The sequence below is a fragment of the Hypanus sabinus genome, chromosome X1, assembly GCF_030144855.1.
Source record: "Hypanus sabinus isolate sHypSab1 chromosome X1, sHypSab1.hap1, whole genome shotgun sequence".
NCBI classification, from domain to species: domain Eukaryota; kingdom Metazoa; phylum Chordata; class Chondrichthyes; order Myliobatiformes; family Dasyatidae; genus Hypanus; species Hypanus sabinus.
In genome coordinates, this window is record NC_082738.1 from 65549694 (window position 1) to 65621782 (window position 72089).

Here is a 72089-nt window from a genome sequence, read left to right on the forward strand (position 1 = left end):
GGTTGTGGAATCAGTTAAGTGTGGGGGTGAGTGAAGTTATCCACCGCGTTTCGGGAGCCCAATGGTTGAAGGGTACTTATCGTTCCTGAACCTTGTGGCGTGGGATCTCAGGTTTATGTACTTCATTCCCGATGGCAGCAGCGAGAAGGGAGCATGGCCTGGATAATGGGCGTCCTTTCTTCTGGCAGCGCTCCCTGTAGATGAGAACAACAGTGAGGAGGGCTATTCTTGTGGTGGGCTGGGCTGTATCCGTCACTTTTATAGGCTTTTTCGTTCTTGGGCATTGATGTTTTCATACCAGCTCGTGATGCAGCCAATCAGGATACTTTCCACTGTGCATCTATAAAAGTCTATCCAGGATTTGGATGACATGCAGAATCTTCGCAAATTTCCAAGAAAATTTCTTGTGTGAGATTCAACGTAACTGGACAACTCTGCTGCTGCATGTTAAGATGTGGAAACGCCTCATCTGATATCACTGTTAGCTATCTTAGACTTTGTGCTTTCTACAATTTGCAATCAGGAAGGGATGCTTTGATTGTTCAGTGCTTCAGAGAAAACGGTTGTCAAAAGATGCTCCAAAATCTAGGTAAGCTATTGAGAAGTTTTCTGAGTTTCTAATGCCGACTGTCCTTGCCCTCCACCTACCCCCGCACCCCACCGCCCACTTCTCCTATGCAAGAACTATCTACTCTCACGCCTCCTCATATCAATTTCACTGAGAAGTTTTATTTAAGTCATATGGTCCTTTTTTCCCCACAGTAGAGCCCCTCCCAAAAATAAACAGGGAAAATTGTAAAGCATGAAAAACTAAAGGTATCAAAACCGAAATGTCAGCATTTCAAAAGCATTTATCCTCGCTTTGCACAGAAATTAGTTGAGCCACCTTTGCTATTACAGCCAGCAGTCATTTAGGATAAGTATTAGATTTGTACAACGTGATGGAACAAAATTTGCCAATTCTTCTTTGCAAAATTGCTTAAGCTGTGCCAGGTTAGTTGGGGAGTGGCGGTGGACAGCAATCTAGAGGTCTTGCCAAAGATTGAGTTAAGGTCAGGGCTCTGACTGGTCCACTCAAGGATCTGTCTTCTTCATTTGAAGCCACTCCATGGTCGCTCTGGCTTGGTTGTCCATGCTGAGAGATGAACTTCCTCCCCAGTTTAAGATTTCTGGCAGAGGCTAGCAGGTCTTTATTCAGGATCTCTCTGTCTTTCCATCTTCCCATCAATCATGACCAGATTTCCAATCCCTACTGCTGGAAAGCTTCCCCATAGTATGATGCCACCTCCACTTTACAGTAGAGATGCAACCTGGCTGATGCACAGTTTTAGAATTATTCCACATTTAACACTTAGCATTGTGGCTAAAAATTCCACTTTAGTCTCATCCCATTACAAGACCTTCTTCCACATCTTTACAGTATCTTCAAAGTGACACTTTGCAAAATCTTTACGGGCAAGGATATGCTTTTATTTTAGCCAGGCCTTCTTCCTTGCCACTCTTCCATAAATACCCTTTTTGTGCAAGGCCTTAGAAATTATGGAGTGATGAACTTCATCTCCAGTTGCAGCCACTGACTTCTGCTGCTTACTCAGAGTGACTGTTGGTGTCACAGTAGCCTCTCTTACAAGTCGTATTTTTCTCCAGTGACTAGGTTTAGAGGGGCAATGTGGCTGTGTTTTATATGTTTTCCACATTTTCACAATGGATTGCACTGAGCTCCAGGGTATATTCAGTGCCTTTGTGATGGTCTTGGACCCTTCCCCAGATTTGTGCTTCTCTATTATCATTTCCCTGACTTGTCTTGAATGCTGTTTTGTCTTTAATTTGGTTTGTCTGTTGAAAATCTACCGTACTGTTGGACCTTACAGAGAAAGGGATACTTATTCTTATGAATTCATTGAAAACAGATGATTCTCTAATTTTCCACATCCAGAAATTGGATGAGTTGGTACGGTAATATGTACAGTGCAGTACACCTGAGGAAATTTAGCGTAGTAATTACAAAGGGGATGAATACTATTTTCAGCCTGAGAACATTGGTTTTTAATTTTTAGTCAATTGTTGCTAGATTTCGGAATTTTATTTTTGATTTGACAGAATCCACGATTTTTTTTAAGATTAACTCAAATAATACTTCAATATATAGCTTTTCAAAGCACTGTATATTTTGAATTTTTAATTGAACGGGGCGGCACTACAGAGTAACGGTTAGCATAACGCCCTCACGGCGCCAACGACCAGGGTTCAATTCCGTCCTCTGTCAGTAAGGAAATTGTACGTTCTCTCTGTGACCATGTGGGTTTCCTCCGGTTTCTTTCCACCCTCTAAAGACGTATGGGTTCGTAGATTAATTGGTCACTTTGTTGTATCTGGGCGGCATGGGATCTTTAGGTCGGAAAGGCCTCTTACCGTGCTGTATCTCGATATAAAATAAATAAAAGTTGTATTTAAAAATATTTTGACACCGTCCTATAGACTCCAAGCTACTTCTGTTCTATTAATAACACTTTCCGAGCTATCCCCCACATCCTTCCACGGAGACTAGTTGGGAGCATGTTAACTGAACATGGGAAGGCGTGCTTGGGAGAGTGGAGAGGCTGGTATGAAGTCACAATGTTCTTGCAATGCAGGTCTAATGGAATGGATATCATTTCCCAGCTCGCCAGTTTTGCATGTTGCTAACAACGCGCTAAAATGTTCAGTACCAGAATCAGGTTTACTATCACTGGCATATGCTGTTTTGTGCTCGCAGTACATTGTAATACAGAATAACGATAAATAACAATAATCATCATCATCATCATCATCCAGTTTTAGAGTCAGTATACCACAAATTATATTACGGCCGATTCGTTATTACAGATAGGACAATCCATAATAACTGTCCGGATATAATATTACAGGATAAACAAGCAAGAACAACTTACTTAACAGTCATAGCCATTCCAAGCACACATAACTTACAGAAATCAATAAGTGAAAATCACCAGAAGTATGCTGAATTAAAAGAGGAAGTTGAAAGATTATGGAACATGAACAGGGTATGCATTGTCCCAATAGTAAAATCTCAAACTGATATCATCCCGAAGTCACTACAGAATAGCATTAAACAATTGGGGCTACACAGTAATATCTATGTAATTCTTCAGAAAGCCACAATACTAAACACCACTAGAATAGTCAGAAAGTTCCTAACAATTGACAAATGTGCGCTCTTGGCTATGCCTGCACCTCAGGTTTTACTAGCTTGAGCTGTGAAAAATAAATGACAATGCAAATCTTCAAAAAGCCACAATAATAAACACACTAGAACAGTCTGCAAGTTCCTAGTAATTGATGAGCGTGTTTGGTTATGCCCGCACCTCAAGTTTTATTAGCTTGAGCTGAGAAAAAAATGTGCTTTCATAAATAATTAACTATAAATTACAATAAAAAGTATAAGTAATGCAAAAAGGGAGCAAAAATAACGAGGTAGTGTCACCGGGTTCATTGTCCATTCGGAAATCTAATGTCGGAGGGGAAGACAGCGTTCCTGAAACGTTCAGTGAATGTCTTAGGACTTAGGGCTTCTGTACCTCCTCCTTGATGAGAAGTGGGCATGATTTGGGTGATGTTGCAAATAATGAATAAAATATAAGCTAGAAATGCCTCAAATATTTAGATAGTATCTTCTGTATTAATAATAGGCATATTTTTTCTTTATTCGATTGTTGTAACACATTCTTTGTGTGTTACCTTCAGAAATACTTGTGAAGTGTCGAGTAAAAGGACATAACTTAGAGAGTCATTACCATGGATTCCCTCTGGTCATACCTAACCGTAACCACGGTCAAAGGGAGATGCCATGAATGACGTATTAAGCTGTTTTGGTACAGATATACGTGTTATAGAGAACAAGGCAATTCGAACTTCACAAAATGATTCTAAACAGGACAATTCCTGGAGAAGTAATTTGCTTTCTAAGATTCTAAAGCTGTCACGGTGTAAGTTTTTGCCTTTAGTATTGACCTAACCGGAGTCTTCAATACATTTATTTTAAAGGGAAGACGGTACCACGCGGACTTGCACGAAACAGATACACTGGCCGCTGGAAGCGGTTTAAGTTTTCGCCCGCAGACAGCCGAAGAACACACATTTGGCAAGTGTGTTGCACCGCATCAGGGAATAGCTTGAGAATACGTGAGAGAACGTTGGTCCAATGCACAATCTGCAGATACTTTGTGAAGTTACCCTTATGTTTTCGGAGTAGCACTTAGAAAGCAGCCCCACTGCCGAGGAAATGATTTTGTAACTATTCTAAAATAGGTCCAATTCCAGGCGGAATCTTAGTGGTAGTGTCCACTCGTTGTAATATCTGCTTGAACTTTGACGTGAACAGGAACTTTGAAAGCTTATAAAAATCTCTGTCCTTCTCTTCCTCTCCCTCTCTCTTTCTCTCTCTCTCACTCACTTTCACTCTCCCTAATCTCTATCTCCGTATTATGAATATTGTCGACGAGAAACATTTTTTCGAAACCAGGGCTGTCCCGAAGCATCCAATGCTACTGATTCACAGAAAATGTTGGAGGAACTCAGCAGGTCAGGTAGTATCTGTGGAGGAGAATAAACGGTCGACGTTTCGGACCGAGACCTTTCAACGGAACTTATTCCCCTCCATTGGATAATAAATCAATCTTATTCGTTTATTCCCCATTCATAGCTGTTGCCTGACCTACTGAGTTCCTCCAGTATTTTTTCTCTTGTGTGTTACTCTGGATTTTCAGCATCAGCGGAATTTCTTTTATCTACGGAGGAAAATGGACAGTCGACGTTTCGGGTTAAGATCCATCATCTGTAACGCTTTCAGGACAGTTCTTCAGGCAATAAAGGATTAGTTCGAAAGCTTAATGAAAACCAAGCCTTTCCTTTTACATCCTTTTACATTCTGTTACACTGATTCATACCTTCTGGAAACACTCGCCTTGTCTTCAGGATTTCCAGAATCTGTTGTGTTAATAACGCGGCTGATTCTGTCTATGTTATAGCGGTGACTCAGAAGTAACCTAGTTGGTGTATAATATCAAATACTTTGCGACGTTTGATTTTTATTTGGAAATCGAATCACCAGGTCCTAGACTACACGGGCAACCACGAAGCTTTTAATAGCCGTCGACGTCCCATAACACAAGGCTATTTTTCCAGTTTATAATCCCATTTCGTGATTGCAATAATAATTGGTTCATACAAAAAATAAAGGATTGTGATGTAGACCGGCTGCGACCCATAAACTGGCCCCGCGTTTCCGCAAATGAGGATGATGGCGTTACAGAGAGAGGGTCAAAAATACACGCAGCTAATGAAAAGTGATTAAAATTTCTATTTGGCGCAACGGCTGGACTAAGAAGCGGGTTCAAAAGGGGAGACGTCGACCAAGGAAGCAGGCAATGATGGAGGTGGTTTGTGGGAAGCAACGGGGTCCCTTGCCAGTAAACTGAGGTCAGGAGAGAGGTTAGGGGAAAACTGGAATGCCGACTGAGGTGAGAAACGGAAGATTTGGTGTTGGGTGAAGGGATAGACGTGCTGTAACCAACGTACCATGCACCAAAAGAGAAAAAAAAAACCGTAGGATTTACCCCCGCCAGATTGAAAGAGGGGCGGGCGCCCACCACATGGGCAACTGAGCATACCGACTGAACTCTGTGAAATCTGGGTTAAGATAGTGTTCTGTTTTCTTAGCAACACACACACACACACACACACACACACACACACACACACACACACACGCACGCACGCACGCACGCACACACACACACACACACACACACACACACACACACACACACACACACACACACACACACACACACACACACACACACACACACACACCTAATCCAATACGCGGTGTCAGAATCCAATAATTATATTCCGACGCCATTGTTCCTATATATTAGATTTAAGAGAGAAAATAACTCTTCGTGGGACTGGATCGAAGTTCTTGAAAATCGGGACAAAAAAAATCCCCACAAGAGATTCTGCAGATACTAGAAATCCAAAGCAACACACAACATGCTGGAGGAACTCAGTAGCATCTATGGAAAGGAATTATGGGCTCTTTATAGATCAGGGGTTCCCAACCTTTTTTATACCATTGACCCCTACCATTAACCGAGGGGTTCGTGGACCCAAGGTTGGGAACTCCTGTTACAGATGCAGGACAGAGAGGAAGAGAGAGAGACGAAGAGAGAATGAGGAAAAGAGAGAGAGAGAGAGGTGAGAGAGGAAGAGAGAGGGGGAGAGGGAGAGGGGGAGTGGTAGAGAGGGGGAGATGGGGAGACGGTAAGAGGGGGAGAGGGGAGGGGAAGAGGGGCAGGGGGGAGCAAGGAGAGAGGAGGAGGGAGAGAGAGGTGAGTGAGAGAGAGAGAGAGAGAGAGAGAGAGAGACAGAGAGAGAGAGAGAGAGAGAGAGACAGAGAGAGAGCAATTGAATAAAATCAGGCAGGGGGTTAGAAACAGTGACAGCTGGAAATAATGTGCGGGAAATGTAAATGCATTGGACGGGATGAAGAAACCCCGATAAACGAAGCTTTAAATACCGGCTGTCAACAATGGAGAAATTTGCCTGTTCGTGGGGCACTTAGGGTCACGGAAAACATCCCCCAGTGAGAGGCATGCGTCAGTAGTAAGTTCCCTTCCACAAAAAAGGAGACTTTGATTTTGTTTTAGTTCCTAAACTCCAGCCTATCCGAGCCTATTAAATAACTCTGGTTTCTTGCAGAGGAGAATGGCCATTTGCGGTGCCCTTTGTCGGCGCATAGCACATACAGTACAGATTATATTGGGAAATGAACGCATTACTGTGTGTGTGTGTGTGTGTGTGTGTGTGTGTGTGTGTGTGTGTGTGTGTGTGTGTGTGTGTGTGTGTGTGTGGTGTGTGTGTGTGTGTGTGTATGTGTGTGTGTGCGCGCGCGCGCGTGTATGTGTGCTTGTGGGCATGTGTATGTAGTGTACAGTATTTATGTGTGTGTGTGTGCGCGTGCGCTGAGGAAGAGGAAGATAATTTCTTCGAATCCATGTTTCAATTACGGAAGGTCCAACTAAAACCGTTTTGATCTGTGTAATGGGATGGGCACAGTAAAGTGGATATACTTGAGGGAATTTTCAAAACTTTAGAAAAAAAATTACCAAAAATGATTAAGAGAGCTGCTCAGAAAATTGGCTGGAACGTATGAACAACACACACAAAATGCTGGTGGAACACAGCAGGCCAGGCAGCATCTATAAGGAGAAGCGTTGTCGACCGTTTCTCCCTTTCGATGCTGCTTGACCTGCTGTGTTCTACCAGCATTTTGTGTGTGTTGTTGTTTGAATTTCCAGCATCTGCAGATTTCCTCGTGTTGGAACGTATAAAAAGGGTTTAATTTTAATTCTACTTCATGAACCTTTGTGGCGCCCGACCACCATCTCCCTCGAATCCAGTGCCCATGAAACATAAGAGTGTTATTTTGAATTCCTTGTTGGCATTCGGAGGAGAAGCCATCGGAATGTGGCATTCATGAAACCTTGCAATGTATTTGCTGGAAACTCCCATTGACTTCCAACTCCACAGGCAGAAACTCTATTAATTTCTTTGAGTTAGTTAAATGGATTTTAATGCATCTGTAATAAAAATGAAAGGAAATATTAATAAAAAATAATATATAAAGGTGCGATTGCTTTAAAAAGAAAAAAAACATGAATATTTATTCCCAAGCCACTCTCCAAGTAGCCATGATTGTAACGTAGTTGGTAGACTAAACCGATTTTTAAAAAAAATTGAAGACGCGCCCGCAATATGTTGGTGCGTTTTTCTTTCAGCCATATCATGACTTTGTCCGACACTGAATAGAAAATGGCGGAAGCGCTGTAAAAATTCACCTCGTCGACCCAACTGAAATAATCGTTTCCGCATTCAGTGGTGTAGCTCAGTACTACGGCAAGGTCAGGACGTTGCTACTAACATTTATTTTAAAACTCTGCCCTACCGGCTAGTTTCAAATACTTCAATGTCCGATAGAAAGAAATATGGTTTAATACCATGTTAAGTGATCTGAATATTCGGTGTTTCCCCCTTCTGATCTCGTCTGGAAAATCTCAGATACGGTTCTTGTGTTTAAGTAAATTCATCATCAAACATTCCCGACTAGACAATCAAAACACTGCTCCCCTCAGATACTGCTACATGCAAACTTTTTCCCCCAAAAATTTCGGTGCGGACAAGGTGACATTTACAGTCTATGGACCTTCCCAGCAAAAGAGATAGATCGCCCGTGTCAGGGTGAGTAGCATTCGCCCTCTGCGTGGACCTGAGATCTGGTTGCAAGATTCCATGCAACTGAGCAACACACACCACACGCTGGAGGAATACTTATTCCTCTCTGTAGATACTGCCTGATCTGCTGAATTCCTCCAGCAACTCGTGTGTGTTACTCAGGACTGTCAGCATCTGGCGAATCTCTTGTGTCCATGCAACTGAGCAGCTACGGTAAGACTGCAGCTTCGAAACACAATACACATCGGAGAAGAAGCGCACAAAGTTGGAAAAACAACATATTTATTCAGAAACAGAAAATGGCTCATTATCACTGACATACGTTGTGAAATCAAGGATATTTGTGAAATTGCATTGCAAACGTAAAGGTGAAACTTTTAATTTGCCGGCTTAATTTAATTGGCGCTATTCCATTCCTTTCCTATCTAATTAGTGTGTTACCGCTCCCTCATAAAGACCGAGCCGTGCTAATCTTCACAATTAACGGTCGATCCCTATATTTAGTAAATACATAATAGATGCAGTGAGCAAAAAGTTAACTTTTTCAAAGTTTTCAAATCTCACCCATATCATGGTGGTCAATAGATCATCACTAAACCCTTACACCATCTCTAAATCGGCTTACACCCACGCAAAAAAACACACTCACGCAGACATTACACACAATAGACACCACACACACACACTCACACACACACACAACAGACACCACACACAGACACACACACACGCATACACACACAAGATACCACACACACACACACACACACACACACACACACACACACACACACACACACACACGCGCACACACACAGACACACAGACACACACACACACACACACACAGGCGCGCACACGCGCACACACACAGACACACACACACACACAGACACACAGACACACACACACACACACACGCACACACACGCGCACACACACACACGCACACACACGCGCACACACACAGACACACAGACACACACACACACACACACACAAACAGACACACAGACACACACACAGACACACAGACACACACACACACACACACAAACAGACACACAGACACACACACACGCACACACACGCGCACACACACAGACACACACACAGACACACACACACACACACACACGCACACACACGCGCACACACACGCGCACACACACAGACACACACACAGACACACACACAGACACACACACACACACACACACGCACACACACGCGCACACACACGCGCACACACACAGACACACACACAGACACACACACACACACACACACACACACACACACACGAGCGCGCGCGCGGTATGTCCTGGAAGATGCAAGTAGGCATGGATGAAAGAAAGAATGAAGGAAAATGTTCTAAAATCGCAAGAAGATTTAGAGCCGGACAATAACGACGGAGGTGGAGCTGAAGGAGAGCTGGGTTATTGAAATGAATGTGTGGGAAGCAACACCGTGGTTTTTGATTCCAGCATCTGGAGGAGGTTGGATATCAACGAACACTAACTCAACCTAGTCATGAGAACCAGTTTCCAAATTGGTTAAAGTATCTCGGTTTAGAAGTATATTCCTCAAGCGAGTGATTCTTGTGAAGCTGTGGGCTTTTATTTTGTTCCATCTCGCACATATATATGGAAGCCAGCGGGAATCTCCACTTCTGCTGCGATGGCAAAACTATTCCGGGATGTATTATATCACCCTCCATGTCAGGAATTTTCTGAAACTACGTCATCCGCCGCCCGATATTTACAACTCGCGGAGCAGGCGCCTACTGTTGCTGTTAAGTGATCGCCGCATCGTTGCTTGCATACCGATAACATTAACGGCCTCCCTTTAAGAGTGGACTGCCTCGCAAGAAACAGCCTGCAGACGTACAGCGCTCTGTCCCACTCACGGACGAGTTGAGACGCCTTGCAGCCAATTCGAAGAGCCGCTACTTTTGTAATGTAGGAAACTTTCCACATCAAGAGGAGGCGTGTGTAGATAACCAGATGGTCCGTTTTCCAGTGAGTGGAGTTCCGGTGTTAACGTTGACATGAACTTACTTGGAGTTTAAAGTCCTTAGAGGCTGGTGGTCAAGGTTAGACAAGATTTACGGGCTTAACCCCAAATGCAGGACGTTTCCAGATCCTAACTTACCATCACATCATCAACTCTCCCTGCCAAAAAAACCACAGATTTCGGAAAACCCAAAAAGATAAACCTAAATATTTGGCGTGGGGTACGACGCAAGGAAGGATCCGTATCATTCCCATGTACTCCATGTGTACGGCGAATGGGCCATCCAGTTGTGGACTGGATGACCTCGGCATCTCCCCCGTAGGCTGTCAACATCACAACTTCCAAAACGATCGGGCAGATTTGGTCGATAGCCAATAATCCCGTGATCAAAACCAAAGAGAACCTTTCTATTGAAATGTCAAATCACATTTTAATTTCTTTATGGAGAACATTTGGAGTCTAATGTAATTCCAGTATTCTTAAATATTTGAAAACATATTAAAGACGCCGGTTATATCAAAGACGATTTTGAGAAAAACAATTTTACACTTCATTGCAACACACACAAAATGCCGGAGGAATTTGGTAGTCAGGCTGCACCTATGGAGATACTTACACTTTAGAAGCGCCTTCGTTTGGCCGTTATGTAGACGTAGGGAACTTCAGACTCAGACTGTGCACAAGACCCACGAAAAAAAGCTACGTGATCATCTATTTCTGTTTTAGTTTAGTTGGCCACTCCACGTAGGAGGATTTCTGATTCTTTCCTGAAAATGTGTCATGAAATCAGTTGGATCCATCTGAGAGATTTAGCATCTCGCTCAGAAGATGACAGTCTGGCGTGTGCTGATAAGAATCGGCTCAATTAGTGCTGGACGTGACAACACGCCGGTCAACAGCTAAAAACTAAAGATGGCGCGCGTTTCCGAGACGGCTAGGTGTGCAATCCTAATGCAGTGTCTCCGTAATGTGCAACCACCCAGGACTTTTGGCCTGGATCCCTATTTCAGAATTCTATTCACGTCTTTTATCAGCGTCCTTTCAAGGGCCAGATTTCTTAATGAAGTGGTGAAGAATTTAAGTATGAATAAATTTAAAATGACCAAAGAATAAAGAGCAAAATGAAACAATGTTCCCATAGAACGATAGCAACTGTAAACGGAAAAGGCGATAATCTATTTTTGCTCCCATCAACTCGGTTTAATCTGGCTCAGGAAAATGGGATTTGAATCTTTTTTTAAGAGTTGAGTGCCCCAGATTTAAAAGCTCGCATATGAAGAAAACGTGTTTCTCTCGTTGTTTTCGTCCTGTCCTTATGTTCTATAAAGTCTAAACTAACGCTAACCAAAAGAACTCCGGCGCAGAAACCACGGAATAAACATGTTCCTAGACCTAAAGGCTTTAAAACTGGATCGGTATTCGCTTGAATTGAGAACCATTCACTTAGTTTGAAGTTCCACATTTTTTACAGCATAGAAGATTTCACGGCCCATTTTGATAGAATTGTTAGGACACAAAAGCAACCATTCGGTCCATCAGTTCCACGCCAGCCCATCGTTGAGCAATCTATTCAGTCCCGTTTTCCGCTCCCCCACCCCTGTGCTCCTGCAGATTATTTCTCCACAGATGTCTAACCAAGCTGCCTTCCTGCCTGTCCGGGTTGGCTTTGTCTGTTAGTCCTACAGCTAACTCCACACAAGCTCTCTCTCTCCTGCCCTTGTCTCTTTCCTCCCATCGCTTTGTATCCGTGTGTCCGTCGCTTTCAATCGACCGTGTGTAATTACTTAGTTGAGGTGTTCTCCATCTCGTTCGATGTCTCATAACAGTTAACGGGCGCAGTGCATTTGCTTCAAGACTTCAGATGATGCTCACCCTTACCCGCACTATCGTCCCGCCCCTCTCCCCTGTCACCGCATTAAACCCGTATCGGTTATTGGTCCCAAGAGGAACGTACGGGTTCTGAATGTTACGGTAGCGCAGAAGATGGTACAGCTTCGAGGAAATCGATTGAGCATCTCCAGAGTGGGTCAAAGCGCCCTGGCTGACACGCACTTAAATTGCTCTTCAAACGTATTCTTCTTTCCCGTTTTATTCTTGTGTAAAATGTATCCGGCGCTCATTCGCTACGCACCATGTCATATATAAATATATTAATAGAAAAAAAACATATTATGACAACGAGAGAAGCGGAAGGTAACTGATGGCGCCCCGAAACTCAGAAGTACTACTTGGCAACATACTCGTTTTCTCTTGAATTAAACTGATAATTAAAAACAAATCCCATTGGAAATTGATCTTGATCTTGGGTCTGGCTCAAAGGCCAGATATTTGCAATCAGAAAATGGTGTATTAATCGACACTCTGTTAGGTTGGGCAACGATCGCTATTCCATTCTTATAAATGGATAGATAACTAAGACTCACTCCGCGTTGTAGGTTTTAAATGATTGCACGGAAGATAAATACATTCACAGAAAAGCCACCATGTGAAAGAGTGTGAATAGATCAAACAATCGGCGTGACGAACAATCAGAATTCAGGAGTGTAGAAAGATTATTAAACCCATGTGCTAGGTGTTGCCGTGTGTATTCAGAAAGTTAAACAAATGCTCAACTGTCGTTCGGGTTGTTCCTGTGCCCGGTGTTAGGAGCAGAGTTTATTTCACATGAATGGCCCAACAGGAAAACCGGTACTCCGTTCCCTCGTTTCAAATCCCTAACTATTGATCTATGCCTTCCCAAACCACTTGTAATCGTGGTTGCTACACGATAAAAAGGGGCGTTATGGTTCAGTTTTCCTCTTATTTTCCAAGTATGGTTCTGTACAATTTATAAAGGGGCTCCATTTTATAAAATAATACAAGTCAATATTTGTTCTTTTAACATGGTGCCAATTCCTCCCATCGCAATCTCCCTCCCCCCCGTTCACGTCTTTCTCTCTGAGCAAGCGGGCCTGCCGCTCGCTCTATGTCGCTGCCACTTTAGATCTCTCTGTCTCTCTTTATGTTTGTCGGTCTGCCTCGGGATTTTTGTTCTCAGTTACAGTTTCTGAGCCACTCCTCTCTCTTGCTGTGTGTGCGTGTATGTGTCTGTCTGTGTGCCTGTGTATGTGTACCCGCGCGCCTTTAGTTCCCTTCTCTGTCTATACTTGCGTCTCCCTCTCTCTCTCACACACACACACACCCTGTTATTTCTCGGTCACTGTATCTCTCTCTCTGTCTCTGCCCCCCCCCCCCCCTCTCTTTCTCTCTGTTCTCAGTCAGTATTTCTGCCTCTGGACACCCTGAAGGAATGAACCCACGTGACTAAACGGGGCGGTCGATCAGGAGCTGAAAAAAAAGCCATTTTGTTCGAGGAGCCTGTAGTAACAGCTTCAGCTAAACACTCTTTCTTCGCCCTGCTCCCGGCACCAGAGACGGCGGCCGCCCGATCAGCAGGTAGGGACCGCTTTAAAAAATATCCCACTTCCCCACCGGCCGGGGAGACTGAGCCTACCATCCGGCAGATGTCTTTACTCGAACGAAATTAGTGGTGCGGGATTGCTTGACATCGTATCGCTGTTTCCATTTCAAGATGGCCGCTTGCCTTGAATTCAATTCTACCGATCTGTTACTTTTCATTGTGTTTCTGCCGCTTGTCTCCGTTGTTTCGCTGCCTGTTTTTGCTGTGGTCGCTCGGTCTGACCCTAGACGTCCCCTTCGCCACCCAGTCCGTCCCATCAGTTGGCGGTCGGTGCTATTATTTGTTGGAAATTTGCCGTTGGGTGTCTGTGCCCAGCATAGGCTCCTAGCTGCTCGATCTGTCTCTCTCTCTCTCCCTCGCTCTCTCCCTCAATGCCCCCACTTCAACGTTGGTGAGTTTAGTGAGCCCGAGCCACTCTCTCACCGAACAGCAGTTCGAAATTGCTGTTTTTTCAAAGACAAGTAAAACTGGCCCGGCGCGGCCGCAAAGGTCACATACTTGGCTTCAGTTCACTCTTACTTTGAGCTCCGGTTTGCTTCACGGTCGCTCGGGAGAGCGTTGGGAAGCCCGATCGGCTCGGCTCGGCCAGCCTCGTGCGCAGAGAAAAATCCGACCGTCCTGAGATCGAGCACGGTTTAAAACTTCGTCCCAGGTTCCAGCGGCACAATTTTATAGAATCCAGTAGTACAGTGTGTAATGATTGTCACTGCCAGGGTCTAGTCGCAATCTCACTGACCCTGGCGTTTTTACGAACTTATTTCGCCCGAGCCCCTGTCTTGAAATACTTGGTAGCCTGTGTGGTTCGCCTCCCCCTTTCGAGACCCGGCTCGGTGAACTAAATCTCTACCCGGGTCAGGGGGAGTGAATACGGACGAGATGGTTGCATTTATTACTGTGTTTTTTAAATGTATGTGCGAACGGGTTGGCAAAACGTTTGCTGAGCACCAAATCCAGAAGTTTATGTCCGTGTCCGGACTTTAGTTCGGGCTGTAGTTCTGGTTAGTTATAACGAAACTATACTTAAACGCGTTAAACTTAGTGCACGTGCCGTGTGTTTTGAACTGGAGGTGGATATATTTATTCTCTTTGATGTTAGCAGTTTGGATAACTTTGCATTCCCGAGCGTGTTTTAAACTCACCGCGATCGTAGTAAAGGATTTCTCTGTGAAAATAGATACTTCAAATTGAGAATTTATTTTGTTCATGATCAGTAACATGAAAGTCAGCATGGAACTCGCGTTTATTTTAGTCCTAGTTTATATGGTGCGAAGTCGGTGCCTGTTTTAACCCAACTCATTGGATATAGAGACTAATACAATTTCGGCGTTTCTTGCATATACAGTATAACTTTAATCCATTTCCCTGATTTGGGTAGCGTCACTCGAGGTCGCAACAACAGTAGGTAATCAAAGTGCCATGCAAAGTCGTTACGGAAACTGTTCTATGGTTTAGGGACGGGGATATTTGTGCTTGCGGGAGACTGGGGCAGTGTGGATATCATATGAAGTCGCAATTCTTGAACAAGAGTAGATTTAAAAATTAAACCTGCAAGTGGATTTGTGTGAGGGAGAAAGAGAGAATCAGGGCGTTTCGGTTTGAAATGGAGGGTACAGAGGGGTGTGTTTGTGTCTCGATACTAGAAGCGTGTCGTGAATGTTCTCTGCAAATTACACATTGACCTCCTCGGCGCAACTAAATGGATCAGGTCAGAAATACAAGAATCGCTCTTTATCATTTAAATATATATGATTAGATTGAGAGGCGCGTCTCAGCCCCAATTTAGGAGTATTACATGCGAACGGGAAGTGGGGAGCGGCTGGGAGGAAAATTCCTGGGCACACGGCCAGTTTGTGGATTTCCTGACGGTGCTGTGTTGTCCACCGTAAAGCGAAAGTCTCTGCTGTTATTCTCACCCGCTCCCCCTCCCCTTTAATTCACCCCAGAACCCTTTCATCGCACGCCCCCCCAGTTGATCATGGTAACTGAGTTTATGTGTTGAGGAACGGGTTGGCGATTGGAAAGTGTTTGGGGGAAGTTAATAGTTTGCTCCGCGTGTTTAATATAGAGCGGCTCAGGACTCTGCTATAGCTCATTACTCAAAACCATGTGATACAACACTTTCTTAAAAAAACAGCAAACTTTTTGACACAGTCTTCTTTCCGAATAGCGTATCCGGCTCCCAGTCACTGCAATTTCCCTTGATATACCACCGTAACCAACCGATGTTTTCTGCGGGAGCCATTGAACGTCAATTCCACGGCCAACCCTCCTCGGCAGCCGCACTGAAAGGCCGAAGTAGCCCACGCAACGAATTCGGGAACAGCGCCGGCATTCATTGTCCTCCCTCCCATCGACAATTAAACGCAATAAGCGGAATACCAACACGAAAGCAGTTAGATGTCGAGTTGCACAACTTCCAGATGTTAAACGTGTCCACGACTATCTGCCCGTTAAATATACAACCCCAATATATATCATGTCTGTAACTAAAGTGTCCCCGACAATTAGAAATTCCCCTCCACTAGCCATGTCCGATTGAAGACGTCCGACGCACACATTGTCCTACACCTCTTAAGGTGGACGTCCAGGCTTCCGACAACACTCATTGTCGCTCATTTCTTAATGTGGTTCTGTGTCAACTCGGGTTACTCTGAAAGTTGACTAGCATTTTGCTTTTAATTCCACCTTTCATCCTTCCTACCATTAATTACCGCCTCAAGCAACGACAAGGTTGGTGTTCGCGAGGAAATGAGTTAGATTCGATTAGGTTTTTACTAATCGGAATGAAATCATACGTCTGCCTGTCAAAAGGAAACTAACTACATTCTGGCACATTCCGCAGTCCGTACAACAGAAATTTATTCTGTTGGTTAGTCATACCACATTAGCAGGCCTCTCACAACCAAGAAACATTTCATGTCTAAACATTCCTAGAATTATATCTCTTATTCATAAGGTACTTTAACCATAACGTACACATTAAAACCGCGATCTTTTCTGCATCTTTATGTAAAAATCTAGTCGTATATATATATCGACAATCAGTAGGCTCATCTCAGTGATAGGTTGGTAACAATTCGAATGATATTTGGAAAATTGTCCTGAAAGTCACAATGGCAAAGTACGTTTAATTGGCTGCGATTCCCCGTGTCCCGCCGGGCTGCTTAGTAATAAGAACACCATGCTTGAAAACTGGGTTGCCCTCGCAAGTTCACGGATCATAGGAATGGGACCAGGAAAGGGATGTACTGGCGTGGGGGGGGGGGGGGGATACCCGTATCTCCGCAGAAAATCCTTAGTCTAGATTTGAACTGCTGTGGGAACAATAAGTTGTCTTACAATGTAAAACCTCATGTCCTGTAGACATCTTAAAATTGACAAACACCGAGTTTCTTTACTACTATTTATTTCATAATTCCTTTTGTTACGAAGAGCTGTTTTATATCTCCAATGTCTGCACTGAATCCCGGGCTGGTATCATTTACGTCACAGGCCCGCATTGTTTACTTGGATGAACCGCAATACACAGATTTGAGTTCTGTTCCTCTACCCCTTATCGATACAATTGTTGGGCATTCGCGCTACAGTAATCAGCAGCATAGGTGACCTTTTAAAGCAAAACGGTTAGGCAATGAACTTGTCTAAAATTCATTGAACAATGCGTTTGTATCTATAATATGTGCGAACAGTGTTTAAGTTCCAGTTCTGCCCTGTAATATTATTGCTACATTCATGGATTTTAATCGTGTTATTGTGAAGTCCAAACACTTGGAGATAGACTTAAATTTTTACAACTCCGTAGACAATACATGTGATGGAGGGGTTCTGAAACATTGCGTGATTTTCCCTCCTCTCCTCGCTATTACTCAGGTAGATGGGGGAACTGTCGACCAATTTTACAGCGACGAGTTTTATTTCCCCCAGCTGGTGTTTGCGAGTAAAATCTTCCAGTGGCGCTTGGCATCTTTTTGTTAGACCAAACAATTCGCATTTACAGCCGATTCTTGGCGATGGTGGCGTTCTGCAGGCGGGAAATCTAATCCACCGCGAAAGCAGAGGAAGCGCTCTGGCCTGCATCATTGGTTCAAAATCAAATAGCCAATAATCACTGAGGGGAGGGCGCGAGGTGGTGTGTGGGGTGGTTTGAGAGGAAATAGTAGCAATGGTGGAATCTCGGAGGGTGGCAGGGGGTGGGGCTTTGGTGGGTGTCATATGACCTGTAATTTGTATCTGTCAAAGTTCTGTATCTATAATCCGGGGTTCTCCCATTAGATAACTTCATTATCACCGACTTTAAAGTAAACGAGCAACTTGAAAGATGTTAAACATAGATGACCGAAAAATGTTCTTTATAAAACTGCAAATGTTGACAGTTTTCCTAAAGCGTCACAGTCATGCCGATGACGTCTGTCGCAAATTCTGGAGTATGATTTAAGTCATAATAAAAAGTCATGATTTCCCGGGCGCTTTGTCCATTTCTGGATACAGCATTTGGATTTCAGAATCAGGTTTAATATCACTTACATATGTCGTGAAATTTATTGTTTAGCGGCAGAAGTACAGTGCAATAAGTAAAAGCTATAAATGACAGTAAGACATATCTATAATATATATGTAACTAAATTAAATAAGCAGTGTAAAAAGAGAGCAGAAATGGAGAGGCAGTGTTCATAAGTTGGTTCATTGTCCATTCAGAAATCTGATGGCGGAGGGGAAGAAGCTATTCCTGAATCGTTGAGTGTGTGCCTTCAGGCTCCTCTACCTACTCCCTGATGGTAGCAATGAGATGAGGGCACGTTCTGGGTGATGGGGGTCCTTAATGATGGATGCTGCCTTTTTGAAGCATCTTCTTATGAAGATGTCCTCGACGATGGGGAAGCTAGAGCCCACGATTTGACCGAATTTTCAACCCTCTGCAGCTTTTTTTTCCAGATTCAAAACCAGCTTTATCACTGAACTCTTCGTGGTGTCTGAATGCTAAGTATGAATTCATTCCTTAGCAGAGTGAAGCGTTCATATTTTTTAAATCATGTCTGCAATACAGAGAAGCAGCATCCACGTCAGGACCACCGGACTCAATAACAGTTACTTTCCCCAAGCAGTAAGGCTGATCAACGCCTCCACCCAGTAACCCACCCCTCCACACCCACATTTCCCGTTAGAGTCTCCTATTGTTACTTTATAGACATAGAAGCAATCGATGTATATAAGCTATCTTATGTGTTTATATTTATGGTTTTTATTGTTGTTCTTTAGTTGATTGTGTTTTTGTGCTGCAGTCGGATCCTGAGTAACAATTATCTCGTTCTCTTTTACACTTGTGTACTAGAAATGATATTAAACAATCTTGAACCTTGACGTGTCCCATCTCCAAACCCGCTACTGGTCAGTGTACCGGCGGAGTGAGACAGTTTTTCTCAGCTGCTCTGAAAGGTAAAGTCGGTCATGGGAAAGGGCCCATCTGCAGATCAAACAGACCCCAACCCTTGCAGTCTGAAACCTGCACGGATAAAGGTAAACACACATTCATAGACACATAAGTACTCAGTACAAATACACTTCACACACACATACCCATCACGTACAGTTATGCCCACTCAGAAAAGAATGGATTCCCGTTTATAGACACACAATTAGTAAATTGGTAACGTTGTTATTACTGTAAATAGGTAACATTATTATTTGCACATGTGCCAAGGTACAGTGAAAAACGTGTCCATGCTGATCAATTCATTACAACAGTGCATTCAGGTAAAACAATAACAGAATGCAGTGAGGTGAACTACAGACACAGTGCAGTGCAGGCAGACACAGGTGCACTGTGATAGACATGGATCCTGTGGTCAAGAGTCCATCTTATCGTTTCGGGTTCGTTCAATAGCCTTTTTATTCAATAGTCTCCAAGCATACATGTCCTCATACGCCAATCCATTGCACATTCATGACAACACACACACACAATCACTGCAAACTCTCCCATTAGCTCACGCTCTCACATGCACAAGTCTCACGCCCAAATACTTAATCACAACACAGGATCCCGATTTCAAAATACCTTACAAAGAAACATGTACTTAAGCACACGTAGACACGGAGGGTTCACAGTCAAACGCTGACAGTCTGGTTGCTGGTAATCCTTTAAACTAATTGATATCTTGGCTGAAACATACGCCAATATCTAAAATGGATTTCGCAGAGCTGGGTTTAATTTTCAGGTATGGCTGATGGGTTTCCACACTATCGCTTGTTAACTGTATGTACAGATTTTTTTCCGCGGGGAGAGCGTGGAGTGGGGAAATCTTCAGAAGTGTAACGACGGTCGCTATAGTAACCAGAAGTAGGCTCAGTAGCCGTTGTCCACGTCTCTACATGCACAGGGTTATACTGCTTTACAAAATATACGGGAAGGACTGCGCTCGGGCTAATTCAATGCAAAGACGTTATTATGTCGCGTGGTGAATATTTCACGCGCTGCCGCGACGCGAAGGAGTATTTTCAACATGTTATTAACATGTGTGACCCCCGCGTAATAGGTTGCATCATAAATTGAATGTTAAATGTTCATTGGATCATTTATCTCATTTTGTATGGATCTGTGTGTGTGTGTGTGTGTGTGTGTGTGTGTGTGTGTGTGTCTGTGTGTGTGTGTGTGTGTGTGTGTGAGAGAGAGAGTGTATGTGTGTGTGTGAAAGAGAGAGAATGTGCAAAGTGAACAAGAGATTGACTCGCTATTTGTAATTAATCTGCGTCAGCAGTCTGCTGGAAAGCTGTGAGCATGTGCTATACAGGAGGCACAGATCAGACGTGCGGCGGGATTAAGACAATTCCAATATTGCGGACACGAGTGTCGCATTCACAGTTTAACAGATGTTTACACTCGGTAGCTTGGAGGCCCAGCCTAGCGAGCTGGTGATTACCAAAACCCTGTACTAACCTGGGCAAAATTATGGCCGATCCTTCCTTTGCGTTCGAAATGTACAGTCATGCCATCGGGGTCACGATACCGACCTCAAAACCACCAAGGTGTCCTGCTGTCTATACAAGTAACCATCCATGTTATGTATGTCCCAGCACATGTATGACCCGCAGCTGACGTTAAAGGCCACGCAGTAATGTTCGTGGAGAAACTGACATTGTTGGATGGGAAACGCCGTACACAATAAGTTGGGGTAGGTATACCGATAAGAGTTTGGGTCTCCTGAGATTTTATGTGCATGCATGTTTTATTTCAAGATTCAAGATTGTTTAATAGCATTTTCAGTACACAAGAGTAAGAATAAAATAGTTTATACCCCTCATACGATGCAGCACAAAAAATAATAAGACAAAAAACACAATACTAATAACACAACAAATATGAATACATAAGATAGCTTATATACATAGATTGTATGTCCATAAAGTGACGCTGGGCACAGGAGTGTCTGTACATCAGGTGACTCTGACAGGAAATGATAAAGGTGGTGGTTGGGGGGCGGGGTTAGTGAGTGGAGGTGTTGATCAGATTTACTGCTTGGGGAAATTACCTGTTTCTGAGTCCGGTGGCCCTGTCATGGATGCGACATAGCCTCCTCCCTGATGGGAATGGGTCAAATAGTTCATCAGCAGAGTGGGTGGGATCCTTCATGATGTTACTGACCTTTTTCCGGCACCTTTCTGTATTTGTCCTTGATGATAGGGTGGCTGGTGCCAGTGATGCGTTCCGCAATATATCCGAGTCAAAATAATTTGCGAACCTGTTCCTCGTACTGGTCGAAGACAAAGATCTTTTATTTCATAAAGAGCTGGTAGACTATTTCGTATGGCCCCAGAAGCTATAACTACCAGCGCCCTCCTTTGCCTGCCAATGCAGTTTCATACTCACGGTGTGTGTGTGTGTGTGTGTGTGTGTGTGTGTGTGTGTGTGTGTGAGAGAGAGAGAGAGAGAGAGAGCGAGCTGTATGACCAACGCTCATTCTCAACTACGTACTCGACTGCTGAATATTTATAACTCGTTTTGCCTCACCAATATTTTGCCACAATCCTTTACCTCCTGTCCCGAAATTGATCGATTAATATGGAATTGACATGGTAATCGAGTAAAAACAAGGGCATTTTAAAATTATAACATGGCCTTAATAAGGGACCATTGTCTCCTCTTACCCGCTGTCTGTAATACAGTGGCGATTCCATGTAAACATGCCAGGCTGCAGTGGAGCAGTCTATAATAACGGCGCCTCTCCGGTGAACTTATATTAGTCGTTGAGTAGAAGGGAAGTGGCAGGGTTCCCATTTATAAACAGTTTGCCTGCAGGAACCATTAGCAACTTTCGATTTAGACTTAAGAAAACGGAAGGCTGGAAGGGGGGGGGGGGTAGGTGGGAGTTCTTATTTGTCATTTTGCTAACGGAGACCGCGTTATTCTCTGTATCACTCGGTACATCCTCTGCTAAAAGATCCACCCGAAGCTGAAGTGCTCGCGAATGAATAAGGACAAGCCATGGCTATGCAATAATTTCTGAACGAATAATAATCCACGTACTAAATATTAGAGTAACGACTTCTGTACTTCTCAGCTTTACGTCTATGGTTAGAAATTAATTGTGGTCACGTGTTGAAGTTAGACTGCACTCGAGAGTCACGCAGTAATTTCCCTTCTAAGAGTTGATTAGAAGACCAACCCGCACGAGTAGATTGAACAGCAAGTAATGGAGTCCGAGTTTTGTAGGAGGCGTAAGTGGCTAATCCCTGACTTTCTGCAATGAAGTATTTGAGAAATATGCTTACGTACAGGAGTGGATAACACACACACACAGAGCTATTTATACCCTGTTGCTTGGTAACCGCGTCTATATCTGAAGCTACATTTGAGGTAAAGCTGGTATATATAGTGGATGGGAAACACCAGACCAGAAGAAAGGTATCAGTGTTTGATCTAAGTCTGGCAATCCGTTTCCCTCCGTGGGATGATCTTTCACAAGTCTAATGTAAAAAAATACATAGAAATAAAGGAAATAAATAGCTTACTTTCCAAGTACAGGTCAAACAAGCCTCGTTATTCACTTTTTAATAAGTACCTTGTAATATTTTTTAAAAGAAGATACACGAAACTTTTCTTTCTATCACTCAGCAATTGGCGTTTTTGTAAGCTAGATCCATAGCACCAAAATATCTTGGCAATGGAAAACATGGTTCATTAGATTTCGGACAATGAAATTGGATGCGGTCATCAACCTACCAAATCAGAGGCACAAATTCACCAGCTGTAATATTTAAATGTTTTTCTATTGCAAAATGTAACGCAAATGATTCCCAAATTAACCCAAAAACCCTCCTAAAAATGATGATTGTGAGGTTTGAAGTTTTTGAAAGGGACCGTTCCTTTTTTTTTGCTGAACTCGAAGGCGAGCAGAAAAGCGCCTTTTGTATTAAACGTGGGCTTTCTGGCATTCTCACTTGCTCTTTGCGTTGTCTCAATGGACTGTAAACTGAGCTTTCAGCAGATTACACGCGTGACATGCTTCTGCTTGAGAAATTATCTCCGAAAACGTGGTGGAAATCACCTGAGACGTTAAGCAGATGCTACCTTTAACCGCCCAGTATTTCCAACATTTTTTGTTTTCATTTAAGGAGCATAATATTCGTTCACGAATACGAGGTTCACGAGAACGAGCCCGGGAATGAAAGGGTTAACGTATGAGATGCGTTCGGTGGCTCTGGACCTGTACTCGCTCGAGTTTAGAAGAATGAGGGGGAAGCTCATTGAAATCGATCGAATATTGAAAGCCCTATATAGAGTGGACGTGAAAAAGGTGTTTCCTATAATGGGGAAGTCTAGATCTAGAGAGCACGACCTCAGAACATAAGGATGTCCCTTTAGAACAGAATGAGAAAGAATTTATTTTGTCAGGCGTTGGTGAATCTACGGAATTCATTGGCGTAGACGGCTGCGGAGGCCAAGTCATTATGTATATTTAAGGCGGAGGTTGAAAGGTTCTTGATTAGTTAGGGCGTCAAAAGTTACGCGGATGAAGGCAGGAGAATGGGGTTGAGAGGGATAATAAATCAGCCTTGAGGGAATGGTGGAGCAGACTCAAGGAGCCGAATGGCCCAATTCTGCTCCTTTAGTTGCAGAGTCTTCATTGATGTTGTTGCCTTTTGCATCCTTATATTCAGCACGTTTCACGGAGTATTGGGGATTTGTTGTTGATTGAGAAGTTACACGTTTTAAGATGTTAATATTTCAGGTTCTCCTCCCCCCAATCTCGCTTTAGCGCAGGGCAACCGGCGACATCGCTTTCCTACACAGCGTAAGACTGTTTCGCTTTTAGGGAAGCAAAAAAAAAGTCCATTGTAATTAACTTCGTTCATCCTTTTGAGGGACCTCACAGCCAGGCTTTCTAAATCAATCCCCGTTCTCTATTCAACAAAGCTAGGAATTCAGAAATTTCTATTGTATCGAAATTATCAGTGAAGTCAATGTGAAGTTGACCCGGGAAGATTGTTGCCTTGATGAACCCTTTCAATACTGTTACCAGACTTGTACATGAACTGTATCAACCATAACTCAATGCGTCACTTAAGTTACTTTCTTATCTCTTTAGAGTCCACTGCATCTAAAATGCACCGAACTACTCGGATCAAAATTACAGAGCTGAATCCTCATCTGATGTGTGCCCTGTGCGGGGGATATTTTATAGACGCTACAACAATCATTGAATGTCTACACTCATGTGAGTTTTATTTTAACGTGCGCTTTTATGTAAACCTAAGTAACACCAATTTCTCCTCTAACAGTTGGCTTATCAGCTGTTAAAGCTTCACTTCATTCTTTAAAAAACTTTCTTAATCATACTTACAGCAGTTTAATTCTTTGTAAAGTTATGATTCATATTTTGTTTTGCAATCAGAGTGCATGCTATCTTAAGTAACGCTAATAAGATACTAGAGGAACTCAGGCGCTCAGGTCCTCAGACTCAACAGAGGCCAAAATGTGACTGTTTATTCCTATCTATAAATGCTGCTTGACTTGCTGAGTTGCTCTTCTTCTTAAGCCCATCACCTGTACTGGGGTATTGGCAGCGGCCAGCAACTCAGAGTCTGTGTCCTGGGCTGAAGGTCGATCATCCCTGTGGCTTTCGCTTTCACCATGTGACTTCATATGTCTTCTAGGTGAAGATCCTTCCTCTTCCAGGGATGAGGTCTTTGGAGCTTCTGTTCCTTTTTTAACGGGATGGGGTTGCTAGCCCCATGCCCAACCGCCTCCTTTCACAGCCATGGGACTGTCCATGGCAGAGTTCACTTGCTGAGTTCCTCCAGCCTTTTGTATGTACTACTCTGGATTTCCAACATCTGCAGAATCTCTTATGTTTATCACGCTGGCACATTTAGAATTATTATCTTCCACAGCTAATAGACTGAAATCAGCTGGCATATTAAAATAGCATGATTTTCACATTTTATTTAAAGAAGTTGCCCCGCGGCCCCCCCCATGGAGAGTGATAATTAACTGAGTGAGGCGTGGCTGTGAAAGTAAAATTACTAGATTTATTTATCTTGCACAGCTAATTGACAAAGCAGCTCACATATTAAGACGGAATGATTTCCACGTTGTTTAAAGAAATCTCCTTCACAGACAGTGATAATTAACTGAATGAAGAGCAGTTGGAAAAGTGTAGTATTACTAGATTTATTTATCTTACACAGCTAATGGACTCAAATCAGCTTGCATATTTTGATAAAGTTAGTAAGTACAAAATTACTGGCTTGCACTGGGAATTATGTTGCAATATACCACTTTTGTTTTGGTGGAGGTGCCTTGTCTTCCGAAACCCGCTTTCTTTAAAATCATTAGATGTCTTTGTTGTCACTACACATATATCAGTGGCCCGCGAATGTTGAAGCAGATGGGAGCTACAGAGTTTTGCACTCCCCCCCCCCCCCCACCCAGTCACCTTATCGGAGCGTAGGAGTGACCCTTGCACCCGTACTGAGAGTTTCAGAAGTGGGATCAGGTGTTTAACGTCGCCCAGTATACCCATAATATTCCTTTATCGTTGATCTTCGTCTGTCGCTCAAAATTTACCCCAGTGGCCACAAATGATGCAGATATCTAAGATGAACCTACAATGTCCACCTAGGTAGGAGAAGAGGATGTAACACAATCTGATGGTTCATGTGACGTGTCGGAACAGCTGGAGCTTTGTTTGGCTTATTGCTGAGGTCGTGGTAATCCTTTCATTATGCTAAATCCCTCGCAAACCTCCCCTTCTCCAACAAGGTAACAATGTTTGTGTGTTTCTATCCATCCAAAGTACAAATTACAGACAAAATGTAAAGCTGTTACTATAAAGTTGTTCCCATCACCAGTTAATCAAAAGACATTGTTAATTGCATGTATTCATTTGAACTATTAAATTTTTACAATATCAAAACTAGATGACATCACACTTGTGTATTTTAAATTTACGCTGCATTTGGGATTTTCCAGATTTCAAAATTTCTTGGTATGCACAAGTACAGGTGCAATGAAAAACTTGCATCCTGTATGTATGATTATGATAAACAGAAGAGATTCTGCAGATGCTGGAAATCCAGAGTAACACACCCAAAATGCTGAAGGAACTCGGCAGGTCAGGCAGCATCAATGGAAAGGAATAATTACTCAACATTTCTGGCTGAGGCCCTTCATTCAGCATCCATACTTTATTGCTTTCTATAAAAGCTGCCTGACCTGCTGAGTTCCAACAGCATTTTGCACGTGTTACTCATAATACTGACAGGAGTAATGCATGTTAAGTATGTGATGATCATGAAATTGTATTCTGAAAGTAGTATCATTTTGTTGCCGGGTCATTCCATTGCACTGTTCATTTGAACATTTATTTTGTTATACCTATGTTATTTAAAATATGCCTCTAATCACTTAAGATCATTTTGATTATTGGAAGCAAACTCCCAGTAATCAGTGGGAAACGATATATAGATACAATTAAAGTAACCATGCCACAAGACTACATCATACGTGGCAATGTGGATTCCAAAGAGTTTTATCACTGAATAAAGTAGTTCAAGAAGGAAGTTTGAGTAACAAAATTATCGCAGAAAGTTACAATATAAGAGAAAGAAATTAAATATTTGAGATGACCTTTGAAAATTATTCGGTCTATTTTGGGAAGTTAGTTGGGAGACTTTTCATTTGGTTATTATGTTAGATCCAGTTTGATAAATCAATTTCCATCATTTAATGACATGTGATTCAAAATCAATAACCTTATTTTTCCAATATATCTAAAGCATACTATTCTCCATTTAATTAAATTTCAATAGATTTGCTGTCGTGTGACAATATTCCAAATAATTAATATACAGTCAATTTCTCAACTGTGTTATGTGCTTGTGATCAATATCAAATGACTAGTATTTCCTACATGAAACAGCGGAACCAACACCTTTACTGAAATCAATGAATTTCACTTTACTCTCTGAACCTTAGAAGCTCGAAGCTTGAGTCAAGTATCTGACCGCATGTCTGTGCAAACAATTTCAATTGCAAATTAAAATTACAGGTTTGAAATAACTCACCAAAGCCAAGTTTTCTGCGTAAAAATAATGAAAAATGCTTAAATTACACCACTGCAAACACTTCTATCTGCTCCGTCCTCTAGATAAAGCAACCAGCTTTCAAATCAGATGAATCCCTCCTGACAATCTCTACAGACCGTACTATTTGCAAACAGGCCCACTTAATATTTCTTTATAATGCACATGCGACTTTCATTTTTCAAGTTGTTTACTTGCTACCAAACTCTGGAAAGTCATGAGGATTTAGTAAGTTTTTTCCCCACAGAGAGGTAGATCATTTTTCTTCCTGTAATCTCTCATTTTTTTCAATTCCCCTCCCCTTAATTTGTTTGCAGTCAACGATCAGTCAGAACCATTCAAATGAAATGATTCAGGGTTTTGAAAAGTGAATTATAACGCTCCTTTCACATTGTAAATATTGTATTTTGCCAGCAAAAATGTAAGATGCTCCTCGACTGAGCTATCTTGTGTGTCTGGATAAATTCTGTAAATTGGTAGTTTTTTGTTTAAGTTTAATGTTGGCATGAGAGAGCAATAATACTTTCCAAGTTTGGTTCTAATTCTATTAAGGGTTTATAATATCTTTCATGCACTTTATAAAGTCCATGCAAAACTACTTTACTCACCATACAAGATTTGTTTTAAGATCCATGGTTTCTTCCATATTCAGAGATTCTTCACCTTGCAATATTTGTAAATGTATTCTCTGTTCACTCCTGTTTAGATTCCAAATGATCTGCATTTCATGAAGTCTTGATTTAGTGTGTTGCGAAAGGATGACTTTGTTTTTGGAAGTCGAAGTGATGTTAATTATGTGACAGCAAAACCTAACTTGAAGGCTGGACTGGTTTTCTTTGTCTCTGCAGACACCAGAGTTTAGTGGTCTGCATGGGGTTGTCATGACGGCGTGTGATCATGTGACTTTCCACGATGTGTTACCGGATTGAGTTTACTGATGGCCGTGAAGGAGAATAGGCTGTTCACGTGTCATATTTCATAATGAATATCAATGGCAGACTGCACATTTATTGCCTGTCACAGCAATCGTACTTAGTATAGTTAGGAAAAAAGAGCTCACTTAGTGTACCCGAAACTTAAAGAACTAAAGACCTCTTGATTTAATAATTATCCCTCCATCGAAAACATTTAGTTTTATTAGTTGGAGGTTTTAAGAGTAGTAACTATTTGAAACACTAACTTCCATGAAGTAGCGAGCAAAAGTGGCCTTAAATAGAAAATTCCAAACCATGGAAGGTTGTGAGGCAAATTTAAGGTTTAAAGAGTTAAGGTGGTTTGATGGACTTAAGAAACTGACTAGTTTTGAGCATGGACAAGTGATGTGATAGGCTTCAAGTCCTGAATAACAAACTCTGCCCCCAAGCTCATTAAGAGTGAATGTTCTCTATATGAACTAAACACATCTTTAGCCGTTTCTGAACACTTCAAAACATCCAAAGTAGTGTTTCCTTTCAATCACATGGACATAGTTTTTTTTGTCAGAAACCCTTGGGCGAATGGCCATCTTAAATACAAGAATTCAAACCATTGCTCAAAAAGAGTTCAAAATTTGCCAACCAATTGCTCAATGAAACCATGGTTGTGAACTTGTTAGGAAGTTTTATTTGAAACCTGGCAAAAAAGTAAAATTATTATTAGCCAATTGAATAAAAATTAAAAATTATATTACAAAGAAGGCTTGATAGAGGCTATACTTCATTAGGAGTTTGAGGAGACTTGGTATGTCACCAAAGACTCCAGCAAATTTCTACAGATGTACCGTGGAGAGCACTCTGACTGGTTGCCTCACCATCTGGTATGGATCCCATCTGTATGGGATCAGATAAAGCTGCAGGAAGTTGCGTTCTCAGTGAGCTCCATCATCGGCACTAGCATCGAGGACATCTTCAAAAGGTGGCATCTATCATTAAGGACACTCATCACCTAGGACATACTCTCCTCTCATTGCTATCATCAAGGAGGAGGTCCAGGAGCCTGAAAACACACACTTAATGTTCACAGGAACAACTTCTTTCCCTTTATCAGCAGATTTCTGAATGGACAATGAGCCCATGTACACTACTTCACTATTTTTTTTGCTCTCTATTTGCACTAATTTAATTTAATATATACAGTACTGTGCAAATGGCTTGTGTACCCTATTGCTGGTTTCAGATATATGGCCCCCACAGAGCCGTGATCTCAACATCACCGAGGCTGCCTGGGATTACCCGGAGAGGCAGATGCAAACGAGATAGCCAAAGTCTGCAGAAGGATTGTGGCAAGTTCTCCAAAGTGCTTGGAACAACCTACCAGCTGATTTTCTTAGAAAGCTGCATGATGGTGTACCTAAGAGAATTTAGAAATTTTTCATTTCATTATTTTTGAAAGCATTTTTGCTTTACAGATTTTTTGATATGTGCCTAAGGCTTTTGTACAGTACAGTATGTATATTTTCATTGTAATTAATAGTTTTAGTTAGTATATATTGTACAGTCTTGCTGCCGCTAAACAACAGATTTCCTGGTTCTGATATATTTGCTATGGTACTGGTTATAAAGCTGCATATCTAAAACATAGCTTTAATTTTTTTTGTCTAAATCCTTGCAGTTTGTAAAACTTTGGTCATGTTTGTAAAGATGCATATCTAACATGTTTCTCTACTTTTTTGTCTAAACCATTGCAGTTTGTAAAACTTGTATTGTTCGCTACTTGGAGACCAACAAATATTGTCCTATCTGTGATGTGCAGGTGCACAAAACTAGACCCCTCCTTAGCATTCGGTGAGTTCTGGTGCCAGGTAATGTGTGGATGTAGGGAAGTGGGGTGGCCTCTTGTCAAATGTTTTTCTTATCAAAACGTTTCTAACATTGGTAACATTTTCAGGTCATTTTAATGGGTGCTCTGGTTTCCTTCCACAGTCCAAAGATGTACTGGTTAGTAGGTTAAATTGGTAATTGTAAATTGTCCTTTGATTAGGCTAGGGTTAAATCGATGGGTAGCTGGGTGGTGGTGCTCATTGGGCCAGAAGGGCTTATTTCACGCTATATCTCTAAATAAATAAATAAATTTTCTCTTCCACAACTCCTTTTAATAATTTAAAATCTTCAAATATGACTTAATTTCCTTCAGTTTCAAAACTGGATTAATAGGTTTGGCCTGACATTGTTTATCTTTACAGCCAAGTATTGATGTGCCTTGGAACTACTTTCTATGTCCTTAGAACAACTTGTTCCTTCTTTCTTCCCCCAGGGCTGACAAAACATTACAAGATATCGTCTATAAATTAGTTCCAGGACTTTTCAAAGGTAGGAGAAGTCTGGTCAGTAGTTGCCTTTTTTTATTAAACAGGCCATTAAAGACTTTTCAGACCTGAACCTTTTGCTTATTTTGCAGATGAGATGAAGAGGCGGAGGGACTTCTACGCAGCCCATCCCTCAGCAGATGGTAAATGTTTATATGGAAATAGAGGATTAATGGTTCCTGCAAACATGATAGTGTGTTGTTGTGGACAAACCTGTCTCTCCCTTTAGTCATCGGAATAAATCAAAAAAACATCGCCACTCATAAATGTTAACAGGATTTTCTGAATTTTGAATATAACATGAATGTGACAGCACCTGGTTTAATTCATGGGTTAATGCTTCACTCAAATTTTCTTTGTATTTCCTTTTCAAAGTTTCCAGGTACTTTTCTGTCTAATTAATGTGCCCATGGTTTGAAATATTTAATGTAAAATGAAACATAATTTGACTATGTGGCACAGTAGGATTGTGGTTAGCACAATGCTTTACAATACAGGCAAACCTGGGTTCAATTCCCTCTGCTGACTTTAAGGAGATAATACATTCTCCCCGTAACTTTGTGGGTGTGCCAGAGACGTATGGGTTGGTAGGTTAATTGGCCAATGTAAATTGTCTCTGATTATGCTAGGATTAAATCAGGGGAAATTGCTGGGTGGCATGGCTCAAAGGGCCTATTTTGTGCTGTATGTCAATTAATTAAATAAATAAATAGATAAAGTACTTATTCCAATGATTATCAGGGACTTAAATCATTAAACTACACTATATAAAAAAACTATTTCAGAAGAACACCATGTGTCAAGCAGTATCTATGGAGGCACAAGATGTAATTTGATGTTTCTAGTTGAGACTCTGCAGGAGACTAAACTAAAAATTGATAAATTGGTAAATTGGTTTCTTACTGTCACATGTACTGAGCTACAGTGAAAAACTTTGATTTGCGTGCCATTACTTCATCACATCAATACATTGAGGCAATACACCGAGAAACAATAACAGAATGGCATAACAATAGTGAAGCAGTTAGTATGACACTATTACAGCTAGGCATGTCAGAGTTCAAGTTCACTTCTGGCATCCTCTGTATGTTCTTTCTCTGTGCACGTGGGTTTCCTCCAACTGCTCTGGTTTCCTCCCACAGTCCAAAGAAATACACTGTCACCTCTGCCCCTTTGACCCTCAAAACAGGAACTCCTCAGGGCTGTGTCCTAAGCCCCCTCCTTTACTCTCTGTTATACCCATGACTGTGTCGCCACCCACAGCTCCAATCTGCTAATTAAATTTGCTGATGACACTACACTGATTGCCTAATCTCCTTTTCAATCTTTTTATTATTGTTATTAATATCAACAAAATACAATTGATATATAGGTAATGAGATTACAAACATACTCATTTCCATTGCACATGAAAGAATACATAAGCAATGATTACAGTATAAATGAGTATACCCAAATCATGAACGATACAGTATATAGATGAACAAGGTAAATCTGGGTATATCATAATATATAATAAAAAAAACAGAAAAAAGAAAAAAAATTATTATGCAAAAAAAACCTAATAATCTAATAACTAATAAAGAAAAAAAAAGCAAAAAAAGAAAAAGTGAAAAAGAAAAACTGGAAAAAGAAGAAAAAAGGGCTGTTTATAATATCTCACAAGAATACATAATCATCAGTGTCGTCAACTCCGATCCTTTCAACATATATAAAATTAAAACTGGAAAATCAAATAGGCTTGAAACAGGGTCATATTACATCGTATGAAAATATTGAATAAATGGTCTCCATATCTTTTAAAATTTAATAGGTATCAAATACACCTAATTTTTTCTAAATTTAAACATAACGTAGTTTGAGAAAACCAATGAAATACAGTGGGAGGATTAATTTCCTTCCAATTCAGCAAAATAGATCTTCTAGCCATTAGAGTAAGAAACACAATCATTCGACAGGTGGAAGAAGATAAATGAAGTGAGTCCATCATTGGTAAACCAAAAATTGTGGTAATAGGATGGGGTTGTAAATCAATGTTCAATACTGCAGAGATAATATCAAAAATATCTTTCCAATATTTTTTCAAAAGTGGACACGACCAGAACATATGAGTTAAAGACGCGATTTCAGATTGACATCTATCACAAATAGGATTTATATAAGAATAAAAATGAGCTAATTTATCCTTGGACATATGGGCCCTATGTACGACCTTAAACCTAATCTCAAATAATAATGAGGCAGCCTACAGAGAAGTCATCACCCTGACACAGTGGTGTCAAGAAAACAACCTCTCCCTCAACATCGCAAAAACAAAGGAGCTGGTTGTGGATTACAGGAGGAATGGAGACAGGCTAACCCCTATTGACATCAATGGATCTGGGGTTGAGAGGGTGAACAGCTTCAAGTTCCTCAGCATCCACATCACTGAGGATCTCACATGATCTGTACGTACTGGCTGTGTGGTGTAAAAGGCACAACAGCACTTCTTTCACCTCAGACAGTTGAAGAAATTTGGTATGGGCCCCTAAATCCTAAGAACTTTCTACAGGGGCACAATTGAGAGCGTCCTGACTGGCTGCATCACTGTCTGGTATGGGAACTGTACTTCCCAAAATCGCAGGACTCTGCAGAGAGTGGTGCAGACAGCCCAGCGCATCTGTAGATGTGAACATCTCACTATTCAGGACATTTACAAAGACAGGTGTGTAAAAAGGGCCTGAAGGATCACTGGAGACCTGAGCCACCACAACCACAAACTGTTCCAGCTACTACCATCCGGGAAGTGGTATCGCAGCATAAAAGCCAGGACCAACAGACTCCGGGACAGCTTCTTCCACCAGGCCTTCAGACTGATCAATTCATGCTGACACAACTGTATTTCTATGTTATATTGACTGTCCTGCTGTACATACTGTTTAGTATAAGTTACTATAAAATGCACATTGCACATTTAGATGGAGATGTAACATAAATATTTTTACTCCTCATGTATATGAATAAAGTCAATTCAATTCAATTTAGTATGGAAATTATCATTGTAAGTTGTCCTGTGATTCGGCTAGAGGTTAAATTGGTGGGCTGCTGGATGGCTTGATGGCCCGTAAGGACCTATTCCACAGTGTATCTCTAAAAAAATAAAATAAATATATAATGAAGAATTAAGTCTGTCAGTTGCAGAGAAAGTGCAATGCAGGCAAACAGTAAGGTGTAAGGCCTTAACAGGGAGATTGTGAGGTCACGAGTTCATTTTATTGTACTAGGAGACAGTTTAATCCTCTTATAGCAGTGGGATAGATTTTGTCCTTGGGGCCTGGTGGTTTTGTACCTTCTGTCCAAAGGGAGAAGGAAGAAAAGAGAATGTCTGAGTTGGGTGTGGTTTTTGATTATGTTGACTGCCTTGCAAACTGAAATCTAGAACAGAATTCTGTAAAGAAGAATTAGAGTATTGAATATTGTCTAGTTACTGGTAAATAAAATAAAAATGCTGGACAATTGAAATAACAGAAAGTGCTTGAAATGTTCATCAAGCATTGATGAAGGGTTGTTAACCTGAAACATTAAGACTATAAGAGAAAGAAGCAGAATTAGACCATTCAGCTCATTGAGTCTATTCTGCAATTTCATCATGACTGATCTATTTTCCCTTCGAACCACAGTCTCTTGCCTTCTCTCTGCAACCTTTCACGCCCTGAATAATCAAGAACCTATCAACCATCACCTTAAATGCACCCACCTGTGACAACGAATTCCACAGGTTCACCACCCTCTGGATAAAGAAATTCCTCCATTCTGAATGAACATTCCTCTATTCTGAGGCTGTGCCCTCTGGTCCTAGACTCTCCCTGCCCCCACCCCTCATAGGAAGCATTCTCCCCACATCTTCTCTAACTAGGCCTTTCAATAGGCTTCAATGAGAACTCCCCGCATTCTTTTAAGTTCCAGTGAATACAGACCCAGAGCCATCAAGACCCTTTCATTTCTGGAATCATCCTTGTGAATCTCCTCTGAGCCCTCTGCAATCCCAGCACATCCTGTCTTTGATAAGGGGCCCAAAACTGCTCACAATGCTCCAAGTGAGGCCTCACCAGTGCTTTATAAAGCCTCAACATTACATTCTTGCTTTTATATTCTAGTCCTCGTGAAATGAATACTCACATTGTATTTGCCTTCCTCACCAATGATTCAACTTGCAAGTTAACCTTAGGGAATCCTGCATGAGGACTCCCAAGTCCCTTTGCACCTCTTACTTTTGAATTTTTGGCCTGTTTAGAAAATACTCTATGCTTTTATTCTTTCTACCAGAGCATGACCATATACTTCCTGACACTGTGTTCCTTCTGCCACTTTTTTGCCCATTCTCCTAACCTGTCTCTTCTGCAGCCTCCCTGTTTCTTCAACACTACCTACCCCTCCACCTATCTTAGAATTATCCACAAAATTGGCCATAAAGCCATCAATTTCATCATCCAAATCATTGACATATAATGTAAAAGGAAGCAGGCCCAACAGACTGCCATGGAACACCACTAGTCACTGACAGCCAATCGAAAAAGGTTCCATTTATTCCCACTCTGCCTCTTGCCAAGGAGCCCATCATTTATCCATGCTAGAATGTTTCCTGTAATTCCATGGGCTCTTTTCTTGCTAAGCAGTATCATGTGCGGCACCTTGTCAAAGGCCTTCTGAAAATCCAAGTACCCAACATCCACTGATTCTGCTTTGTCTATCCTGCTTGATATTTCCTCAAAGAATTCCAACAGATTTGTTAGGAAAGATTTTCCCTTAGGGAAACCATGCTGACTTTGGCCTATTTTATCATGTACCTCCAAGTACCTTGAGACCTCATCCTTAACCATCGACTCCAACAACTCTTCCCAACCACTGAGGTCAGGCTAACTGGTCTATGATTTCCTTCTGCCTCCTTCCCTTCTTGAAAGCTAGAGTGACATTTGCAATTTTCTAGTTCTCCGGAACCTGCCAGAATCCATTGATTCTTGAAAGATTATTACTAAAGCCTTCACAATCTCTTCAGCTACCTCTTCCAGATCCCTGAGGTGTACTTCATCTGGTCCAGGTGACTTAATCTGCCTTCAGACAGTTCAGTTTCCCAAGCAATTTCTCCCTGAGAACTCTGTTTCTTTCTCCATAAGTGAACTTTTCCAGTGATTTCTGTTTTTATTACATTGAGTTCTTATTCAATTTCAAGAATCTTTGTCTCAAGCTTCAAGTTCTGAAAGTGAGGTCAACTGATGGAAATGTTGTGGGCACTTATGTTTTGCAAGCATTAATTCAAGGATGTAACTGAGTACAACAATTTTTTCTTCTTCCTAAACAGTCACAAATGGTTCAAATGAAGACCGTGGGGAAGTTACAGAAGAAGAGAAAAGAATTATCACAGATGACGAAATCATCAGTTTGTCCTTAGAATTTTATGAAGGCAACAAGTAAGTTTATTTGTGCTTTCTGACTAAACATTATTCCTATTAATTGGAATTTCCTTCTCTTTTTAATCTTTGGGAGTAACTATGAATTTAAAATTCAAAGTTCAAAGTGAATTTATATCAAAGTACACACACACACACACACACACACACACACACACACACACACACACACATATATATATATATATATATATGTGTGTGTGTGTACTATAGATATATGTATATGGTATATGTATATATATACCATATACAACCTTGAAATTCATGTTCTTGCAGGCATACTCAATAAATCCATAATAGAATAATAACCATAATAGAATCAATGAAAGGCTGCACCAACTTGGGAATTCAACCAGTCTGCAAAGGACAACAAACTGTGCAAATACAATAAGAAAGAAATAATAAATAAATAAGCCATAAATATTGAGAACATGAGATGAAGACTCACTGAAAGTGATTCCATAAGTTGTGGTATCATCTCAATGATGGGGCAAGTGAAGTTAAATGAAGTTATCCCTTTTGGTTGAGAGGTAATAATTATTCCTGAACCTGGTAGTGTGAGCCCTGAGGCTTCTGTACCTTTTCCTGATAGCAGCAGTGAGCAAGAGCATGGCCTGGATGGTGGGGATCTCTAATGACAGATGCTGCTTTGTATCACAGTTTACACTGACATAAACATATACACTACTTTTATTTCATGTAATAGGCGCATTATTCTGTAAAGTAATAGCAAGGTCCATAGAAATTTGGATATTATCACACATTCATATATGGTGGGTTAGAGTATGTAATAAAAAGACCACAAGGTATAGGGGCAGAATTAGTCCATTTGGCTCATCGAGTCTGCTCCGCCATTTCATCATGGCTGATCCAATTTTCCTCTCAGCTCCAGTCTCCTGCCTTCTCCTCTTATACCTTCATGCCCTGACCAATCAAGACAACTCTAACTAAAGACATTCCTCTTCATCTCTGTTCTAAAAGGACACCCCTTTATTCTGAGGCTCTGCCCTCTGGTCTTAGGCTCTCCCACCATAGGAAACAGCCTCTCCACATCTGCTCCATCAAGGTTCGATAGGTTTCAATGAGGTCACCCCTCATTCTTTTGAATTCTAGTGAATACAGGCCCAGAGCCATCAAACACTCTTCATGTAATAAGCTGTTCAAACCTGGAATCATTTTTGTGACCCTCCTTTGAACCCTCTCCAGTTTCAGCACATCCTTTCTAAGATAAAGGGCCCAAACCTGCTCACAATACTCCAAGTGAGGCCTCAACAGTGCTTTGTAAAGTCTCATCATTACATCTTGTTTTTATATTCTAGTCCTCTTGAAATGAATGCTAACATTACATTTGCCTTCCTCACCACTGACTCATCCTGCAAATTAATCTTTAGGGAATCTCTCCATTTAGAAAGTAGTCTACCCTTTTATTTTTTCTACTGAAGTGCATGACCATACACTTCCTGACACTGTTTTCCATCTGCCACTTCTTTGTAAATTCTCCTAATCTTTCAAAGTGGTCAAGTCAAGTGAAGTCTATTGTCACTTAACTAGATACATGTATATAATGTATATAGAAATGAGACGTCTCTTTGAACCAGGGTGTAAAGCGCATAACATGCGATAATAAGGATAAAACCTGTGGATGAATCACACATGAATCCATTAATATTAAATATTATAAGGTACAGAACAGATTAACCAGTGACACTTTGAATGTGATGTGGCTGGGAGTTCAGAAGCCTATTGGCCTGGGGGAAGAAACTGTTTCCCATCCTGACTGTTCTTGTCTTTATGCACTAGAGTGTCCAGCCTGATGGTAGAGATTCAAGGGGGATGCGGGATGGATGGGCGGGAGGGGTATCCTTATTAATACTAAGGGCCCTGTGTACGCAACAGTCCTGATAAGTGTCGCTGATGAATGGTAGGGAAACCCATATGATCCTCTCAGCTGTTCTCCCAGTCCTCTGTCGGGACTTTTGGTCCAATAGGAAGTGGAGGTGCTGCTGTGCCTTCTTGTTCAGGGAGATGATATTAAGGGACCAGGTGGGGTCATCCGTGACGTGAACTCCCAGGAACTTGGTGCACTTAATTTTCTCTAACTCCTTCTGTAGCCTCTCTACTTCCTCAAAACTACCCGCCTTTCTACATAGATTTGTATTGTTTTGCAAACTTAGCAACAAAGCCTTTGATTCCATCATCCAAATCATTAACACATAACTTAAAAAGAATCGATCCCAACACAGACCCCTGTGGAGCACCACTAGTCACTGGCAGCCAATGAGAAAAGGCTCCCTTTATTCTCACTCTTTGCTTCCTGCCAGTCAGCCAATGCTTTATTCATGCTAGAATCTTTGCTGTAATACCATGGGCTCGTAGCTTGTTAAGTAGCCTCATGTGTGGCATCTTGTCAAAGGCTTTCTGAAAATCCTATTCTCCTTTGTCTAGCCTGCTTGTTATTTCTTCAAAGCATTCCAGCAGATTGGTCAGGTAAGATTTTCCCTTGAAGACACCATGCAGACGACAGCCTTTTGTTTATCATGGGCATCCATGTACCCCAAAACCACTTCCTTAACAATCAACTCCAACATCTTCTCAACCACTGCAGTCAGACTAATTGGCCTATAATTTCATTTCTCTCCTTTCTTGATGAGTGAAGTGACGTTTGGAATTTTCCAGTCTTCTGGAACCATTTCAGAATATGGTGATTCTTGAAAGATCATTACTAATGCCTCCCCAGTCTCTTCAGCCACCTCTTTCAGAACACTGGGGTGTAGTCTATCTAATCCAGGAGACTTATCAACCTTCAGACCCTTCAGTTTTCCAAGAACCTTCTCCCTCATAATGGCAACTTCACACCTGACACCTGACACCTGGAACTTCACCATACTGCTACTGTCTTCCACAGTGAAGACTAATGCAAAATACATATTCAGTTCACCCACCATTTCCTCGTCGGCAGTTATTATTCCTTGAATATCATTTTCCAGCAGTCCGATATCCAGTGTCGCCTCTCTTTTACAATTCATGTATCAGAAAAAAGTTCAGGTTTATTGTCATTCATCTGTACACATGTAAACAGCTAAATGAAATATTACTCCTCTGGGCCAAGGTGCAAAACACTGTACATATAGTCCCCCTCAGTAGCTTAGTTATGATCCAGCACAGAGTCAGACATTAATAATAGTACACGTCCCTGAGTGACACAGCCTGAAGATTGACAGGGTGACATAAAGTGTGAGATGCATGTTGATATAAGACAGTATAATGTTACTGCCACTATCATAATAAAACAAGCAGTCGTATAAATATGTGAAACAGCAGTGATAAAAGATGAAAAGCTTTAGGGTGAGAGTGCGTCTGTGAGTTGCGGAGTAGGGGCAGGGGTTACAGCAGGGTGGCAGCAACAAAAAAAACCCAGCAAACTTATTCTGGGAGATACACGGTGGAAAATTCCTGCTGGTGCACTTCTTTCCTTTGTTGAAGCAATAGACTGTAATCCATTCGTACAAATAATTAGTCCGAGGTTTGTGGTTTTCCTTTTTGGTAGGAAGGACAGATAGCCCAAAGCCTTGCCTATTTACTCCTCTCCACAGTTGTTGCCTAACCTGGTGAGTTCCTCCAGCATTTTGTGTGTGTTAATCTGGATTTCCAGCACCTGCAGAGTCTCTTGAGTTAAGGACAAGTGGAGGTGGACAACTGTATGTTATTGTGTGACTCTGCTCTGAGAGGACAGATGTGAAATGGCATCAAAAGTATGAATGATGTGACAGTCAAAGCCATGCCTTCCTTTTAGATATGGTTCAAAGTAAATTTATTATCAAAGTACGTATGGGACACTGTATACTACCCTGAGAATCATTTTCTTGCAGGCATTTATAGGAACAATGAAATACAACTGAATCAATGAAAAACTACTGACAAACAAACAAAACTCAAAGTTCAAAGTAAGCTTATTCACAAAGTAAATATACGTCACCATATACCTCCGAGTTTCATTTTCTTGCGGGCACTTGTGGTTGCTACAAAGAAACACAATAGAATCAATGAAGAACTGTACACAACAAAGACAGACAAGCAACCGATGTGCAAAGGAAGACAATAGTAAGAAGAATATATAAGTAATAGTGAGAACACGAATTGTAGAGTACTTGAAAGTGAGTTCATATGTTGTGGAATCAGTCCATTGTTGAGTTGAGTGAAGTTTTCCTCTCTGATTCAAGACCCTGATGGTTGAATAACTATTCCTAAAACTTAGTGGTATGGGACCTAAGGCTTTGTATCTCCTTCCTGATGGCAGCAGTGAGAAGAGAGCATGGCTTGGATGATGGGGGTCCTTGATGATGGTTGTTACTTTCTTATGGCAGCTGTCCTTTTCGATGTGCTCAATGGTGGGGAGAGCTTTTCCTGTGACACTGTGGATTATACAGTATTTCCATTTTCCTTTTGTTCTTACATTAATGTACAACAATTCTTTTTGTACAGAATTCTTACAATTCTGTTTGTACTTATTTGCATTGGGTGTAATGTTTGTATAAGAGTGCCTTTCATCATAAGATATTAGAAAGCCAGAAGCTGCATCATTGTGGCATCTTTGTGACCTTGTGATATCCTTCTGCATTTCACCGCTCGTTTGAAGAGTATTAAGGATTGGGCAGCCTTGGAACTTGCAAGCAAAAAGATCTAATTGGCAGCAACACGATAAACTGTGTTTGAGCTCAAGGCCAAAGTATTATTACAGGACAAGAAAGAAGACAGATCTTCAGAATCAGTTTTATTATTAGTGACATACGTCATGAAATTTGTTGTTTTATGGCAGCAATAGATTGCAATACATTAAAATATAGGATAAATTACATTTTCATAAGAGTAGTACTGAGGGGATGGTGGTGTTGAACGCTGAGCTATAATCAGTCGAAAGAGCCCTTACCACCCAATTATGCCATGTGATCAATTAACCTACTAACCCGTATGTCTTTACACTGTGGAGGGAATCAGAATCGGGTTTAATATCGCTGACATGTGAAATTTGTTGTTTTGCACCAGCAGTAACAGTTTAATACATAAAAAAGCTACTATAAGTTACAATAAGAAATTCTGAAAAATAAATAAGTAGTGCAAAAAGAGAGCAAAATAGTGAGGTAGTGTTCATGGGTTCATGGATCATTCAGAAATCTGACAGCAGATGGGAAGAGAGTATCCTAAAAATTTGAGTATGTGTCTTCAGTACGTCCTCCTTGATGGTCTTCCCAGCTCCTCCACACGGATGTTAGCATTTATAGCTTCAGTGACCTGCACTTGATTGGCATCTGTAGTTTAGCATGTTCTTCCCTTATGACCCACGGTCGACAAGTGCTTCAGTTTGCTCCCAGATTCCAAAGTGTGCAAATTAGCCATTTTATATTGTGGGGCATATAAGGAGTAGGTTGCAAGCAAATAAATGAGAGAATGGCATTGCTCTAAGACCCAGTGGATTAGATTAGATGACCTATTTGTCATATGTACATTGAAATATGTCAATGACCAATACAGACAGGATGCGCTGGGGGCAGCTCGCAAGTGTTGCCATGCTTCTGGTGCCAACATAGCATTCTCACAGCTTACTAACCCTAACCCATATGTCTTTGGAATGTGGGAAAAAACCAGAGCACTTGGAGGAAACCCACATGGTCATGAGGAGATCAGACAGTAGTGGGAATTGACCTCCCCGTCTTAAAGCTAGTTCTATAAAGCATGAAACTAACTACTAAACTACCCAGATTCCCTAGCCAGATTCAAATGGAAATATGAAATTATGTAAATTGGGAGATGCTACCCACTCTGCTGTGTATATTCATTAGTTTCTTTTCTATTTTTAAACAATTTCTAAAAGACACTAATGTTTCCATGTAACCAATTAACCTACTAACCCATACACCTTTGGGATGTGGGAGGAAACCCATTCATTCATGGGGAGAAAGTATTACTCCGGGAATTGAACCCAGGTCACTGGCTCTGTAATGGCGTTATGCTACTGTGCTATCCCAAAAGTTATTGAATTTCAAGAAAGTCAATGATTATATCAGTTGAACAGCACATCTGTTTCTCTTCCAAAGTTAATAGCATTTTCCATTTATCTGCAAATTATATTTGATGAAAAGCCAAAACTGAATTTGATGAAAATCATATTTGATGAAAAGCCAGACCTTCTGTTAATGTTGTTAAAGCTACAAAAAAATCACAGTTACTGCTTTGCTGAGAGATGTAAATGGATGGAGTCTACTGTAATTCCCAAAACTATGGCAAGGTATTGAAGCTACTTGTTCTGTTGCGAATAATACATCCGGGCACTATGTTAGCGTAGTAGTTAGCACAACACTATTACAGGCCATTTGGAGTTTGGAGTTCAGTTCTGGTGCATCTCTAAAGGGTTTGTACATTTTTCCTGTGAATGTGTGGGTTTCCTTCAGGTGTTCATGTTTCCTCTTACAGTGCAAAGATGTGCCCGTTAGTAGGGTAATTGGCCAATGTAAATTGTCCTGTGGTTAGGATAGTGTTAAATGGGTGGGTTGCTGTGTGGTGCAGCTTGTTAGGCTGGAAAGGCCTATTCCACGCTTTATCACTAAGTAAATAATCTCAGTGGCAGTTAGGCACTAGATGGTGAAAGAATTAATTAATATTGCAGTTGTCTTTTGCACATTTGTTGTTAGTCCTGACGAAGGGTCTTGGCTCGAAACGTTGACTGTACTTCTCCCTATAGATGCTGCCTGGCCTGCTGCGTTCCACCAGCATTTTGTGTGTGTTGCTTGAATTTCCAGCGTCTGCAGATTTCCTCATGTTTGTTGTTTGTATAGTTTTTTTTCATTCATTCTGTTGTATTTCTTTGTTCTACTGTGAATGCCTGTAAGAAAATTAATCTCAAGGAAGTATATGGTGATATATATGTACTTTGATAATAAATTTACTTTGAACTTTGAACCTTTCATGATCCAAAGCAGTGTTTTTGAAGTCTCGCTGAAAAACATTTTGATTGAAAAAGTTCCAAATTGTTTTGTTCTAGATCAGAAAAGAAAGAGGCCCCACAGACTGAAGAAACAGACAAGGTGAGTTCCCTTGCAGGTTTTTGCCTGAATTGTTTAATTAACTCCTAAATATTCAATGGTGTTCAAGTACTATCAGTACTATCTGGCTGCTGGTGCAACTGTTAACAAGAATGTAAAATCTAACATGGAATGACAACTTTGTTAGATTTTTTTTTGCTTTGGCTCAGCCTTTAAATTGCAGTGATCAAAGCCTCAGTTTATTAATAAACCATCCGTCCAATAGAAAGTAAGTGGAATACTTGCCAGACATAGAAACAATTCATTAATTCATTTCCCCTTGGCAGTGACATTGACAAAGAAACAAAGCCTTTTAATTATTTAATTGGAAGCTCAAGACGGTAATTTCCTACAGGCATTGTTCAGTTAAGGGAGGCATTCCAGTCAACTTGTCTGTGATTCACCCCCATGGCATATTTTTCCCACCAAAGTCCTCTGACTCAGCTGCTTCACCCCTCCTCTTCCCACGTACATTCCTCAGAACACCGATATTCTCTTCCCTTCAGCTAATTATCCAAATCTCTGTTCCGTAGCAGGTTTTTTTTCTTTTCAAGGTTTTACTTACAGAAGAAATCATAGCGTTAATCAGTAGAAGGTGAGGAAAATACTTAGGAACTTCAGTGTTAGGTCCTCCATGTAGCTTTTGATCACTGATGGATAATTTAAGCAGATATAGTAAAGGTGAAGAGGGCTTTTGGAAGGTGAAGAGGGCTTTTGGAAGGTGAAGAGGGCTTTTGGAAGGTGAAGAGGGCTTTTGGAACGCTGGCCTTTATAAATCAAAGCATTGAGTACAGAAGTTGGGATGTAATGCTAAAGTTGTACAAGGCATTGGTAAGGCCAAATTTGGAATATTGTGTGCAGTTCTGGTCACCGAATTATAGGAAAGATATCAATAAATTAGAGAGAGTGCAGAGACGATTTACTAGGATGTTACCTGGGTTTCAGCAATTAAGTTACAGAGAAAGGTTGAACAAGTTAGGTCTCTATTCATTGGAGCGTAGAAGGTTGTGGGGGGATTTGATCGAGGTATTTAAAATTATGAGGGGGATAGATAGAGTTGACGTGAACAGGCTGTTTCCATTGAGAGTAGGGGAGATTCAAACTAGAGGACATGATTTGAGAGTTAGGGGGCAGAAGTTTAAGGGAAACACGAGGGGGTATTTCTTTACTCAAAGAGTGATAGCTGTGTGGAATGAGCTTCCTGTAGAAGTAGTAGAGGCCATTTCAGTTGTGTCATTTAAGGTAAAATTGGATAGGTATATGGACAGGAAAGGAGTGGAGGGTTATGGGCTGAGTGTGGGTAGGTGGGACTAGGTGAGATTAAGGGTTCGGCACGGACTAGGAGGGCCAAGATGGCCTGTTTCCGTGCTGTGATTGTTATATGGTTATATATGGTTATATGGTTATAGTAAAGCATAGTCATTGAGACATGATATAGTCTCCTGTATTAACATAAGGCAAGTACTTCTATTGCAGTGAGATTATTAATGTGAGACAGATACCACTATTGCTGTGAGGCAGGCACCTCAGTTGATGTGAGATATTTATTCAAAGCAGATTCTACTATTGCGATGAAATGCGCACCTCTGTTAATGTGAGATTGTTACCTCTATGGCCACGAGACAGGAACCTCTGTTGCTGTGAGATAAGAACCTCTATTAACGTGAGATAGCTACTTCTATTGGGTGAGGATGGTACATCTATTAACGTGTGACAGATACTTTTATTAAGACCGTAAGGCACAGGAGCAGAATTGGGCCATTCAACCCCTCGAGTCTGCTCCGCCACTTCTCCCTTTCAACCCCATTCTCCTGCCTTCTCCCCATAATCTTTCATGCCCTGACTAATCAAGAACATATCAAACTCCACCTTAAATACACCCAATAACTTGGCCTCTACAGCCACCTGTGGCAATGAATTCCACAGATTCACCACCCTCTGGCCACAGAAATTCTCATCACTATTCTAAATAGATGTCCCTCTATTCTGAGGCTGTGCCTTCTGATCCTAGACTCCCCCACCAAAGGAAACATCCTCTCTAAATCCACTCTATCTAAACCTGTCAACATTCAATTGGCTTCAATAACAGCCTCCCTCTTTCTTCTAAATATCAATGAGTACAGGCCCAGAGCAATCAAGCGCTCCTCATACAATAACCCTTTCATTTTCAGAATCATTCTTCTGAGCCTCCTCTGAACCCTCTCCAATGTCAGCACATCCTTTCTCAAACAAAGGGCCCAAAACTGCTCACAATACTCCAAGTGAGGCCTCACCAGTTCTTTATAAAACCTCAGTATACTATCCTTGCTTTTATATTCTAGTCCTCTCAAAATGATTTGTAACATTGTCTTCCTCAACACCAACTCAACCTGTAAGTTAACCTTTAGAGAATCCTGCATGATGACTCCCAAATCCCTTTGCACCTCAGATTTTTGAAATTTTGGCCCATTTAGAAAATAGTCTACACTTTCATTCTTTCTACCCAAGTGCATGTCGTCACACTTATTGACATTGTACTCCATCTGCCATTTCTTTACCCATTCTCCTAATCTGTCTAAGTCCTTATGCAGCCTCCCGGCTTCATCACCACTACCTGCCCTTCCACCTATCTTGGTATCATCCACAAACTTGGCCATAAAGCCATCAATTTCGTCATCCAAATCATTGATTTATAATGTAACAAAAAAAGTGGGCCCAACAGACCACCGTGAAACACCACGAGTCACTGGCAGCCAATCAAAAAAGGTGCCATTTATTCCCACTCTGCCTCTTGTATCATGTATCCATGCTAGAATGTTTCCTGTAATTCCATAGGCTCTTGCGAAGTAGCATCATGTGTGGCACCTTGTCAAAGGCCTTCTGAAAATCCAAGTACACAACATCCAACGATTGCCTATCCTGCCTGTTATTTCCCTGAAGAAATTCAACAGATTTGTCGTGTAAGATTTTTCCTTAAGAAAACCATGCTGACTTTGGCCATTGTGCCTCCAAGTACCCCAAAACCTCATCCTTAAGAATGGACTCCAACAACTTCCGAACCACTCTGGTCAAGCTAACTGGCCTAAGATTTCTTTTTTTCTGCCTCTCTCCCTTCTTGAAGAGTGGAGTAACATTTACAATTTTCCAGTTCTCTGGAACCATGCCAGTATCTAGTGATTCTTGAAAGATAATGCCTCCACAATCTCTTCAGCTACCTCTTTCAGAACCCTGGAGTGTAGTCCATCAGTTGACTTGTATACCTTCAAACTTTTCAGTTTCTCAAGGACCTTCTCACTAGTAATAGCAACTGCACTCACTTTTGCCCCCTCTCAAATTTCCGGCATACTGCTATTGTCTTCCACAGTGAAGACTGATGCAAAATTCTTATTAAGTTTGTCTGCCATTTCCTTGTACCCTATTAGTGCCTCTCCAGTGTAATTTTCCAGTAGTCCAATATCAACTCTTGCCTCTCTTTTACTTCTTATATATCTGGAAAAAGTCTTTGGTATCCTCTTTGATATTACTGACTAGCTTACAAAGTACCCAGGACATCTTTAGGGAGCGGTGTCTCAGAAAGTCCATTATTAAACCTCCAACACCCAGGGCATGCCCTTTTCTCAGTGCTACCATCAGGGAGGAGGTACAGGAGCCTGAAGACACACACTCAGTGAGTCAGGAACAGCTACTTCCCCTCTGCCATCAGGGAGGAGGTACAGAAGCCTGAAGGCACACACTCAGTGATTCAGGAACAGATTCTTCCCCTCTGCCATCTGATTCCTAAATGGACATTGAATTTTTGGACACTACCTCACTTTTTAAAAAAATAGACAGTGTTTCTGTTTTTGCACCTTTTTAAAAAATCGATTCAGTATACGTAATTGATTTACTTGTTTATTTATTATTATTAGTTTTCTTTCTCTGCTAGATTATGTATTACATTGAACTGCTGCTAAGTTAACAAATTTCATGTCACATGCCAGTGATAATAAACCTGATTCTGATTATTTCATCTTTTCCCTCCTTATCATTTTTTAAATTGCCTTCTGTTAGTTTTTAAAAGCTTCTCAATCCTCTAACGTCCTACTAATGTTTGCTCTATTATATGCCTTCCTTTTCTTTTATGTTGGCTTTGAATTCCCCTGTCAGCCACGGATGTGTTGTCCTGCCTTTAGAAAACTTCTTTGTGATGTATCTATCCCGCACCTTCTGAATTGCTCTCAGAAAGTCCAGCCATTGCTGTTCTGCGGTCATCCCTGCTGATAGGCCAGCTTCTCTCTCTATTGAGATACCTCTGTGTACGTAGACTGGTATCTCTATTAATGTGATACAGTTACCTTTATTAATGTTAGAGAGGTACTCTATTAACGTCAAACAGTTACTGCTTTTGACAATAGATAGATACCTCTATTGATGTGAGATGGCCTCTATTCATAGATTCAAACATTACTAAAGAAAAACACAGTGACTAGACTTGAATTATGACACTGCCAAATGCTGGAGTCATTTTGTAAAAATGACGTCAAGTATTTTTTTCAACAGGTGTGTCTATTTCATGGGTGAGGCTCACATACTGCTTTTGGATTAAGAGTTTCCTCAGTATTTTTGCTTCAGTATTACTAAATGTTGGGTTAATTTCCAGTCCATTTATTCTTTGACCCTTTGACAAAGAACAGGCCATTAAACGTTTGAACATAACATCTGCTGACACTTATGCATCATGAGTATGCAGAAAAATTCCAATCATTTGTTCCCTCTGAATAATCCAGAGTAGGTTAGTATAATCCTACATGAAAATACAATTGTCTATCTATTGCACATAACAAATAATCCACCCAATTGTCTGCATAGACATTTTTCAGCAATACTGAATAGGGTTTGAGGTAAGGTCTAAAATCATGAGTATAATCCTGAGAATGAAAGGAGTAATGTGTGAGATGCCTTTGGTGGCTCTGGGCCTGTATTCATTGGAGTTTAAAAGAATATGGGAAGGAAAAATTGAAAACTATTGAACATTGAAAGGCCTAGATAAAATGGATGTAGAGGATGCAGAAAGTGGGGAAGTCTAGGACTAGAGGGCACAGACTCAGAATAGAAGGACGTCCCTTTAGAACAGAGTTGAGGAGGAATTTCTTTAGCCAGAGTGGTGAATCTGTGGAATTCATTGCCTCAGACAGTTGTGCAGGCCAATTAACTCAGTATATTTAAAGCAGAGATTGATAGGTTCTAGATTAGTCAGGGGGTCAAAGGTTATGGGGCAAAGGCAAAAGAATAGGGTTGAGAAGGATAGTAAATCAGCCATGATTGAATGGCAGAGGAAACTTGATGAGCCGAGTGGCCTAATTCTGTTTCTATATCTTATGGTCTAAATGTCTAGAACTTCAGCCAAATCCCAATGTGATGCTATAGTTGCTGTTGCGTCTTATGTTGTAAACAAGTCACAATATTATATCATCTTTGTCACCTGAATCTAATCACAAATGCTGCCTTCAGTGCATATAGTAAGTTCAGCTGAAGTTTGAGAGTTATCGAGAGAAAGATTCAAATAAATTACTTTGGTTTGTTGATTGGTCAAATCGTCATTAAAATTAGATCTGGGCAGTATATATGCTACATGCATTTTCCTCTGTGTCCCTCTCATCTTCCACCTTAAACCCTGGAAAGAATGTGTTTTAATTACTGTAATGATAGTACATAGTCAGTGGTGTCACTAGTGAAGGTGTGGTACCATTAACGATTGACAGCTTTTGTAGTCAACCGAGTTGGCACAAGAATAGAGATCTTTATTCATTTATGCCACATGTAGTTAAAGTCTAAAGTCTTGCTAAACATGCTGACCTGAGTGGCTATTGTTCTGTCTGCTCAAAGTTTCTTAGGCTGACACTCACTTTATTTGGGCGCAATGAGGACACTGGACAAATAGAGTTTCATTGATTTTTGCAACTATCAGACCAGTGAAACTTGGGGTGCCCAGGTCTGTAATATCAGGGACTCACCCATCTTGTGTTTTTGCATACTGCAGGCTAACAGTGTCCGGTATCTGCGGTGTCCCGCCGCAATGACAGTAATGCATTTGGGAAAATTTCTCCGGAATAAAATGGACATTCCCAGCAATTTTCGAGTAAGTTTATAATGAGCGGGGGAAGGAACAAATTAAATTGAAATATATTTTCCGTATCTTGTCTTTATTGAAACTATCTTCCTTGATTCTAGATTGATGTTATGTATGAAGATGAACCCCTCAAAGATTACTACACACTTATGGATATAGCTTATATTTATACATGGAGACGGGTAAATAACTCTTTTGTTGTACTTCAGGATATATCTTAGACATGTACAGTCGATTTACTGCGCGACTTTATACCTATTGGTGAAGTCAAGTTTACTATCATGTGCACAAGTATGGAGAGGTATTTCTTCTTCTTAAGCCCATCACCCTCACTGGGGCCATAGACCACTGACACCAGCTTGCCAGAAGCCCCTGTCCTGGGCCACACTTTCAAGTTGTCCCAGGTGTAGCTCATTTCCTTGGTATACCCTTCCTCTCCCAGCTATAAGGTTTTGGAGCTTCTGTAACTCTGGGGTTGCCAGCTCCATGCCCACCATCCTTATTTCACAGCCAGGCTTGGAACCGTCCACAGCCAAGTAATAATGAGGTACAGGCACAATGAAAAACACGAAGAATACAATAACAGGCACATATATACAGCAGTTCAGTTATACATAAATTATACAAGACAGTAAGAAGAGACAATATGGAACAAAACAGAGCCAAGTCCATAAACACAAGAGATTCTGAGGATGCTGGAAATTCAGAGTAACACACAAAATGCTGGAGAAAGTCAGCAAGTCAGGCAGCATCTACGGAGAGGCCAGGATCCTTCAGTTCTTCCTCTCCATAGATAATGCCTGACCTGCCGAATCGCTCCAGCATTTCGTGAGAGACAAATCCATAGTGGTGCAAGAGATGGTCTTTAGTTTTCCCTTGCTGAGGTGGGGTTAAAGTTGTGCAGGTCAGCTCAAGAGCCTGATGGTGCTAGGAAAGTAGCTCTTTCTCATCTGGTGGTGTGGGACATCCTGCAGTAAGACAAGGGCTTGACTTGGATGGTATGGATCCTCGATGATAGATGCTGTTGGTCTGTCTGTCACTCTCCCTCATGTGCCCGCGCATCAGTGTGGGTGCCTATTAGACAAAAAGAGCACATTTCCTAACCATTTCTTGACTTCTAAGTAATGCTTTTTTCAATGTAGTCACTTTATTTTCAAAAAGTGTAACAGCCAATTTGCAAGCAGAAAGCCCCATTAACATGAAAGTGATCATCTGTTTTTCTTATGTTGGGTGATATTGGTCCCAGGACACCAGGATTAATTCCTCTGCTCTTTGAAATACTGCCCTGGGATCTCTTATACTGATTTGGGAGATTAGGCCTTGATTAACGTTTCCCTTGGGAAGTCGGCACCTCAGGCAGCCTCAGCATCACATTCCATTGTTAGATGAGCTGACCAAACAGTTGGACAGAGTGTAACACTGCACATTTCTCCCGTCCTTTTACAACAAAAAGAACTATACAGCACTTTCATGTATAGGCAAACATTCAACACGATTGTATACTCCCTGTACCATGTAAACCCCTTTTGTAATGAGGGCTCGCTTCTATGCAGTCTCAGCTATTCAAGGCTTGGTGCTCAGGTAATTCTCGGGTGATCTGAGAGGCAGGGAAAAAAGATAAACACACCAACCAGCTTTCAGGTGTTCAGCCAGGCATGAATAAGGGATATTGCAGTCCTTGGTGTATGGTCCCTATCGATAGGAGGATTGTTGTTTTTGTGTGTGAACATAGGATCTGGGCCAGTTGCCAAGCCAAAGGCCTACGCATTGGATCGGTCTGAACTGTGCGTTCAGAATCACTAACTTTGACACATGCTTTCACATCCTGTGTTCAATTACTTAATTTGCATAAAACATGTTGCCTATATAATTTGTACTGTGCTGATTCATGTGAATCTATTCTTTTCTCTGGTCGAATAACATGGGGGCCCACAGAACAAGTACAGGTGCATGCCTTATCTGAATTCACCTTTTAAAACTGAAACCTATTTGTCAACCCAACGCAGCCAAATTATCCCAACCCAATTATGTTACTTTGTGCCCTCACTGAATATTTTATAAACTCAAGAGATTCTACAAATGCTGGAAATCCTAAGTAACACACACAAAATGCTGGAGGAACTCAGCAGATCAGGCAGCATCTATGGAGGTGAATGAACAGTCAACATTTCAGATCAAGATCCTTTAACCAGATTCTGATTATTTTGTAGGCATGCAAAACTTGCATATTCTGTAAAATTTAAAGTTCCTGGGTTTAGATGGGATGCTAAATATACCACATATACAGAACAGCTGGTCATTAACAATATCCTAACTCAGCTAGTAATGTAATTATTAACCCCAGTGCTGTCCAATCAGTCTCTTCCTCTCAGCAGCTTTCACTTTTCCATGTATAACGTCAATTGTTGACGTAGCTCGATTTAGTGATCAGCCATGGGTTTCCATGAACAGCAGATTCTAAACCAAAATCTGATTAAACCTCTTTTCACTGCAACCTGATAGACAATTGTGACCACAACTCGTGTGTGTCAATATGTGTGTGTATGTATGTGAGCGTTTGTGAAGTTAGAACATAGTGCACAGTCAGCAGATTACAGACTCTTTGGCCCATGATATTCCGCCAGCCTTTTAACGTATTCTAATATCAACCTAACCCTTCCCTCCTACATCGTCTCCCATTTTTCTTTCATCCATGCACCTTCCTCAGAGTCTCTTAAATACCCCTAATGTGTGTATGTGTGTTGGGGTGTGTGTGTGTACATGTGAGAAAGAGAGACAGCCATAAACACAAGAGAATCTGCAGGTGCTGGTAATCCAGAACAACACACACAAACACACAGACAGGGGGAGAGAGAGGGAGGGGGGGGGGTGGGGGGGGGGGGAGAGAGAGAGAGAGAGAGAGAGAGAGAGAGAGAGAGAGAGAGAGAGAGAGAGAGAGAGAGAGAGAGAGAGAGAGAGAGAGAGAGAGAGAGAGAGAGAGAGAGAGAGAGAGAGAGAGAGAGAGAGAGAGAGAGAGAGAGATGAGTGTATGTGTGTTCACCCTGCACACATATGGTGATCATATGGACAACTCCCCTTTATCTAGGCTTCTAAAAAGTACGTGCTGTTCATGTTCCACAGCTATGCCAGAAATGTGAAAACACGTGTATTTTACAAATCAGTGAGGACACAAAGGTGATCCACTATTGCCGGGAAACTGCGGAGTAATGTGGCGTGTGGGAGGGGGTGAAGATGGGAGCTGGTCCTTTCAATTAAAGCAACAATGGCTTTTTGAGAAGCTTTGGTGAACAGCGATTATTAACAGTGAAGGACACGGGCACTCTAAAAAAAGACTGAAGATTCAAGATTGTTTCTTGTCATTCATCAGAACACAAATTGTAAAGGAGAATGAATGATTGTTACTCTGGATCCTATGCAGCGTAAAGAACACAATAAATATGAAACATAAGACCATAGATGTAGGAGCAGAATTAGGCTACTTGGCCCATCAAGTCTGCTCTTGTCATTCCATTATGGCTGATGGATTATCCCTCTCAACCACATTATCCTGCCTTCTCCTCATAACCTTTGGCACCCTGACTAATCGAGAACCTGTTGGCCTCCACATTAAATGTCCCCAATGACTTGGCCTCCACAGTTGTACTGACTATAAAATGATAGTAGGTACAGGAGTCAAATCACAAGCAAGACAAAGCCTGAAGATGCTGGAAATCTGAGCTACACCACAAAATGCTGGAGGAACTCTGCAGGTCAGGCAGCATCTAAGGAAAAAAGTACAGTCGACATTTCAGTCTGATGTTTTTTCCGTAGATGCTGCCTGGCCTGCTGAGTTCCTCCAGCATTTTGTGGGTGTTGCTTGGTACAGGAGTGTCTGTACATAAGGTGACTGACAGGTGGTGGGTTAGGCTAGTGGGTGGAGGTGTTGATCAGCATGGCGGCTTGGGTGAAATAACTTTTAGAGTCTGGTGGTCCAGGTGTGGATGATACATAGCCTCCTCCCTGATGACAGTGAGACAAACAGTCCATGAGCAGGGTAGGTGGGATCCTTCATGATATTGCTGGCCTTTTCCCAGAACCTTTCTGTCTGTAAGTCCTTAATGGTGGGGTAGGCTGGTGCTAGTGATGCATTGGACAATTTTAACTACTCGTTGTAGAGCCTTTCTATCTGTCACAGTACAGTTTCTGTACCCTGCAATCATGTAACATGTTAGGATGCTTTCAACTGTGCATCTGTAGATGGTCGTCAGTATCAGTGTGCATATTGATATATATTTATAGCTTTGGAAAAGTTACTGAGATGAGTAGACTTCCTCCCAGACCATATATTGTATTTTATATTATTTCCAGTATATGAATGCCAGCTTTATGTAATTATGCATGTATTTCTTGTTCTATTTATAGAATGGTCCTCTACCCCTGAAGTACAAGGTGCAACCTGCATGCAAAAGGTTAAAACTCAGTCATCCCAATGAGGATTTCGCCAACACGAGTATGAACTCAGAGAGTGACTCTGTGAGTGACAAAGGCAGCCCAGCCGCCGTTCCTTCCACATCCTCTTCGCTGCCGAGCCCCAGCACGCCTGCACTCTCTCCTAATTCGCAGTACCCTGCCACAGCGGCCTCGGTCATGAATGGAAACACAAACTGTCACCAGATGCTCCCATCTGTACTCAGAGGCCGCAAAGTGACTGTAAACGGCTCGACAACCCCCACCTCCTGCTGAAATCTGGAACGACCAAATTAATGTCAAGCAATGAGGAAAAGGAAGCTGCCAGGATCGAGCTGGCTGCTGTGTCCTTTATTAAATGTAATATATATATATACATATATATATATATATATTCTGTTTAGCAATATGGTTATTGTCAGAAACATTTTTAGCCCCCACACAGCTTCTTAAATGTTATTGGCCAAGATGCACCTCCAGGTTATGGTCCCAGATGCTCTGAACACCATTGCCTCGACATGCAGATACCAAGTACAGTCGACTCCTCTTAAATGAAACAGAATTGGCCACAGCCTTTTGCTGAAACATCAAGTGTTGTGGCGCTCTCCTTTCTAAAAAAAAATTGCCTTAAAATCAATTTCATTAGTTCAAAGTTGTAAAGAAAGGGAGTGGCTTTCAAACAGTGTTGTGACAAGTGATGCCATTTCAATCAAAATCATGTGCTTTAATGGTATTTGTATGCGATTAAAATTGACCAGAAATATGAGGGTTGAGTGTTGGGTGATACAGCCAGGCAACACTCCTTTAAATGATGTAAGGATGCTTTTTATTCTCTCACACGTGACATTGTACATAAGGTCGATTAAAAATATCAGAAAATGCGTGCCCTGAAATATTTATAGGCATGTTACATCATTATGAGATTTTTCAACTTTAATGGAATGCAAAGTGACAACAGAGATGTTTGTCTCCTCATTCTGTCTTTACATTTCTGGAGAAAATGCCATCAGTGTTTTTTCTTCATTCATTTGTCTTCATCATTTATGGGTTAATGTTGTCTGTGTTCATATGGGGAAAAAGCCTCAGTTGAACTCTAATTGTGCCATAGAGTTAGGGGGTAGCACAACGCTTCACAGTACAGGTGAACTGGATTCATTTCCCAGTGCTGCCTGTCAGGAGTTTGTACATTCTCCCCATGACCTCTGGGTGCTTCAGATTCCTCCTCCGGTCCAAAGACATGCGGTTGGTAGGTTGATTGGTCATTGTAAATTGTCCCATGATTAGGCTAGGATTAAAAAAATTGGGGGATTGCTGGGTAGCATGGCTCAAAGGGCTGGAAGGACCTACTCTGTGCTGTATCTCAATAAAAAAAATTAAAAAGGAGATTCAGTTACAGATAAGATGCACATGCTTCTCAATGTACTGTGAATGAAATATGTGCAGAATTATACATTCTGGTAGAAGCTGATGAGATTAGAATCATACCTACAGATACTATAGTTATAGATAGGGCTTTTGTTTGATAATTTATAAGAATGGTCTCTTTCCGCCTTGCATTCCAATGCTTTTGTTTTAAACTGAAATCAACAATCAAATCTTTATTGTAAAATTAATTGGGCTGATTACAAACAGGCTGGATTGTCTCCTTAACACAAGGGATGACTGAAATCAACCTAATGAACTGGAGCAACAGACACAAAATGCTGGAGGAACTCAGCAGGTCAGGCAGCATCTATGGAGCAGAATGAACTGTCAATGTTTTGGGCTGAGCCCCTTCATCAGGACTCTCCTCCATTGATGCTGCCTGACCTCCACCACTTTACGTGTGCTGTTTTGGATTTCCAGCATCTTCAGAATCTCTTGTGTTTGTGATCTCACTTAACAGGAGTCGACTGTACAACTTAGCATTTCAATGCTTACATTTTTCGTGTGTGTGTGTGAGAGAGCATGTGCGGGTGTGTGTGTGTGTATGTGCGTGTGTGTGTATGTGCGTGTGTGTATATGTGTATGTGCGTATGTATGTGCGGGTGTATGTATGTGCGTGTGTATGTGTGGGTGTATATGTGTGTGTATGTGCGGGTGTTTGTGCGTGTATGTGCAGGTGTGTGTGTATGTGTATGTGTGGGTGTGTGTGTGTGTATGTGCGGGTGTATGTATGTGCGTGTGTATGTGTGGGTGTATATGTGAGTGTATGTGCAGGTATGTGTGTGTGTGTGTGTGTGTGTGTGTGTGTGTGTCTGTGTGTGAGTGTGTGTGTGTGAGTGTGTGTGTGTCTGTGTGTGTGTGTGTGTGTGTGTGAGTGTGTGTGTGTGTGTGTGTGTGTGTGTCTGTGTGTGTGTGTGTGTGTGTGTGAGTGTGTGTGTGTCTGTGTGTGAGTGTGTGTGTGTGAGTGTGTGTGTGTCTGTGTGTGTGTGTGTGTGTGTGTGTGTGTGTGTGTGTGTGTGTGTGTGTGTGAGTGTGTGTGTGTGTGTGTGTGTGTGTGTGTGCGCGCGCATCAGCGACTGAGTATGAAATGAAAATTCTTTCCCTGTACGATTTGCTACCGACCGAACAGCACAAATGAAATGAGTTCAGAATGGAATATTGTTTCAAAATTTATTTTATGTTTTGATAAACTTAATAAATCATTTTAGAATTGTATTTACTTTAATTATAAACATCTTCCCATGTTTCAGAATAACTTTTTGATTGTAGAATGGGAAATGTTGTGACAGCCATCCCGTTAAAATAATGACAATATCCATTTATTTTCTAAAGCAAAAAGAAAACCTTATTGAATAAAGTTTTGAAAGGAATAGAGATGGGTAATTTAAAACCGCCTCATTTAGAGATTGTGTGTACGCTGGCTGTAGACGAAGTTTTCAAGAGACACATTGTAAGAAGACGATGCTGAAGATGCCATTCAGTGCCGGAAGAGTAACGGAAGCCTTTCTGGGTTGCATTATTAAATGCGTTACCGTTATTTTCAGATCTCAAGCACTTCTGCTTTGCATTTTTATCCGATATCCCGGAATGGCTGCGACCTTCTGGGGATACCAAGGGCTCGACTGAGATATCAGGGTTGAATAGAGATCAGGCCTTCTCGTGATCCGTGCACCTCACTTCCACAGTTAACCTAGCTTTGCGTAATAAGAGTGTTGCATTAAAATTATATTGAGCGGGCGTCAGGTTTGTCGTTTTCATCATATGCCATATTAACGGAGACTCCATCCTCAGTCGGGTGATACAAAAACGATGTTGAACATTGGGTCACCTTTCTCTGCATAAGGGCCACTCGTTCGGCCATGGCTACCAGTGTGTAGAAGATGGGAGAACCACGTCAAGGAAGGTGGACGGTCCTGGTTTTGGGAACGAATGGAGTTCTGGGATCGGCTGATACAAGAGAGAGCACGAGAGTGATACAATAGTCTTGTGCGGAAAAAACCTCCAAATCCATCTGTATTTATTTTCAAAATTTCATATTATTCGGGGAAAAATTGTTGAATGCTTGATGATAAAGCTAATAGTGTCGAACGCTGACTTAAGGTGATAACTGCCCAGGGCATGTAGGGAGAAGACTTTATTGTTATGAATGTCACATTTGCATTGAAATGTGTGTCTTGTATATTGTCCATACAGCTCACATCATTAGGTGGTGTGGGAGAACAAGATAATACAATAATAGAATGCAGAATAAAATGCAACAGCTCGAGAAAATGCCGTGCAATAAACAATACAGAGCAAGATCATAGTGTTGTACAGCGGATCTTTTTAATATTATACAAGCGAGATAGATCCTATCTTTTTTAGCCTGGTGGTACGTACTTTCAGTCTTTGGCATCTTGTGTCTGATGGGAGAGGGCTGATGAGAGAATGCCCGGGTGGGTGGGGTCTTTGATTATGCTGGCTACCCTATGTAGCAGGGTCCAGGAGGGGAGGCTGGTGTCTCTTATCTGCTGAGCTGCGATCGCAAGCTGCAGTTTCTTGCAGTCCATGGTAGAGCAGTTGACTGTATCCGGACCCAGAATGAGGAGCGCGGGGAAAGACCGAGAAACAAAAGCACTCGGGTGCCGTTCACCCGATGAAAGCGCAATAGATTCAGTGGAAGGAGGCAGCCAACTGTACCTTCAAGCTCTACGCATTATACACCTTTCTGGAGAGTCGCCATGGTTACCATCGATGCTGGCAACATACCCCGTACATTTCATTTCAAAAAGAACATACTGGATTCATGTTGAAATCCCATAACCCAGAGAATCCTCAATCTAAATGTATGCTGAATAATGAATTCTCCCCTCGTGAATATACACACTATAGATGGGAGACAGTTCAGTACTGCTTGGATTTAATATTCAATGCTGGTTTTTATTGTGGTTTCAGAGGACGGGCTTATAGATATATATATATATAGAAACATCCGCGTTGTACATTTCAAATGGGTTCTGTAAAATAATGAAAGGTGATGGAGATTATGAACAATATGTAACAGCCAATATTGACAGCCGGAAAGATCAACCATTCCATTGGAATAAATACACTGCATTAGCGTTATCTACAGTTATACACCGGCACCTAATTTAGCACGCTCTTCATTCAAAGTATTTCAAAGAGAATGTATCATCAAAGTACAGAAGTACATGTATGTCACCAAATTCTACACCGACGTTCATCTTCTTGGGGGCATTCACAAGGAAATACAATAAAATCAATGAAAAACTATATACAAAGACGGACAACCATTGTACAAAAGACGAATTGTGTAAAAATAAAACAATAATAGTAAATAAATAATATTGAGAACCTGAGTTGTAGAGTACTTAAAAGCGAGTCCATCGGTTTTGGAAACAGTTCAGGGTTGAGGTGAGTGAAGTTATCCACGCTGGCTCAGGAGCCTGATGGTTGAGGGGTAATAACGGTTCCTGAATCCGGTGGTGTGGGACCCAAGTTTCCTGTATCTCCTTCCTGATGGCCTGAGTGGTGGGGGGCTTCTTCTTCCCTGTTACTGCACTCCTTGTAGATGTGCTCAATGGTGGGGAGGGGTTTTCTTGTGATGGACTGGGCTATAACATAGATTCCATTGAGATTATGCCGATCAATAAGGAACAGGAGAACATTTCATTTTACGCAAGCTGTTAGCCCATTGAAAGTTTGCAGGTGAAGTGCAATGGGTGTGGAAGAGAATATACAGTGGTGTATAAACTCGTTCTTAGGAGGAACAGGACCATCCCCTCTATCACTGCCTCACAAGACGACTGCCCCTTACTACTCCGCGGGATTCTTTTCTCTTTTCATTTGATAGATCTCTCAATCTTTCGATTATGATTGATTTATCGGGGCGGCAAGGTAGCGTAGCGGTTAGTGTCAGCGAGCGTTTTCCGCTGCTGTCTGTACGTTGTACGTTCGTTGTACGTTGTACGTTCTCCCCATGACTGCGTCAGATTCCTCCGGGTGCTCTGGTTTCCTCCCACAGTCCAAAGACGTACGAGTTAGTAGGTTAATTGGTCACATGGGTGTAAATGGGTGCTCGTTATGGCGGAAGGGCCTGTTACCGTACTGTATCTCTAAATCAAAATAGAAAATAAAATAACTATTAGATGAAACATTTGTATTCAAACTCAACGTTGGGGAATATATGGGCACTCTCGAGTGAGAAAAAAACTAGATTGCAAATCTTTCGTTAAAGTCTGAGATTATTTGCCAAATAAACCATGAATATCCAGCTGCCTTTGAGAACGAGAGAATAAAAAATGAGTGGGAGTTGGTAATACTGTTAACAACAGTTCATTTTACTGGGGTGTGGATTTAACCAGAGAGATTATAGAAAAAGGTAAACTGCGCCCCAATTACAACATACAGAGAAATGTTAGAGGTTTGTGGTTAATCGGAATGCCGAGAAAATGCAAGCCCATTCGCACACACGACTCGTGTGTATTTTTCTAGTTTGATATATATCAAAGAATCGTGACATTCCAAACCAACGTGAACAGGGATTTGTCTGAGCAGGATTTGACTGCTCCAGATGTGTGAGGTTGTAATTTGAAGTCAAACTGTGCTTTCCTTCTGTTACACAGATGTCGCTTTCCTTGTTGTTGATGATCAGTTGAACCCGAAGAGATATAGTTTGCTCACCGAGTCATTCCAAATCCTCATCACCTTCGTTGAATTTCCGCATTAACCAAATAATGTAACTTCCACTCAAATTCGCAAAAATTTCTCAAATTCTGCTTTTTAAAATCCCCCGTTGTACATTTCCACGTAAACCATTGAAGGCTAACGCTAAAAACATCTTGTGCATGTTGACAGCTTTCATCCAACTAACTGGAGTACTCTGAGTCGAACAGGGGTGTAAATTGTAGTCAGAATGACAGCTAAATAAAGAATGCTGTACTTTGTACTTTGGGCTTGGTACATATTGGGAAGAGAAAACTTTTCATAAAAGTTAGAAAAGCTCAATTCCGTTAAGGATGACAACTGAACTTCCTTTGGAAACATGGCTTCCTGCCTCACTTGATGCTGTTGTCGATCAAGATGCCCCAGGACGTGAACTTGCTCTGTGTAGCGACTGGTAGCGCTAACTAAACCAAAAAACTGATACTTGTAACAGCTGGAGTACTTTAGAAAGAACGAAGGAAAGGTTGAACTCCAAGTTTAAAGTTCCTAGTAAACTTAGTATCAAAGTACAAATATACATCACCATATACTACCCTGAAGTTCATTTTCTTGTGGGCATTCACAGTAAGTAGAAAGAAACACAATAGAATCAATAAAAAACACACACAAAGACAAACAACAAAAGGAAATAATAATAATAATAATAATAATAATAATAATAATAATAAATAAATAAATAAATAAATAAACAAACATCGAGAACACAAGTTGTAGTGTCTTAAAAGTGAGCCAATAGATAGTGGAATCAGTGTGAGTGTAATTATCCCATCTGGTTCGTCAGATGGTTGAGGGGTAATGACTGTTCCTGAACCTGGTGGTGTGGGAACTGAGGCTCCTGTACCTCCTTCCTGATGGTTGAGGGGTAATGACTGTTCCTGAACCTGGTGGTGTGGGACCTGAGGCTCCTGTACCTCCTTCCTGATGGTTGAGGGGTAATGACTGTTCCTGAACCTGGTGGTGTGGGACCTGAGGCTGCTGTACCTCCTTCCTGATGGTTGAGGGGTAATGACTGTTCCTGAACCTGGTGGTGTGGGACCTGAGGCTCCTGTACCTCCTTACTGATGGTTGAGGGGTAATGACTGTTCCTGAACCTGGTGGTGTGGGAACTGAGGCTCCTGTACCTCCTTCCTGATGGTTGAGGGGTAATGACTGTTCCTGAACCTGGTGGTGTGGGAACTGAGGCTCCTGTACCTCCTTCCTGATGGTTGAGGGGTAATGACTGTTCCTGAACCTGGTGGTGTGGGAACTGAGGCTCCTGTACCTCCTTCCTGATGGTTGAGGGGTAATAACTGTTCCTGAACCTGGTGGTGTGGGTCCTAAGGCTCCTGTACCTCCTTCCTGATGGTTGAGGGGTAATAACTGTTCCTGAACCTGGTGGTGCGGGACCTGAGGCTCCTGTCCCTCCTTCCTGATAGTTGAGGGGTAATGACTGTTCCTGAACCTGGTGGTGTGGGAATTGAGGCTCCCGTACCTCCTTCCTGATGGTTGGGGGTAATGACTGTTCCTGAACCTGGTGGTGTGGGAACTGAGGCTCCTGTACCTCCTTCCTGATGGTTGAGGGGTAATGACTGATCCTGAACCTGGTGGTGTGGGAACTGAGGCTCCTGTCCCTCTTTCCTGATGGGTGAGGGAGTAATGACTGTTCCTGAACCTGGTAGTGTGGGACCTGAGGCTCCTGTACCTCCTTCCTGATGGTGGCAGCAAGAAGGGAGCATGACCTGGATGGTGGGGGTCCTTGATGATGCTCAGATGCTGCAATAAATATTTTGATTGATAACAAAACCGGCATTGAGTGTTTACCAGGACCTTCTCTTCCCAAGACCATCTTGTTCATTCTTAATCCAATCGAAATTCATAGTTCAAGTGAATTTATTATTGGAATATATCACTATACACTACACTGAAAATAATTTTCTTGCAGGCATTCATGATAGAACAAAGAAATACAACAGAATCAATGGAAAACTATAAAGACTGACAAACAACCAATGTGCAAAAAAATCCAAACTGATTTTAAAACAAATAATATTAAATAGATAAATAAGAATATAACTAATTAATTGATTCTAAGAACATGAGTTGTAGAGTACTTGACAGTAAGTGGACAGGTTATGGAATCAGTTCAGGGTTGATGTGGGTGCAGTTGCTGGTGGTTGAAGAGCAATAACTGCTCCTGAATCTGGTAGTGTGGGTCCTGAGGCTCCTGTATCTCCTTCCTGATGACAGTAGTGAAAATAGAGCATGGCCTGGATGGTGGGATCCTTGATGATGGATGCTGCTTTCTTGTAGCATGTGCAGAGATGGCAGGGCTTTTCCTTTGATGGACTGGGCTGTATCTATTACTTTTCCATTCTTGGGCATTGGTGTTTCCATACCAATCTTTCACAGCACATCCATAGAAGTTTTAGATGACGTGCTGAATCTGCGCAAACTTCTAAGAAAGTAGAGGCACTGCTGTGCCTTCTTTGTAATGGCACTTACATACTGGACCCAGGATAGATCCTCTGATATGATAATACCAATGAAATTAAAGTTACAACCCTCTCCACCTCTGATCCCCTAATGAGGATTCATGGACCTCTGGTTCCCTCCTCCTGTAGTGAATAATCAGCTCTTTGTTTTTGCTAATGTTGAGTGTTTTTGTGGTACCAGATTTCAATCTCCCTTCGACAGAGTAGAAGAGCTGGGCCAAACTGAATGGGACACATCTGCTTGAAATCTACCTGTGTTCCCCCATCTGTTATTAAGTCGATCAAGCACGGACTTGGTCAAATGCCAGGAATGTAATTCTTCTTCTGGAAGGCTGAATTCTGTTAAGGGTTGTATTTTTCATCAGCATCACATGGGATTACAAATTTCCATTATTCCACTAAAATAATGGAAATATGTGGAAAGTTGTTACCCTTCAGCCATCAAGCTCCTGAAGCAGTGTGGATGACTTCACTCACCAAACACTGAACTGATCACCAAACACATTCATGTCTTCAGCATTATTTATTTATTTATTTTTAAATTTTATTATTGTTGTTGTTGTTGTTATTTTTATATGCACAGTTTGTCTTCTTTTGTACATTGGCTACTTGTCAGTCTTTATGTGTAATTTTTCAGAGTTTCTGTTGTATTTCTTTGTTCTACTGTGAATGCTTGTAAGAAAATAAATCTCATGAAAATAATGACATGATAATAAATTAACTTTGAACATTCAGGTAAGTTATTCACACTCAATCCTCATCAGATGCTAGCATGTTAGATACGAGCCAATAAAATGGGGTAGTTTGCGTGGGAATGAGAAGGCCAGAGGGAAGCAGTTCCAATGTGCAGAAGATCACCTGGTTGAATTGAATTGGCTTTATTAATTACATCCTTCACATACATCTTTACATCTCCATCTGAATGTGCAATGTGCAATTTACAGTAATTTATAATAAGTAGTATGTACAACAGTACAGTCAATATAACATAGAAATACAGTTGTATCAGCGTGAATCAATCAGTCTGATGGCCTGGTGGAAGAAGCTGTAATGATCCTTCCGGCCCTTTTTACACACCTGTCTTTGTAAATGTCCTGAATAGTGGGAAGTTCACATCTACAGATGCGCTGGGCTGTCTGCACCACTCTCTATAGGGTTCTGCGATTGAGGGAAGTACAGTTCCCATACCAGGCAGTGATGCAGCCAGTCAGGATGCTCTCAATTGTGCCCCTGTAGAAAGTTCTTGGGATTTGGAGGCCCCATACCAAACTTCTTCAACTGTCTGAGGTGAAAGAGGCAATGTTGTGTCTTTTTCACTACACAGCCAGTATGTACAGACCACGTGGGATCCTTGGTGATGTGGATGCCAAGGAACTTGAAGCTGTTTACCCTCTCAACCCCGCATTCATTGATGTCAATTGGGGCTAGCCTGTCTCCATTCCCCCTGTAATCCACAACCAGCTCCTTTGTTTTTGCGACATTGAGGGAGAGGTTGTTTTCTTGACACTACTGTGTCAGGGTGATGACCTCTTCTCTGTAGGCTGCCTCATTATTATTTGAGATAAGGCCAATCAGTGTGGTATCATCAGCAAATTTAATTAGTAGATTGGAGCTGTGGGTGACGACACAGTCATGGATATACAGAGAGTAAAAGGGGGGGGGACTTAGGATACAGCCCTGAGGGGTACCTGTGTTGAGGCTCAAAGGGGCAGAGGTAATGGAGCCCACTCTTACCACCTGTCGGCGATCTGACAGGAAGTCCAGGATCTGGCTGCACAAGGCAGGGTGAAGACCGAGGTCTCTGAGCTTCTTGTCGAGCCTGGAGGGAATTATGGTGTTGAATGCTGAACTGTAGTCCAAGAACAGCATTCTCACATAAGCATCGTTCTCCAGATGTGTAAGAACAGTGTGTAGAGCAGTGGATATTGTGTCATCTGTCGATCGGTTGTGTTGGTAAGCGAATTGTAGGGGGTCCAGTGTAGGTGGCAGTATGCTGCAGTTGTAGTCCTTAAAACTGTGCCTTCTCGTGTTAGCCACTTTAGCCCTGGGAAAAAGCCTCTGACTATCCACACGATCAATGCCTCTCATCACCTTATACACCTCTATCAGTTCACCTCTCATTCTCTGTTGCTCCAAGGAATAAAGGCCGAGTTCACTCAACCTATTCTCATAAGGCATGCTCCCCAATCCAGGCAACATCTTTGTAAATCTTCTCTGCACCCTTTCTATGGCTTCCACATCCTTCCTGCAGTGAGGCGACTAGAACTGAGCACAGTACTCCAAGTGGGGTCTGACCAGGGTCCTATATAGCTGCAACATTACCTCTCGGCTCTTAAACTCAATCTCACGGTTGATGAAGGCCAATGCACCAAATGCCTTCTTAACCACAGAGTCAACCTGCACAGCTGCTTTGAGTGTCCTACGGACTCAGACCCCAAGATCCCTTTGATCCTCCACACTGCCAAGAGTCTTATAGTATATTCTGCCATCATATTTGACCTACCAAAATGATCCACCTCACACTTATCTGGGTTGAACTCCTTCTGCCACTTCTCAGCCCTGCTTGCATCCTATCAATGTCCTGCTGTAACCTCTGACAGCCCTCCACACTATGCACAACACCTCCAACCTTTGTGTCATCAGCAAACTTACCAACCCATCCCTCCACTTCCTCATCCAGGTCATGATAAAAATCACGAAGAGTAGGGGTCCCCGAGGCACACCACTGGTCACCGACCTCCATGCAGAATATGACCCGTCTACAACTCTTTACCTTCTGTGGGCAAGCCAGTTCTGGATCCACAAAGCAATGTCCCCTTGGATCCCATGCCTCCTTACTTTCTCAATAAGCCTTGCATGGGGTACCTTGTCAAATGCCTTGCTGAAATCCATATACACTACATCTACTGCTCTACCTTCATCAATGTGTTTAGTCACATCTCAAAAAATTCAATCAGGCTCGTAAGGCACGACCTGCCTTTGACAAAGCCATGCTGACTATTCTTAATTATATTATGCCTCTCCAAATGTTCATAAATCCTTCCTCACAGGAACTTCTCCATCAACTTACCAACCACTGAAGTAATACTCAGTGGTCTATAATTTCCTGGGCTATCTCTACTCCCTTTCTTGAATAAGGAAACAACATCCACAACACTCCAATCTTCTGGAACTTATTATGATTAAAAAAAACATCCAGGCTTCAATGCCAAAGATTGGGGTCTGAAGGTCGATTGGAAATTTGGAAGTCGAAACCGGATGGAGACTGTGGGCTTGTTCTGGAGTTGGAGGGCTGTCTATATGTACAGATGGGTGGGAGGGAGGGAGGAAAAGGAGCTTGTTTTGCTGGTGTTGTTTTGTTGCTTGTTGTGTTCTGTGTTGTTCTGCCAAGTATTGAGGACATGCTATGTTGGCACCTGAGTGTGTGGTGACCCTTGTGAGCTGACACCAGCTCACCCTTAGGTGTGTTGGTTGTTAATACACATGACACATTTCAACATATGTTTTGATGCTGCTGCCCCTTGCTCTCTGATTTTTTGGGTTTAATAGGTAGACATTTCACTGCAATTGTTTTCTCTAAGGTTTTATCCCTTATCCTGAATTAATTGATTCATGCTAAGATATGGTTCTTTGGGTTCTGTTAACCTTTGTCTATCTCGCCCAAGTGATCATTCTTTGCAAGCAAGGATAAACAGGGAGAGCACAGCATCCAGAACAGCATTTTACATTCACACAGTCCCTCAAATCTTCTGTAAGTCTCTGCAGTGATTACCATTATTGTCATTAAATGAAAAAGTGATATCAAGTCACACAGAGAGATATTAAGACGAATGACTAAAGGGTTGGTCAAAGGAGAGAGAGGAGTTGAAAGCATTGCTGTTAATGTTCGATCATTAAAACCAGGAGAGCACAAGATACTTGAATCAAAGGCATTAATAAAATTAAGCATTATGTTGGATTCTGCAAGGATCACGTGAATGAACCTGGTGTTCTAACATTCATCTCCAGCAAATTGGAATTAGAGTGGGACTCAGAATCAGGTTTATTGTCACTGACATTAGTCGTGAAATGTGTTGTTTTGTAGCAGCAGTATAATGCAGGTATAATAAATTAAAGGGTCAACACCATATCTATGTTTGAAAACAATGTGCAACACACAAGAATGTGGGCTGTGAATGTTACTGACTTTCTCGACAGTGTTGTTTGCCTGTAACAAAATGAGAAGATTTGGGCCCTGTATCTAAGAAATGATGTGCTGACATTGGAGAGGGTCCAGAGGAGGTTCACCAGAATGATTCTAGGAATGAAATAGTTAATATATGAGGAGCGTTTGATGGCTCTAGGTCTGTACCCACTGGAGTTTAGAAGAATGGGAGTGAGGATCTCATTGAAACCTATTGAATATTTGAAGGCCTAGATAGAATGAATGCGGAGAGGATGTTTCCAATCATTGGAGAGTCTAGGACTGCTTTTGTGTCTTATAGTCTTATGATCAATAAGCTGTCCAAACAGAAACCTTGCAAATATCAGTAAATTAAGGTCAGATTCAGTTTCAATTCAGATTGAGATTCAGATTCAAACACAATGCCTGAAAGTGTTGCCACACATCTCATAGCATGCCATGCCCACAGTGCTCAGCAAAACAACACAACCAACAACAGTAAAACAACGGCACAGGCACCAACATAGCGTACTCACCCACAAAGGTTGAGGTCATGTACTAAACTCAAATTCTTTATGTTGTTATAATGTCAAGAGACATCAGAAACCTTCAGGAACTGAATTGTTTGTCTCAGAATGCTACATATGCAGATGAAGGATTCCACCAACCACTTACTGTGCAGACTTCTGAAATGCATTATTTGACTTTAGTGAGACTCCTGAGAATTTGAAAGTGAAGTGATTCACTTTGGAAGGTTGAATTTGAAGGCAGAAAACAGGGGTAATGGCAGGATTCTTAGGAGAGTGGAGAAACAGAGGGATCTTGGGGTCCACATCCATAGGTCACTCAAAGTTCCCATGCAAGTTGGTAGGATACTTAAGATGGCATATGGTGCATCAGCCACCATTAGTTGGGAGATTGAGTGCAAGAGCTGAAGAATAATGTTGCAACTCTATAAAACTTTGGTGAGACCATGCTTGGAGGATTGTGTTCAGCACTGGTCCCCTCATTTTGGGAAGGATGTAGAAGCTTTAGAGAGGGCACAGAGGAATTTTTTTCAGGATGTTGCCTGTATTAGAGAAAATGTCTTATGAGAATAGAATGACTTATAAGCGAAGGAGAATGAGATGTGAACTGATAGAATTGTATAAACTGATAGGGGACAAAGATTGAGTGGATAGTCATAGATATTTTCTCAGGATGGAAATATGAGGAGGCATAATTTTAAGGTGACTTTAGAGGTGTTTTTTACATGAATTGTGGTAAGTATGTGGAACACGCTGCCAGGGGTGGTGGTAAAGGCCGATGCTTAGGGGCATTTAAGAAATTCTTAGATAGGCATATAGATGATAGAAAAATGGAGGGCAATGTAGAAGGGAAGGGTTAGATTGATCTTCGAGTAGGTTAAATTTTTGGCACACCACTGTGGGCTAAAAGGCCTGTACTGTGTAGTAATGTTCTTTGCTATATGCAATTTTGATGAAGAGCTCAAAATCCTGCATATTGTTCTCAACAGAAATTTGTGACATTTGTTTTAATTTTCTGAAATGAATCCCATTGATGAGTTTACTGCATAGCTTTTGTACTGCACCTTCCAGTCAACATTACAGGTCTCACTTTAGATATTAATCTTTACATTTTTGTAACTAACTTTTATTTCTATTTTGGCAATAAGCGTAAAACAAATGTACACATGGTGAGCGTACAATAATTAGGAATACATGGCATAGTTAAGGGGGAAAGGTGAAATGTTTAAGGGGAACCTCTTCACTCAGAGGGTGATGAAAGGATGGAACGAGTTGCCAGCAGAAGTGGTGGATGTGGGTTTGATCTCAGCATTTAAGAGAAGTTTGGATAGGTACATGGATGGGAGGGTTATCCAAATTTCTTGGTGCTCACCTGACGGAGAATCTCACCTGGTCCCTCAACACCAGCTCCATAGCAAAGAAAGCCCAGCAGCATCTCTACTTTCTGTGAAGGCTGAGGAAAGTCCGTCTCCCACCCCCCTCCTCATCACATTCTACAGGGGTTGTATTGAGAGCATCCTGAGCAGCTGCATCACTGCCTTGTTCGGAAATTGCACCATCTCGGATCGCAAGACCCTGCAGCGGATAGTGAGGTCAGCTGAGAAGATCATCGGGGTCTCTCTTCCCACCATCACGGACATTTACACTACATGCTGCATCCGCAAAGCAAACAGCATTACAAAGGACCCCACACACCCCTCATACGATCTCTTCTCCCTCCTACCATCTGGGAAAAGGCACCGAAGCATTCGGGCTCTCACGACCAGACTATGTAACAGTTTCTTCCCCCAAACCATCAGACCCCTCAATACCCAGAGCCTGGACTGACACTTTGCCCTACTGTCCTGTTTATTATTTATTGTAACGCCTGCACTGTTTTTGTGCACTTTATGCAGTCCAGTGTAGGTCTGTAGTCTAGTGTAGCTTTCTCTGTGTTGTTGTTTTTTACATAGTTCAGTCTAGTTTTTGTACTGTGTCATGTAACACCATGGTCCTGAAAAATGTTGTCTCATTTTTACTATGCACTGTACCAGCAGTTATGGTTGAAATGACAATAAAAGCGATGACTTGACTTGGACGGCTATGGTCAAAGTAAAGCAAAATTTATTATCAGAGTACATACACGGCACCACATACAACCCTGAAATTCTTTTTCTGCAGACATATTTAGCAAATCTATAGAATAGTAACTGTAAACTGTAAACATCAGGAACTGTTAACTGTAAACAAACTGCAAGTGCAGATATAAGTAAACAGCAATAAATAACGAGCATGAAATAACAATATAACAGAGTCCTTAAATGAGTTCAAGAGGTTGAGAGGTAATAACTGTTCTTGAACCTGGTGATGCAAGTCCTGAGCCACTTGTACCTTCTACCTGATGGCAACAAGGAGAAGTGCATGGCCTGGGTGGTGAGGATCTTTGATGATGGATGCTGCTTTCCTACGGCAATGTTTCATGTAGATGTGCTGAACAGTTGGGAGGGTTTTATCCATGATGTACTGGGTCAAATCCACTTCCTTTTGTAGGGTTTTCCACTCAAAGGCATTGGTGCTCTCATACCAGGCCCTACTGCAGCCAGTCAGCACACTGTCCACCACATATCAATAGATTCTGATTCTGATTCTGAAGTTTGCCAAGGTTTTTGATGACATGCTGAACCTCCGCAGATTCCTGAGGAAGTTTCTACACAATAATATTTATATAGTTGGTCCAAGACAGGACCTGTGAGATAGTGACACCCAGGAATTTAAAGTTAATGATTCTCTAATGATTACTGGCTCATGGACCTCTGGTTTCCCACTCCTGAAATCTACAATCAGTTCCTTGGTCTTATTGATATTTACTGAGAGGTTGTTGTTATTACACTACTCACCCAAATTTTCAATCTCCTTCCTGTATGCTGACTCGTCACCACCTTTGATACAGCCCACAACAGTCGTGTCATCACTGGTGGACTTAAACCAGTGACTGGGACCTAATTAGTGAGTGACATGAATGGCCAATATTAAGAAAAGGGTCTACAGGTTGCTTTTTGGTGGGCTTAAATCAGGCAATTTGCCCAGGTTGTGATTGGGGTCTCCAGGATTCAGTCTCAGGGAATCACTGGTCACAACTTGTGGACTGAGAGCTGGAGTTAGATACCTCTTCTTGGTGTACTGGACACAACAGCTTCATTTTTGCACCACAGAAACCACTTAGGAGGAATTCAAAGTTCAAAGTCCATTTATTATCAATGTATGTATGCTATATACAACCTTGAGATTTGTCTCCTTACAGGCAGCCACAATACAAAGAAACCCAGTAGAACCCATTAAAAAAGACCATCAAACAGCCAAGGTTCAGAAAAAAAGCAAATCACTGAGTCTTCTTGCTCCCTCTCACAAAAGAGATAAAGATATAAGATTAGCTCCATATGTCACATGTACATATATTGAAACATCAAAACATACAGAGAAATGTGTCATTTTCGTCAGTGACCAACACATCTGAGATGTGCTGGGAGCAGCCCACGAGTGTCACCATGCTTCTGGCACCAACTCACTAACCCTAACCCATATGTCCTTGGAAGGAGTGAGGAAACCAGAGCACCCAAGGAAGAGATCGAAAGAAAACCTTCTACATGGCTGATTTATTATCCATCTCAACCCCATTCTCCTGCCTTCTCCCAAACTGTATTGTGTAATACCATGCACAGTGCAAAGTTAGCTTCTGAAGTTTGTTCAGTCTGTATATTGTTCTCTTCTTTTGCATGGTGTTCACATTGAAAGTGATAGCATGAGTTTTAATACGGTACATGTAAGCTTGGTGGGATACAGTTTTTATCAATGAGCAACTATCACTGATTTCACTTCAGATTCAGAATTAATGAAGAAGCATTTCCATTAGTGATAATCAGAATTCATTAATAAATTTGGCTCTCAAATAGAGACGTCATGGAGGGATTGTCTATGGAGTCTCTGTGGGTGGAAATTAGGAACAGGAAGGAGTCAATAACTTCACTGGGTGTTTTTTATAGGCTGCCCAATGGTAACAGGGATATCAAGGAGCATTTAGGGCAACAGATCCCGGAAAGGTGTAATAATAACAGAGTTGTTGTGTTGGGAGATTTTAAGTTCCCAAATATAGATTGGCATTTCCTGAGAGCAAGGGGTTTAGATGGGGTGGAATTTGTTAGGTATGTTCAGGAAGGTTTCTTGACACAATATGTAGATAAGCCTACAAGATGAGTGGCTGTACTTGATTTGGTATTGGGAAATGAACCTGGTCAGGTGTCGGGTCTCTCAGTGGGAGAGCATTTTGGAGATAGTGATCATAATTCTATCTCCTTTACCAGAGCATTGGAGAGGGATAGGAACAGACGAGTTAGAAAAACATTTAATTGGAGTAAGGGGGATTATGAGGCTATCAGGTAGGAAATTGAAAGCTTAAATTTGAAATAGATGTTCTCAAGGAAAAGTACGGAATAAATGTGGCAAATGTTCAGGGAATATTTGTGTGATGTTCTGCATAGGTACGTTCCAATGAGACAGGGAAGTTATGGTAGGGTGCAGGAACCGTGGTGTACAAAGACTGTAATAAATATAGTCAAGAAGAAAAGAAAAGCTTACAAAAGGTTCAGAGAGCCAGGTAATGTAAGAGATCCAGAAGATTATAAGGCTAACAGGAAGGAGTTTAAGAAGGAAATTAGGAGAGCCAGAAGGGGCCATGAGAAGGCCTTGGCGGGCAGGATTAAGGAAAACCCCAAGGCATTCTACAAGTATGTGAAAAGCAGGAGGATAAGACGTGAAAGAATAGGACCTATCAAATGTGACAGTGGAAAAGTGTGTATGGGACTGGAGGAAAAAGCAGAGGTACTTAATGAATATCTTCAGTATTCACTATGGAAAAGGCTCTTGGTGATAATAGTGTTGACTTGCAGCAGATTGAAAAGCTTGAGCATGTAGATATTAAGAAAGAGGATGTGTTGGAGCTTTTGGAAAGTGTCAAGCTAGATAGATCACAGGGCCCGGACGAGATGTACCCCAGGCTACTGTGGGAGGTGAGGGAGGAGACTGCTGAGCCTCTGGTGATGATCTTTGCATCA

General features: G+C 41.6%; 1 protein-coding gene across 2 annotated transcripts; it reads left to right on the forward strand.

The window, feature by feature from the left end:
• Window positions 1-13565: 13565 nt before the first annotated feature.
• LOC132384977 (polycomb complex protein BMI-1-like) lies at window positions 13566-56332 on the forward strand. 2 transcript variants are annotated; one of them, XM_059956679.1, is made up of 12 exons: window positions 13566-13746; window positions 19101-19285; window positions 20843-20940; window positions 24355-24483; window positions 30018-30114; window positions 30584-30639; window positions 30728-30778; window positions 35974-36082; window positions 43119-43161; window positions 49157-49255; window positions 49348-49428; window positions 53648-56332. In XM_059956679.1, exons 4-12 carry the CDS (start codon window positions 24372-24374, stop codon window positions 53966-53968), a joined length of 969 nt encoding a protein of 322 aa, XP_059812662.1. In that variant the 5' UTR covers window positions 13566-13746; window positions 19101-19285; window positions 20843-20940; window positions 24355-24371; the 3' UTR covers window positions 53969-56332. The 2 variants fall into 2 exon arrangements, with proteins under 2 accessions (XP_059812662.1, XP_059812661.1); XM_059956678.1 differs by lacking the exons at window positions 19101-19285; window positions 20843-20940 and having other exon boundaries at window positions 13567-13746.
• The last annotated feature ends 15757 nt before the right edge of the window (window positions 56333-72089 follow it).

Coding starts and splice junctions, on each gene's coding strand:
- LOC132384977 (XM_059956679.1), top strand. CDS start 24,372: ATGCACCGAACTACTCGGATCAAAATTACAGAGCTGAATCCTCATCTG. Junction 24,484..30,017: donor CATTGAATGTCTACACTCAT/GTGAGTTTTATT, acceptor AAACCATTGCAG/TTTGTAAAACTTGTATTGTT. Junction 43,162..49,156: donor AGACTGAAGAAACAGACAAG/GTGAGTTCCCTT, acceptor TGCATACTGCAG/GCTAACAGTGTCCGGTATCT.